Here is a 72089-nt window from a genome sequence, read left to right as displayed (position 1 = left end):
TTTTTTTTCGTATGATGATTTTTTAAAATAATTTTATAAAATTTTGATTTTTTTTTTGTGGTGATGGTGAAATAGGAAGAGAGAGAGAAAGAGAAAGAGAATTAGAATGGAATGAAGATGATGAGTGAAGGAAGGTGGTTATATATAGAGACTAAAGAGAATGGATTTATTTATTATTATTTTATTTTATTTATTTATTTTGAGTGAATTGTTTCGTCATTGCATGAAAGGTAGGGTAGGGTCCAATATATTGTTTGTTATGCCTTTTTATTTATGTTTTTTTTCTTATTTGGTGGGACAATCTATATATACAATATACAGTGAAAAACACTTGGAAGAAAAAAAAAAGAAATTGGAAGAAAGAAGGTTGATAATTGTGAATGAGTTAAGAGGGACCTTAATCATCTTTTTAACTTTTTGTTAATTATATTTTATGTTTTCATAGAGAACCTTTTTTGTTTTAGTCGTTTTGCTTAAAGATTTATAGTAGGAATATTTTGGATTTTAATTTTCTCATGTCAAGATTAATTATTGATCTAAACTCTAAAGGCTATTATCTTGCATAGCATAATAATGATTACAGTACTTGAACATAATTGAAGGGATTTATACGAAAGCAAATTTATGATCTAGTGATGTAATTAAAATTTAACTTATATAAGTTGATGAAATATAAATAATTTTATATTATCAGTAAAATTTAAAAGTCATAACAAGTTATACGTCTAGTTTTTAAGTTACTACATGACTAACTCGTAGTGTTGACACAAACGACATACGAAAGGTGATTGGTTAAATATCCTTTATCAATAACATATATATATATATATATATATATATATATATATATATATAAAACTAGTGAACTATCCGTACTTAATTGGCGCGCGGGTTATTTAAATTTGAAACTTCTAAAAATGTTGAGGAAATGTAACACCTCAAATTTTTTTGCCAAGACTCAAACCATTCTTCATGTGCGTGTAGGATCGAATTCAGTGACTTTTAGTTGTATATATGAATTAGTATCAATTCCTAAGTATTTGAAGTGTATTAGATGTGTTTCAGGGTCATAAGGGATCCCTAACACCAAACCGAGTCCAAAGAATTTCTATCGCTTAAGATTTTTGATGAGTCCGTATAAGAGTCAATTTCAAACGATCATATCTCCTAAATTATAATGCATTGGGTGGCCCATGACCTATCAAATTAAAGGTCTTTGAATCTTATTTCCAACGCCACCAAGTTTGTCTCATTTAGAGTTCAGAATAAAAACTTATGACTATTTTACTGGAGACGCTCTATCCTGGCAGAAGTCCACGATGGATCCACGACGTGGAGAGGACACGGATTCCACTGCCTAAGACGAACGACGCCCCTTTATTTTTTAAGGGTATTTTTGTCCTATAACCCTTTGGGGAGTTATTCTAATGTCCCTAAAAACTTGTAGAAATTAGTTTTCCTCATTAAAAATCCTCTCATTCACTTCTAAACATCAACGCTCAAGAATTTTCAAGAAAGCATCAAGTTAGGGTTCTTTTTCAAGATTCTTCAACAAGGTAATTCCTTCATAGATTTCAAGCTTTCCAAACCAAACTTCTTCATCTATTCATGAATCGCTAAGAGAAATCTTAAATCCTAACCATAGGATTTTCAAGAAAATAAATCCAAGAATTTCAAGAAAGGGTCTCTTGATTGTTCTTCTTCAAGTTAAGATTTTCTATGGAGCTTTTAAGGTATGTAAGGTTAACCTAAAATATGGATTGAATTCTTCCATATGCCCAATAGATGTGTTGGATAGAAATTGTGAAAGACTTGAACCCTCCATGAACGTTTTCTTGAATTTTTCTAAAATCCTAGAATATCTTTATATATTATTAATTGATTGATGATCTTCATGAGTTGAATTCTTGAACAAATTACTTTTCACATGATATTTCATAAACTATAGCTATATATATTGATTGTAAATGATTATGTATATGTATTGTTTGGAATGAAAAGCACGAATTGGGATAACTAAGAATGTGAATGACATAAAATAGGAACATAACTTATTGTTGTCATACAAATATATCTAATTACTCTTGAAAGATGTGATTGAGACTAATTGGATAGTATGATTTGTTGAAAGGTTTGATTGTGATAAAATTGATAAATTGATAGGGGTCCACATGAGACTTGTCGATATGATTAGATTAAACTGATTGGATAGAGTTTTATGAGCATTGAGTCTTATGAGGAGTATCGAGCACCGAATTTGATAAGAGTAAGTAATAACTCGAACCCAATAACTATGTCGCCAAACGTAGGAGAGGATTGGACCGTTAAAGTCGGATGTTTCCCAAATTACTGTCCTGACATGATAGGACTTGATTGATTGTGGATCCATGATTGTTGATTCGTTCCTATCTTGGCAAGGTATGAACGGACGTGGCAACAACATCGGCTTGTTGTACTATCACTCGCTCATAAGTGATAGTTGTCGAATAAGAAAAACTCCCATAATAGTCATGGTTAGGGCTGTTCACAGTTTTGGTTAAAACCAAAACCAAACCAAAAATTTAACCAAATCGAATAAAAAAAACCGACATTTGGTTTGGTTTGATTTGGTTTGATTTTAAATTTGAAAAACCGATAATATTTGGTTTGGTTATGGTTATAGTAAAAAATAAATAAATAATCGAATCAACCGATAATTATATACATAAAATTTATAATTATTTATATGTATAATATTAGCTTTTCATAAATAATTAAAGATATTTTATACCTTTCAATTATTAATTTAAGATGGTCGAAGTACTTTTGATTATATTATGGATTATCTAGTTAGTTTAGTTTAAATATGTAATTTTTTTATTTTAATGGACAAAGTTGTTTGTATTTTGAAATCTTTGTTTGACTTGTTCTTTTAAATCTAAACTGCGTTGCAAGTTTGATCCACCTGATTTGCCATCAGCATGTCTTTCCCTCAATATGCAGCAAAGTTCGCTCTTGTGGACCATGAGGAAAAAAAGCTTCATAAGAAATTTGAAGAATGTAGAGAGAGAATATTTGAATTGTCCCGGCTAGTCATAAATCAAAAAATCGAACCAAATCGACAATAACCAAATTGGTGGTTATTATTTTACTTGATTTGGTTATGGTTTTAGACATTTAAAAACCGATTAAATTGGTTTGGTTATGATTTTAATCAATAACCGACCCAAACCAAACCATGAACACCCATAGTCATGATAGTACTCCGAGCCGGATTGAAATAGATTGGATTGGGTCGTATATGATTGGTCTTGTCTAAATCATATTCTTGTTTAAATTTAGAACATCTTGATTTAATTGTTCCTTCTTCTAAGTTGATTTGATCCTACCCTGATGCATGTTTCATTCTGTCATTTTACACATTCGTACATTATACGTACTGACGTCATTTGGCCTGCATAGTTTCATGATGCAGAGATAGGTACTAGAGACCATCAACAGGCACACCGTTGAGGATCTATTCGTTTTCAGCTAGTTGGTGAGTCTTCTCTATTTTCGGAGGATACCGCAGTTATCTTTTCAGCTTTGAGTTAGGTTTCTTTTATTTGATTTGTGGTAGTCATGAACCTATCATTGACACCTCTTAAATTGTTGATAGAGGCTTTATAGACTAGAGTGTGGATGATGTTGATTGTTTTGTTTTGACTAGTTTCATTCTTACTAGTTGTTGATTGGATATATGATTGGCCTTTGGACTTATTTATGAATAGTATTCTTGTGAGTTGAGTCTTCCGCTGATAGAATGTGACTAAATGAAAGTGTGATTGAACCAAGTAGTTCGCTTGAAGGCCAGCAATGGTTTTCGAGTGCCGGCCACGTCTAGGATACCCTCCCGAGGCATGACAGAAAATCACGAAGAATATTTAAATTTATTTAAAAGTATACTAAAAATAAATAAATTAGTTACAATATTTTTACGGATACTTAACCTTGACAATGAGAAATATGAGCAATTTAATTAACAGAAGGTGAGATTAATATTAGAAATTCCATTCACCTTAGATTTTTAGAACTCTTAAATGCATAAAAATAGTGATGCACTTCATGTCTTCTACATTTACATATCTTAAAAATCATTTTGTATATTTATATTAAATTTTGAATACTCATAGCGAAATTTTAGATTTAATCTCCATTATACACATATATCCAGCTAATTTGATATCACAATATATAGAATTTTGTTTCCATATTTTCTTAATACTTTATTAATTCCTAGACTTTAAATCAAACTTTTTCATTTTGTTTTTTTCTGAAACTAATTCAATTCCACAATAATAAGATAGAGGGATTTCTTATACGCAATATCAAAGAGAGGGTGTCCATAAAAGCTTCGTTAGGCTCATCATTTATTCTACTTTTAAGATAAGTCTAAAATTGCTGAATCATCCATCATAGAGTTTAGTATAATTAGCTTTTAAGTTCCATATATATATATATATATATATATATATATATATATATATATATATATATATATATCATATATGTGTGGACACAACCCTAAGAATAATTGGCTATAAATTTTTTTTCCATCCGATATATTGGGTGTTCGATATTTATATTTGGATTTAATAGAATCTGAATTATGTTGGAAAGTTTCAAGTTAAGGGTTAAAACCTCTCTATCCATGTCCATATCCCCGACTCAAATCAATTGGTTGCGAACTTTGTTTTTATTGCTCATCCTATGTTTAGTGTCCAATATTTATATTAGAGTCCAATTAAATTTGAATCGTGCCGAAAAGTTTCATATCGAGAGCTAAAACGCTTCCAACGAAGGTGAGTTCATATCCATGACTCAAATCAATTAGTTGTGAACATTGTTATTGTTTCTCATCTGATTTGTTTGATACTCATATTAGAATCTATACAATTAAATTTGAATCGTATTAAAAAGTTTCATACTAAAAATTTAAACGCTCTTTCAAAAGTGACTCCACACCTATGAGTCAAATCGAATTCCTAATTAAGAATAAACCAATATTTACCGCTATATCATAAGGTTACTACTTACTAGAGTTGGCTTTTAGGTTCCATGTTGGGACCATTCCTAGAGGATTGCATAGATGGTTAGGGGTTATATATAATTGGTTGAGAACTTGTTAAGATCAAAGTTATGAAAGGCAAGTTAGATATGACCCCCAACTGATTATCATGATTTATGTGAAAAATTGAAGGAAAAAAAATCATACGTGGCAAAGTCGATAATGGAGGTAACTTTAGTCATACGATCGAAAATTTACTGGTCCTATTATTTAGATTTATTGTGTATGATTCGTTAGGGAGAAAATGCTTTTTATCAAGATTTTTTTATATTTTTAAAATTATAATCGAACACTTTTAATTAAGAATGGATGGATTGATTCCATCGATCCATAGTGACAAAGCTGTAATATTAAATATGAATTTTTCAACGAACGATCTTATTAAAATTGGCTCGTCTATAATATTTCCAATGACTTCTCCTCTGAAATTCTCTTAGCGACACATTCATAAAAAAAGGTAGCAATTTTCTTGTCGTAGGAGTTGAGGTCTAGCTCACTTGGTGATGAGCTCCCATTCTTCCACATTTGAGATGGAGAGTTGAAACCTCAAATTATGACTCCGCTTTTGCCATCTTCCTCATCCCATATTCATTAGAAATGAACCAATAAAGTTATTAACAATTAAAACATAATTATCATTGGATAAAATTGTACTATTTTCTTTTCAATTTTTTTAAATTTCTTTATTCTATTACATCAAGCCCGATCGAAGAAGGATGAGGAGAATAGAACTGCACAACTTCACGTAAGTTTCATCGATACCACTAAACAATAATCTCACTTACGTGGACAACATACAAATTTGATTATGAAAAAAAAAATACTTTTTGATTGAAAGCTACAAGTCTCAATTACTAACTTTTGATTTTTTCTAAAAATTCTTCACTTTATGAAACAAAACAAATGGAACAGACAATTTTTCATAGTGTAACTCTATAACCCCACCCTATCAGCCTTTTGGCAGCTGGAGATTTTAACAGGTAAGTACTTATCCCCAAAAATTTCTTTAAATACACTTTCATTATGAATAAAGCAAAATAAATAAATAAATAAATAAATAAATAATATATGAAATTGACCAATCAATTTCTTATCATATATTCATATTCGGCATCAATCTGAAATATAGGTACGATATATTCTTCTTGTCTAAATTTTCATGTAAACTATAGTACGTGGTACGTTTTAAGTATACTAGAGATCAAAATAAAAAATTTAGAACTGTTTTTTTATGTGTATATTTAAAAAAGAGCTATATTAAGTGAATTACCTACGTAATACAAATAAAGAGATTACTCTTGTTCATTATACAACAAAAAGAAATTGAATTAGCGAAAAATAACATATCTTAGCAATGACAAAAATCTTCGTTATACAATAAATTATTGAAACTTTATTAGCTAGGGTTTTTTTAGCAATAAATTATCGACTTTTTTTTGTAGCTAATTTCTCTCTTTTTTTTTTTTTTTTTTTGTAGTAGATATTCCCATTTTAAGGAATTCATAATCAACAGTGTACTAGCTTTTCATTCTTTTCTTTAAAAGACAATTCTATTTAAGACTAATAAATTCATTATTAAATGTAAATTAGTAAATTACATTAGTTGTGTTTGGCTATACTAGGAATTGTCACATGAAAGGGGCGGGGGGGGGGGGGGGGGGATGCTTGATAAAAATAGCTATTGAGACAGTTCATGACATAATGTGTAACAGTTCTTAAAAGACAGGAAACGGTTTCTACGCTGATGTATTCAGTTGTCTTGGAAAGTGCAATTCTCACACCATTTTCGTTTGTGTTGTTTTCCCCCTAATTTAAGTTGTGCTTGATATTTATATGAAATTTAAAATTCAAATTTTATAATCACGAGAAGTTATATACATATTTCTTGGATTGGTGTACATGCGTAGGAAAGATAAATGTTTGCATTTAGCGATTTGATATTAATTATTGAATGTGTAATTAAGACGAAAGAAGAATTTTTATTGAAAGAGTTCAACATATATTATCTACTCTAATATATTATATGATATGATTTGAGGGTGAATGAATTTAGATAAACTCCTTCTAACCCTTTAACTCCAGCCAATTTAATCTCTTTTAATCATTTTTTAACAATAAAAAAGATTTGTCTAAAAAATAACCGATATCAAAGAGAATTAAGCGTCCTTTGACATGTATGTAAGAAATCTTGGGGTAATGTCTTTCTTTGGTCTATCATAAACAATTAAGCATAAATAAATTTCTCTTTTTATATTTATTGAATATGCAAACTCGACTTTGGGTCGATGCAATGGTGGGGTTAAGTATATGGGTTGATTGTTCATTCAAAAAATATTTTTTTTTATCTCATTCGTTAGATTTGTATATATCCATACTCACCCTTGATTATGAGTACCTTGGAAATGAAGAGTGTTTTGCTTATTTTGATTTAGAAAAAAGGCTATCTTTTATGAAGAAACTAATAACATATTCTTGTAGATTCTAAAGAACTATATAAGATATTAATGGATTCAAACTAATCCTCACATAGTATCATTGTAATGAAGAAATATTAAACTAGAATACGATATAAAGTATCCTCATATCAATTAAAAGTTGCCTCAATAAATTTTTTGTAAATAAAAGACATCAATAAAAGCAAAATACACTAAAGGGAGAAATTGAAAGGGAAAATGAAGTTCCTTCTCCCCTTCCCCACCACTCTTTTAGTAATCACATCTTATATTTGAAATTTATTAACTCGACTAATTTAGATTCAGCATTTTTTATCTGTTTTTTTTCTCTGGAAGAGGTTTATGTTGTGCCCTTCCTTGCTTTATTTTGTAAGATAAGTTTCTTTGTTCCTTTCTGTATAAATTTACTAATAAAAAAGTGTTTTTACTAAGAATTTTTCCATTTCCACGAAAAATCATGAACAATTCATCTTCATCTTACCACTTTTCATCCCACCACTGCTCTTTTTCTCCCACTCATCAACAGAATAATTCTTTAAAAATAATAATATATAACTATATATAGGGTAGAGAGGAAGGAAAATTAAGAGGGAATTATTAAAGTGGAGAACTGAATCATCTCTCACAAAAAAAAAATGAGAGTTCTAATAGCCAATCTACTAAATAATTAAAATTTTATGATAACGTAATGATCGAATTTTTATATCAAATTAAAGTAAGTTATTATAATAATTTTTTTAAAAATATAGTGCTAAAGATATGACAAAAACGTACACAAGAAGCATTTCAAATGTTGGGGTAAAGAGTACGATTTCATTACAATTTGATCATGATAGATGTCTTTAGGATTTGTTCATCATAAGATTGGGGGTGGAAAATGGGTCCCTAAAAACTTTGGGGGGTCTACTGAAAAGACCCCGCCACTATTATATTCTTTGCCTGCTACCCCTAGAGTCTAGACAATCATCATTATTTCATTTCTAATAATTGTTAATTTCATTTTTGCCCCAAATGATTAAAAGAAGTCTCATTCATCACCCCTTTATTTTACCCTCTGTCAATCATGTACCATCTTTTTTACTTTTTCGATAGAATATCTTACAATAACTTAGATTATAAATTATTGTAATACTAGTTGATCGATAGTATTTCGTATTATAGTTATTGTAAGATATTCTCTCGGAGTGGTCCAGTGGTTTGGCCTTGAGATCGATCTTCATGTTGGAGGTCATGGAGCCTGGAGGTTTCAAGTTCGAAACTCCTTACCAACAAAAGCAAGGAGTTTGCCTTCTGGGTTGAGCTCGTTGAGCCGGACTTGCCTAGTACGGGTTATCTCTCTTGTGTGGTTTGCGAGCTATTGCATAAAAGCGGAGATTTTACTCTTTACGTACCTAAAGGGTAGCGACTGCGGATTTCCCTTGTTATAAAAAAATAGTATTTCATTCTTTTTATTTTATGTGACGATGTTTAACTTGACACTCATTTTAATAAAAAAATAGTTTTTTTTAGAATTTGTGATCTCCTACGAGAGAATTTAAATCACACGATCTTAGGCGCAAGGTTGTGCTCATCGCCACCACCTTCCTTCAAAGGTATCCCCATTGGAGTCTTGTACACTTTTCTTGTTGATCCAACGTATACCTATTTCCTTTTAATAGCATATCAAATATAATTCTATAAATAGGTTTGAGATGAATGGTGTGTACACAAATCTTACCTCTAATTTAAAATTTTCAACCGCACACAAAATTTACAAATAAAAAGGGAAGAAATATAAAAAAAAAAAAAAAGTAAAAGCAATATTTGCACACTAATTGATATAGGACCCCCAAATAAAAGAGTTAGATTTTCATTATGAATAAAATGACTAATATAGGTCCCACCAAAAAGATGGTCCCTTTCATCGTCAGCTTCCATTTTGAAAATGGACGTACACGGCAAGGACGATTGGATATTTTTTAAAACATATTTTCTTTTGTTTTTTACACCATATTTGATATTGAAGTATTGAAATTTGATTAAATTTAAATTTTTATCGAAAGAATTTACATCCAAGGATAAACAGAACGATTCTATACCTAAAGTTTGAACACAAAATTTTTGAATAAAAATAAAATAATATTTATCACTCAATCACAATGTTAGTTGGTGATGTTTTTCTAACACATAAGATATGTCCAACATGAGAATATGTGAAATTTATATAATTAGTTCTTATTATATTTTTCAATCTTACAATCAATAAAATGTGGAGTAATCATATAGTATAATTTTATCTTCTACTGTTTTTTTAACCTCTAATATATTAAATTAATCTTCAATAATACAAGTGACGTCCTAATCCAAAACCAAATCCCACTCGCAATATTTGATTAAGCAACTAAAGTACAAGTTGAAGTATAAAATAAAGTATAATATTCATGCATGGTTCCTACATCGATTTTAAAGTAGTCGTGTTTACATAAAAGTGTTAAAATTGATAATAAGTAGTAATTGTGTTTGGTAAAATAAATGCAGATAAATTGTTCTTTTGATTGACTAAAAATTCCTTAATTTTATTATTAAAAATATTATAATCTTAAAAAATTGTAAAAAAAAGAAAAAAAGAGGATGAATGGTGATATATGAAATGAAGAGGATAAAATAGGGGTTTTGTTTTGAAAAAAGTATTTAGAGAATTAGAAAAAACTATTAGGGATAAGCTAATAAAATGTTGATCAAATTAATGTTGAATAATCATAAATTGGGATGATCAGTTTATAACTTTTGACTTATAAGAAGCACTTTGATTATTTACCGTGCATGTTAATAAGATAAACTATATTTATAAGTTAGTTTTATCATTTTATAAATTTGATCAAACATCCTCTTAATTTAATTTGTTATATACAGAGAGAAAAGAAGAGTAGAAGTTTTTTTTTACTTTTATAGGAAAAATAATAAAAGGCATTAAAAAGTAAAAAGTTTTGATTGTAGCTAGTCTCCCATTTTAAAAAAAGAACATTTGCTCTGTTGTTCTGCTTATGGAAATGTTCAAAATGCAATATGAAGTTGTTGACAATAGTACTAATTATAAAAGTGATGTGGTTAGGCTATATGTCACCAGAATTAATTCTTTTTTTTTCTTCATTTACAATAAAAGTAACATAGTCTCACGTGTTGAATCGTATTGTGTCCATAACTTTATTCCTATTTTATGAAAATGGAAACTCTCGAATCAAACAAAACATATTAAAAATAGTATGAAAACAAAATATAATAACAAAAAAATGGAAAAAAGAAAGAAGTTAAGATTCATTTCACTTAAAAAAAATGAATAAAAAAGAAAGAGACAATGAATGTGAGTCGAAGAATATTTTTCATTGAATTAAGACAAGACTTTAACAAATTAAAGAATAACACCACCATATACTTAGCAGATAAGAATTTTAGATTTTAAATGATCTAATGATACATTGGCATGATTTATTTGATTTGATAATATAAGATATCGTTAGCCTAATTCCACTTAGTATTTGATTCTCACAAAGGCATAAACTAAAATAATTGCATGCAAGAATATAATTCTGTAATATGAATTAGAGTATATAACATGACATGCATCAAGCACATAAATTTACTATTTAATTCCTTAATAAACTAAATGTGAATTGCATGTTTAGAATCCTTCAATGTGTCACGACCCAATTCGTGACACATATCGTCTGTTTAGGCCTAACAAATCTTATGAATTTAATAATTTCTTAGACTATGTAATCATCTAATCCAAAAACGCATGAATTTGTACCGTATTTTATAAAATTCTTTTTAACTTTAGTTTTATCTTTCATTCTGATATGTGATTCGTCTAAGGTGTAACATATACCAATTCTTTAATCAAGTTTGTTAGTTCTTTTCTTCATACCATCCATGTTGATCCACCTTGAAGATTACTTGTTCGATGATGCAAAATTTATTTTTATTTAAGTCGATAAAATACAGGAATTAGAAGAAAATAAGGAATCAATGTCCAACTAGGAAATGTTTATTTCCTTCCTATCAGAGTTTGTATTCAACTATGAAAAGCTTTTCTACTGTGAGTAGAGGTCATTGCATCTATATAAGGCACAATTACCACAAGTCTTCAGCACCTTTTGCATGCAATCGTGCTTATAGAAAGGCCTTAATCAGAATCAAGCGAAACTGTTCTTAAAGAAAGTAGAGTTAAGATTGTTTTATTATTGTTTGGTTGAGAGTTTTATGACAAGGAGTGGATTTGGTTTCTTGTGAGAGTTGAGAGATTTAGAAACAATTTTAGTAAATTGTTTGGGGTTAGGCTCTAGAGGTAGTTCTTTTGATTATTAATTTGTAATCATAAAACTTTGAGGTTTTTGAGTAGATTGAAGTTGTGGTTGTTACTCCTTTAGCGAGGAGGTTTTCCACGAGAAATTATTGTGTTCTTTATTTGTGTTTTTTCTCTTAAACTTAAAACTAAGAACCTGATTTCCAGAATAGTTGAGGGTATCAACTTTCTTCACACCTTCCGTTAGAGGCATCACACAATAACTCGGATAATTTTCCAAATTACAAAAAGTTAAATTCTTTCCAACAAATTATAGTACAAAAAAAAAACGAATAAAAAAGATTCAATTGTACTAAATTAATTCATAACAAAAAAAAATTAGAGAAAAAAATATAAAGTTTTACAACCTCATTAAGCCAACTGATGAGGTATATCTTCAGATGCCCACGTAAGCCTAATTAAATTACAAACAATTGCTCTTTAAAGAATCCCCTTTTTCTTAATCTGGTGTCTGTTATACCTATTGGACCCGACTAACTTCAAATTCACACATTGAAGTGCTTATTTTTTAAGATAATGTTCCAAATAGAGTTTTTTTAAAAAAAAAATTCAAAATTTAAATTTTTAATTAAGGATGAAGGGATCCTAACTACTCATGTTGGTGCTTTTTAAAGAATCCAATGTATTCCTGATTAATAACAATAAAGAAAAGAATATATACTCTTAAAATATTGGAAGATTGATAAATTTGGATAGATTTATTGGACATTGATGTCAGCAAGGAAAAATTAATTAATATAATCTTTAGTTTAAGTGGGATTTCCACTACCTTTCTAATTTATTTTAAATAATAATATTTGGTTGCTTAACTAATCTGATATGCATGTACGCCACCACAAACAATAATTGATTTTTCAACTGCTTTTCCTTATGTCCAACTACAAGTCCACAAGTTAGTCCAATTATATGTTTAATATAATTTATTAAAGTTTTAAGAATATCTAGCCCAATGTTTTTTTAGTGGACCAATCATGTAGAAGTCCACAGAATTAGCATATATATAATACCACATTAAGCACATTGTATTCTGCTGAGATATAAATGTGATGTATGCGTATTATATTTTACGCGAATTCCAAATCGGAATACGAAAAGAAAGTTAAAAACATTATAGAAATGAGTTTAGAATTAATTGTTGAGACGTTTTTCACATTAAATTCTAAAGAACAAATTCATACTGTGTTGAACCTAAAACGAATAATACGTTAACAGTTAAATCAAAACTGTTATAAAAATTTTAGTCATAGTGTACATCGAATTTTACACAAATGATGTTTGTCTATTTTTACAATTTGGCTTTTTAAAATGTTACACTTTACTTCATATTCGATATTATATTTACTATATATTATTTTCAAGAGATTTCATTTTAATATAAAATATGTATGTGGTGGTGGAGAGAGCACTTTGGAATCTGTTGGCACAATGCCATACTTAAGTACTTGTATGCACGGCAGAAGCTACGATATCAGGTGGCAAGCAAGCAGGTGACAAGCAAGCACCTCAAGCAAGTAGGTGACTCACCTGCCTGCTTGGGGGTGGACCCCGCTTCTACGTGGTGGCGTGTGATAGGCCGCATGAGCCTAGGTGATATCAGAAGGGTTTATTCAAAACTTATTTCATTAAAAAATTATATTGTATATATAAAATTATATATATATATAAATTTCTTTGATTTTTTTTGTATATTTACTCTTTTGTATTTTGAATTCCTTTAATGAAAATTCTGATTACGTCGCTGCGTTATGACTACATTAATAAGTTATTTTACAATAAATGTTGTTGTGCATTCACTAACGATTCACACTAATTATTGTTGTTGTTTGCTTTACTAAGGATGCACCACTAATTAATTAATTTCTTTATTTTAATCAAAAGTGCTTTTGGACTAAGAGTGCAACATCATCAGATAAGATAGATTTGGATTTGTTAGAATGATTAAATTTTTAATCTATCTATTAGTTATCTGAATAAAAACTGAAGCATAATCACAATTCAAACAGAACAAGCTCAGTTTTTTTAAAAAAATTATTATATAGATTTATTCTAATCACATAGTATTCAGAATTCAGAATTTCAATTTTTTTTGTTTCTACAATAATTTAAAGTTAATACTTTTCCAATTTATATAGCACTGTTTAAATTGAGAAAGTCAAGCAAGTAATTCTTTGACAGCGGTCTTTCCATATGCCTTTAACTATATTTTAAATTATTAATTATTGTAACTTATCATACTTTTTACATATTTTGTAATGTAAATTTTAATTTCAAATTTTTTTAGAGATTTCATGTTTAAATTCATAATCAAAATTTAAAAGTTTGACTCTTGAAATTTCGAATTGTACCACATAAATTGGGACAGAAAGAGTACATATAAAATAGTAATCGAGTTCACAATAAAATATTTATAAATATTTAATAAATCTCTTACCTAATACATACACAAATAACTTTTACTTCTAACAGTAAAAATCTATTATTGATCCTATTTAACTATAGAATAGAGATGAATTCAAAAAATCATGTTAGCTGTAGTTTATTTAACGATAAATTAGTAACAATTTCGTTTTTTCTTTTTGGGCGTGTGTGTAGAGAGGGGTGGGATGAGGTAGGGGTATTGATGTATAATGCAAAATGAAGAAGACATCCAATCACTAATTTGGTAATTAGAATTCTCATTAAGCCTACTAATTAAATCTTATATACATACAAAACTTGCCGTGAATTTCTTTCTCAAACCATAAAAAGTTTGAGTCACTTTATACTATAATAAGATAAAGCAGAAAATTTTAGGCACGCAAGTGAATCTAACTAATGTACTTGTTTTTCTTGGTTAATTCACATTAAAGTTTCACTTAAAGAATAGGGACATTTGGTAGTTTTGGCTAATCTTCACAATTAAAGTGATAATGACTCCTTATTATGTCACTCATTATATTCTTACTTTAATTTTCTACTTTCTAATCCATTTGCTTGACGGAGTCAACAAAAATTAATCCATTTATGTCTTTTATCAAAGATTTATTTTAATATATATACTTTAACCTATATTATGTGGACATTAGATATCTGCAGAATAATCCTCTCCTATATATAATAACAATTTACTAATACGATTAAGTCTTCTTTGTAATCGACTTCACAATGTGTTATATTATCTGTTTTTTTATAATAACATCTTGTTACAGTAATCAAAATATTTTTGGACAATCGACGTCGTTATAAATAGATTTGACTGTGCATTATTACTATTAAAATTTTCATACTATCGGATCATCTTTACTCGTTCTTAGCAGGTAAATTGCCTGATTCTCACTAGAGACATTCTGTTACCTTTTTTGAATCCCTTCTCAAAAGTTTTAGCTCCGCTCCTCTGATATATATAACTTAAAAAATAATTCCTTTTTTTTCTTCATCTTTTCTTGTCTCCAATTTTAATATATGTGCAATAGCCTTTAAAAAATTTATTGAAAAAAAAAATACAGATTGAAATATCCTTAAGTTAGAGCTAAGAAATAGTGACAAGAGAAACAAAAACTAGTGAACTACGACATATAAGTCATGACAAATTGATATATTTTATATTGTATTCAACCTAGCTGTATAATATAACAACCAGCGTAAATATTTAAATTTGAGCTATAACTTTTGAAGAAACTACTTTATTAGACATAAATTCTTATTATATATATATATATATATATATATATATATATATATATATATATATTAATTCTACGTATATTATAAAATATATGTATCTTATCACTAATTAAGATTTTTCTATCATATATTGATCATTATACGCATAGATACATGTATTTTTCTTACCAAATACACTAAATATATAGAGAGATGAGGGCGAAATAGAGCCCGTTTGGATGGGCTTATAAGTTGGTCAAACCAACTTATAAGCCCTTTTTAGCTTATTGTGGTGTTTGCCTAATGCTAACTTTAAGCCGTAAAGTTCTTAAAGTCAGCAAAAAAAATAAAAAGTTAGGATTCCTAACTTTTTTTTTCTAAGTGCTTAAAGCTATTTTCTTTGACTATGGAAATTACTTTTATATCCCTAATATTTTAACTAAATTCCAAACTACCCTTTTTATTCTTTTAACCCTAAAATTTACATCATTTTCCTCATTTCTTCGGTATAAGCACTTTTATCCAAACACTCAACTGCTTATTTATAAAAATAACTTTCAGCACTTCAAAGTTCTAAAAGCACTTCATACATAAAAGTTACTTTTTTAAGCCCATCCAAACGGGCCCATAGTCATGTATCTCAGATACATGTGAATCACACTAGATACACACTAGATACATGTATTTGTATCTATTTGTTGTGATTAACATGTATCTAGGATATCAGATATATAGGAGAGTAGCGAGCGAGATGGGAGGGAGGTGAGTGAGGTGAGCGAGATTTATTTATATATCACAGATACATGCGAATCCACTTGGATACAATGTATCTGAAATAAATTACACCTAATTTTGACCCCATGTATGTATTTGAATGTATCTGGATGTATCTAGATGCACCAAAGTCTGGTAAGATTGATAATATTGTCAAATTATAGTGTATCTAAGTAATTAACTCCTAAACTAGTGAAATTTCGGTAACTTTTCCAAAACTTTTTAGTGGGTTTTTGAAGGGTTGCCCATTAAGGAAAAGTGGTATTCAGCCCGGTCACCTTCTTATCTTATTTTAATTAACAATAACAAATTAAAAAAAAAACTTAGAAACTTTTTTACACTTCTATAAATAGAGATACTCTATATTCACTTTAATGAAGCGTTAATTTCTTCCCTGTTTAAATTTACAGGAGAAGAAAAAGATTTTGGAAATTTTTTCGAAAACTTTTATTCTTATTTTTACTTCCTTCGACGTATCATTTAACAAAGGCAGGGTCAACGTTTATACATCTTTGTAAGTTTAGCACTTCAAAATCAATTTTAAATCTACGAGATTAAAGTTGAAAAGAATTGAGTCTAACGTTAGGCTTGCCAAATTCAAAAATTGGCCACCCTATTAAATTTTTACGGTCATTCGCTATGACACAGTGATGAACTTAGTATCATCTCAAATGGTAAAAAATCGATATCTGAAGTATCAAACCTTCCTGTCGATATGAGGTCTACAGAAAAATTATTATATTATCTCTAAAGTAACTTTTAGTCGTTGAATGATGACCCTTCCACTTAGCACGTAATTGTTATTCCAAGCATATAGTACTTCTTCTGAAAATTGGTAAACGTAAGTTCATCATTTTAGTTTTATAATTATTTTCTTTATATATATATATCCACAAACCTCTACTCGAAAATAAAGCGACTTTGATAAAATGGATCTTGGGTCTAATTTAGATCTAAAAACTGTCTCAAATTATTGGAGGATTTCTCAAATCATATAAGGAGTCGCTCTGGGATCTTGTCCCGATTCAATGTGGGACATTTCTTTCAAACTCCCCCACCACGTCAGACACTTTTCGAAGTGGAGCGTGCACAACCATAGACTAGGGATATATTCACAAACCCTCGAACACTCCAGGCCCCTCAAATCGGACCTAATGGCCTTTGATACCATGTCTATTAACGCTAATTCAATCTTAAAAATTAGTTTAAAGGAAAGAGATATTGCACAAGTTATATAAGGAGTGCCAAGATTTTATTCCGATTCAATGTGGGACATTTCTTTCAAACATTTTTGAGTCATTACCTTAGTAGATAGGAAAAAATCAAATTCGATTTTTCGTTTTTACCAAAGCTTTACCAAAAATTGGCAAAAAAATTAAAGCCAGAAACATATCTCAGTGGAATATATTACTCACTATATATATTAAAAGACTTGTGAGTTTTTGTTGTTAGCAAAAAATGTTCCAAACATGCAAATCTTACTAATCTTATCTTCTTGTCCCAGTTATATTTGATATATGAAAATGGTGTGTGTTTTTTTTGGATTTGTTGGTGCAATACTATCCATATATATCTATTTTCTAGTCCACAAGAATGTTTTATTGAACTATATTCTCTCTCTTTGTCATCTTCTATTTTAGGGGAAAAATATTATTATTCTTAGCACGAAGAGTTGGAGAGAAACGGGAAGGTATTTCCTACCTTCATTTTTACTTGTATGGTTTGAACTTTACACGTTTCATAAAAAATAATAATTGATCACATAAGTATTTAACATAATTTCTATATTAATTGATATTTAATTTTATATTTAGGAATGGGTAAAAACTGAAAAGAAAATAATTTTTTTTCATAAGCTAAAAATAACAAGTTAAAGTAAAAAATATAATTTAAATACAATGGACAAATAATAATGAATAAAACGAGTATTAGACAAAACTTGTATACTCTTGACAACTAATGTAGAGACTCTGATAACAACATGGATTGTGGTGCAGCGGTGAGACTGTTTCACCCTTAATTAGATGTTTTGGGTTCAAGCTTTGGATATGAAAAAAATTCTGTTGGGATTGTCAATCCCGAATGGACCTTACAGTGTGAGATTCGAATTTAATTGGGACTCCACGAACTCCGAACGCAAGATGTGAGAAACCAAAAAAAATAAATTAAGAGACTCTTAGGCTCACCCTTTTTGGAGAACTTTTTGTGGCGTAAATTCATATTAATCTGGCCAATAGGCATAAAACTCCCGATGATTAAAGGCAAAAAAGTGAAAATTTATCAGATTGTCCCTTTTTGGTATAGTAAATGATTTTTTCCCCACAACTTGTGAATCTTGTAAATCTCGGTCTAAAGTAATTTTTTTTTTGAATAAATTAAAAAATCTTATGAGTAAATGTCAAATTACTATCTAAAATTTTATACATTATTGTAACCAGTAATGGCAATCTAATTTTTTTTTGTTAGATTGAACAATATATGATCAAAATTATACTAAAATCTAATGTTATTTGGAAGGATAATATTTTAAAGATTGTATTTTCACAAGTTTTTTTTTTATAAATAAAATCTAAATGATTAGCCTAAAAAAGAGGGTGGGTGGGTGTCACTCACACACAGATTCATATGAGTTTAAGTTCTGTATATGCATTAATGATAGAAAAATATTTACACAAAACACATTTCAGTAATAACTATTAATTACAACAATAAAAATAATAGTTATTAATTAATAATATCACAAAAATGATAATTAATTTTCCTTAAAAGTTGAAACTACATTTATGCTATAAAAGAAATGTACACTATTGATAAACATAAATCTTAAATAAATACTTTTGAGTCCCTATGATATTTCAATGGGGACGGATAAAAAGAAGATAATAATTAATGAGTTGTTCATTAGTAGCGTTGTCGAATATTATAAAAAAGAAAAGAAGAAGCCAGATGAGTTGGTTCCTAGCTGGGAGACACTTGGTCTTATTATGACCTATCATGAAGAAATGAGCCAAAGGGATCATTAGGGTTCAACAACCCAACCCCACACATATTCTCCAATAGGACGGAGGCACGGAGCGGACGGACGAGAGATTCATCTGAATCTTATTGAAATATTACACTATTTATATACAATTAAGAATATATACATATAGTTGATGGTGATTCTTTTATTGAAAGTCCTAATTCCACCGCTACTCTTCAGAATCTAGTCGAACTATAATATAGGGTTTGTTTTAGACTTGAGTAGTCCTTTAGGTTCTATAACTTTCATCTTTAATTTTGTATCAAACTGACTAGCTATTGCTATTTAGTGTTTGAAAGTCACTGATTCGACTAATGTGAATTCACGTTGTAGAGAACTCATTATCGTAAGTTTTAGTGCTTCTTATTAGAGGAGACTTTGTTTCTTGGACTAAAACTCGTTTGAGACCTTTGATTAAGGGTTAAAATGTCTTTACCTTTTCATCACATCTTTTAATGGTCTTTATGTATGTGGTTTTTTAAAACTATTTGGTGTTTGAAGCTCACAAGTCTGATTGATTAATCAGAGTTCGCATTGTAAAATGTTTATTATGGTAGGTTTTAGCGCTCTGTATCAAAAGGGATTTTGTTTTCGTAATTTAAATCGAGACATTAAGTTATGGGTGAAAAAACTTTATTTTTATGTAACACCTTTTCATTGTCTTTATATACATGTTTTTCGAAAATTATTTGGTGTTCAAAATTCTCAAGTACGAATAATTTGAATTCACATCGTAGAGTGCATACTTTGATAGGTTTTAGTACTTCACATTTGATAAGATTCTATTTTCAAAACTCGAATTTGAAACATATGATATATGAGTACAAATATATTATTCCCCCATACTTCTTGATGATTGTTGTATGTTCAACCTCCCCTTCCAACCCCACTCAGTCCCTCAACCTATCTAGAGCTAATCTCACTGCAAAAGCAGCATTTCAAGGTTCTTTCAATTTCTCTACTTTTTTTCATTCTCTTCCTACAACCTGGCTTTGCTTGGCTTGTACCTATCACACTATTTGTAGTGGATATATGTCACCATCAACCTCATTTCCACTTTTCTTTATTCATTTTTTAATTTGTATCTTAGATAAACTAGATCTTTTATTTTATTACATTCCCTTGATGTTAAATTAATGATTTGTTGAAAATGAATCTAGCAATAATTCATGGTTGTTCTATAACATTTGCTATATGATATTCCCTTTATCGTTTTTGGTTTCTAACTTGGTGTCCGTTATTCGTTTGAGTCCCAAATAATTTGAATTTGCATAGAAAAATCTACTTTAAATATAAAATGCACTTAACGAAAGACAATTATAACATTTAAGGTGATGCACATGTGTCTTTATATAAGAATACAAGGCAAAACATTTATGAAAATGTGATATGGATCCTTCTTCTATTTTGTTGGATCGAATATGTTTTTTGTTATTCGTTATATTTATTATGATCTTCGAAATACCTTTCACCACTATCATGAATATTATGCTTTTTGTTGGCGTTTAATTTATATACATCGTCAGTATAGAAAAAAAATTCGAATTCGTTCTATGGTTTATTGGATTTTTGATTTGATCTAAATATTCAAGAAAAAAACTACATAATTACACATGTTTCACTACCATATTTACTATTATTTTCTATATTTTCAAACTATTATGTATCTTACCACTAATTAAGAGTTTCCTACCATATATTGAGGAAGATACACTTAAATATATGTATTTAAAATAAGGAGAGAGGCGATCGAGATTCGTATGTATCCTAGATACATGCAAATCAAATTAGATACATGTATCTGGATGTATTTGGCATGATTCGCATTTATCTGAGATACCAGATACATGCGAGAGTGACGAGCAAGATGGGAGAGAGGCAAGGAAAATTTGTTTTGTATCCCAAATACATGCGAATTCACTTAGATATAATGTATTTAGAATAAATTAAATCTAATTTTGACCTCATGTATTGGATATACATGTATGTGGACATATCTGAATGGATCTGCATGCACAAACAAAATGGTAAGATACATAATATTGCAAACTAGAGTGTATCTAAGTAGTTAGCTCCTAAACTAGTGGGATTTATGTAAGTTCCCCAATATTCAATAGGGTCACTCATTTGATCCACGAGTGTGTGTGCATTTTGGGCCTTTAGATGGATTGGACCTTCTTGGCCCATATACTAATCGAACCCTCCCAATTTCTGCCATTCCTGTTGGATCCTCCATACTTGTCATAGTGGATTCATAATGCTTCTTCACCATATTTTGAATAAAGCAACTTGATATTTAGTTTGGTAACATGACATCAAGTACATAAATCAGCAACAATTTTTCATATGATTGTATCGACGAGAAGGTTCAAGTAGCACGACTTGAATGAGAGTATTGCTTGATATGATTTGGTCACATTCTGCGTCGATCATGAGATACACTAATCTTCAGATGTGAAACTATGATTTGTGAAGGTATTAAAAGGGGACAAGTTGTAGGCCTAAAATTACATAAAAGGAAATTTTCTCAAAAGACCTACAAATTCTGCAAACTTGGTAAAAATAAGGCATGATGAAAGAGAGATTTAAAAAGGCGATACCTCTTAGTTAAAAATATGTTTTTAGTCATGATAACACATTTATTTTACGTCCACTTTTTAAGAGGAGTTTAGCTTTTCAGTTGTTCATATCTCATAGAAAGATATAATGAAGTTCTCATACTTTTTAAAGTGTTTATTTTGCATAATATTGACATGAGAGGAATTTATATGGAGTAATATGGTTAATGCAATTAGTATAGCCGATCTTAATTTATTTAGGATTGGAGCGTAGTTATTATTGTCGGTAAATGTGAAATGCATGTTTCACAAGTAGCCGTATCTAGTTTGGTCACTTTAAACCAAACATGTTAGTGCGAAAACATTTAGGTTATTTTTTCTTATCTTTTTAGTCTCAGTGGATAAAGTTGTCGATAATATCTATGATGTTGGAAGGTAGAAGATACCCATTAAATTTAGCCAAAATACACACAAATTAACCTAGACTACGATTCTATATATAAGAAAACTAAATACGTTCGTAGAATCCATCCACACACAATTAGTCTTGAATAAAAGACAACTAAAAGGTTAAATTTGTACCAACGGAGTATGCTCACGCAAGCTCAAATTGATAATGATTTCTCTTCTAAAAAATCCTACGTTTTCTCTAAAATAATAAATAGTGATGTTGACTTCAATTAAATGGAATATTAGTTGAGTGATTGTACCAAATTTACTTGACATTGATGTCACTAAGAAAATAATTTTTTTAAAAAAATAAAATGGAATATTAGTTAAATGAGTGTTCCCAATTTACTTATGACATTGATGTCAATAATTAAAAAAAATCTTCTGTAGATAGTGGAAAAAACGCGAGGAAAAATCATACTATTGAAGATTTAGTGGTAGTATTTATATTGAAAGAGATGTGTAATTTTCATTAGTTTATAAGAGATTGAAGTATATGGTAATTTCGATCGAATTCTTTTGAAATTTCAATAACAAACATGATTAGAGTTTATTAAGGATTATGATTGTACCGTTTTATATTATTCGAGTGGTGGATGCCATGACCAAGAAGTCCATTGGAATGTTGGTTAGCCATACCTATGAAAAGAGTCCTTGTGGACTCAATTACAATTAGAGTATCTCCCTTTCTTCTTTGAGCTTTAGTTAGGGGTAATACGATAGATAAAAAAAATTCATCCTTATTAAAGCTCTCAAATTTATTTGGAAACTAGAGAATTTCTAATTGAGAATATTTGTCCTTTTTAGGGGTGTGCAAAATAGAACCGAAAAAATATTATTGGGTTAACATGTATTTAATGATTTTATGAAAAAAATGATTTGATTTCAATTTTTAGTAGTGGGTTATTGGGTAAACCGATAACCCATTAATGCAGTAGTAATTTATTACTTTACCATTCATAAATATTAAATATTAATAATTAACCTAACTAGACACTATATGTCTATATCACTACTCTACATAGTCTATCCATTTTACAGTACTACTTCATACCGCTTTACTCTTTTATCAAAATCTAAAGATTAGTTTGTAATTGTAGCTTTTGTAAGTTTGTAAATATCTATAATTTGATTAACATCAAAAATTTCATATTATGTTTTGGATGTAACATATAATTGATATAGCCTTCATATTGCATCTGTTCTTATTGATGCAATTTCTCATTACGTTTCTTATTTCACTATATCAAAGCATTTACAGTTGATTTGCTTATTTCACTGCATCATGACAAATTGTTAGAGAAGTGAGAAGTCATATACTAGAGTCAACACTCGTTTGTATTAATGTCAACAGTTTCTTGTATATATACAAACCCATGTATTTATATAAAGTATAATAAACATAGTAATGTAACCAAACAAGGATATTATACTGGATCCTTCATTGATTTCATGACTCCAGGTTTGGTAGGAGGTATTGGAGAAAATAATATTGATTTTGGTATTATTTAATCTTTCATTTGGTAGTGTTTTTTATCTATGTATAATTAAATACATGTATTAGTATATATACATTATATTCAATATTATTTTTATACATAATAAATCATGATATTAACTATATCAGTAACATTTTTATTTTAATACACCCTATTCACTTATATTATATAACAAACAAGATAGCCGATAAAAAAATAGTGCTAGCATTATTAGTCTCAATATTATTAATATACCATATTCAGTACTATTTTTATACACCTTATCAAACGAACTCAAAATGTATTATGGTAAAAGTTGTTTTGAGGAAAAAACATGAATAAAAGAATATATATATATAAGGGTATTGATTCCTTAGACCTCCATGCTTTTTAGTATTACCAACAAATAGAAATGATTTCCCATTACCATGTGTGATAGTAACACTTTACTTTCCTTTTTTTCTTCATAAAAGTATACAATAGTGGAAAACAAAAGCATAACAATTTGAGTGAAAAAAAAGAATTATTTCTAGGACCACCCATAATATTAGCAATGATTGTTCTCTCTAGGAGCCAAGGAATTAATTGGTGCTTTTTCAACTCATATTCTAAAACAATTATATGAATCACATGTTAAGGTCAACTCAGTCATTATACAAAGAATAATTATTAATACAAAGAATAATGGAAGGATAATATCTATCTATTAAACAATTACTTGTAGCAATTTGTTTGGTTTTCCAAACTTTAAAGTAAATTATTCTTACCTCAACTATATGTGCTCCTTTCATTTATTAATTCTTGTCGAATTATTGGCACATTTTCATTTTTTTTTAATTCTAACGCGCCTAAGAAAAATGTAATTACGCTCTTTATCATGTCAGCATTCCAAAGATGACAACTATAAACTTTTAAATTCAAGGGGATAGTTAGGATAAAAATTGTTCAAATATATTAAATAAACTATGCCAAATTCAGAGGGATACCAAGGTATTAATATATGCCATTATTATTTGCTTGTCCTGTGTACTTATCTCAATGTTAAGATCAACCTGAATTGTAATAGGATAATTGGGATTTTTCTATTCCTAACTATAAGTTTTGGGATTTGAGCCCTTCATAAAAATAGAAATTTTTTTGTACCCCACCCCATAAATGTGTCTTGCAATGTGCGAATTCAAATTTAAGTGAGTTTCAACATAAATATCGAATCCTCAAATAAAAAAAAATCAGAATGTCAAGGTTTATTCTGGGATTTGTAGTGTAAATTTGTGACCTTATTTTCGAAAGAAACTGAGTAGGGCTGCGCATAAAATATCGAAAACCGAATTACCGAACCAAATCGGGTATTTCGATATTTCGGTATTCGGTAATTCGATAATTCGATTCGGTATTCGGTACTGAAATATAAAATTTGGTATTTCAATTTCAGTATTCGGAAAATACCGAATACCGAGTTATTTTTTTACAACAAAAAACTGGAAAAAGAAGAAGAAAAATTACCAAAAAGAGAAGAGTTTAGTAAGAGGAAACTATCCCATTTTTTTATTTTCCTTACCATTTCCATTTCAACTTTCTCACATTTACAGCATACTATATGCACACTTTCAAACAGGTATATTATGGATAACTGCTAAAATTTAAATTCATATACATGTAAAAATTATAAATTCTAATTTCAAATTTATGCAATTGATTAAGAATTCTAATTTCACTTTTGCATGATTCACCACGTTAGTTATATACATAAACTGTTTGGTAGTTACATTGAAAACGAAAGATTCCAACTCTTTTATATCTCTGCAGGAACTAATTAATAATTAGTGCAGTGATGTAGAGTTTTTGGATAATTCAAAGAAAAACATATGTATAAAAATTATGTGTGATATATTAGAGATTTTTATTTTCACTCTTTTTCATCATTTTTATTACATGGTAATATTTTTTTTATTTTGTATTTATTCATAAATTATTTTCTCTTTGTTTACGATGTATCATTTCTCCTCCGTAGAATGTGGCTTTAGAGCAATTTCGATTTCGGTATTCGGTAAGTTAAAATGCATATATTACTTAATTATGGTGTAGTAATAAAAATATAAGTTAAGATATGTATTCTTTAGATTAATGTAAATATTAAATGCGGATAAATTTTTATTGTACATTAACTATTAAAAAAATATGGTATTATCGAATACTGTACCGAACCGAAGTTTGAAAGTTCTGTATTTGATATATACTTTGAATTATCGATTACCGAATTATCGAACTCAAACTTTGAAAATACCAAATCGAATACTGAACGCCCAGCCTTAAAACTGACTATTTCTTTTTTCGTTTTTCTAAAGACAATTAGAAAATGAAATGACAAAAAGTAAGATTCTCAAGTTCCATAGAATTGGAATTGTCATTAGTTTATTCTATTTTTTTTAGAGTAAATTGAACTAATTTCTTATAAGAAACTAAAGTTACATATAGTTTATTTTAAATGAATCTAGAAAGCACCAATTTATTGGAAAACACTTACTTTTTCTTGTTCAAAAAACGCTTATATACTAATTAGGGCTGAACACGAAAAATCAAAAAATCGAACCAAACCGATAACCAAATCAAACCGGAAAAAAAACCCGACATTTATTTGGTTTGATTTGGTTTGGTTTTTAAATTTAAAAACCGACTATATTTGGTTTGGTTTTGGTTTCAAGTCTAAAAAAACCAAAAAAACCGAACCAAACCGACTTTATATATACATATTCTAAAAATTAAATTTGTATATATATGTGTGTGTATTTTAATTTTTTTATGAAAAAAATACAATTTATATTAAGTTTTTATATTTTTGATCTTGGGCCATTCTTTTGAATTATACTAAATAAAGTAAAAATAAATAAAATATAGACTTCATACGCAGAAAAGCTACTCACAATTACAAATAGTAAAACTTTAGGTGAGTCATTCTCTATTATTAAACATGTATGCGTCAATCTTGGCTAGTAGCTACTGGCTACAATGAAATTTATAATAAGAAAATACTTTTGAAATTTATTTTCTGTTTATTCAAATAGTGACTACAATGTATTTTAAAAACCGACAAAAACCGACAAAAACCGACAAAAATCGAATAGTAAAAACTGATATAGTTTGGTTTGGTTTGGTTGGACAATTTGAAAAACCGACTCAATTGATTTGGTTATTTTTTAAATAAAAACCGATCCAAACCGAACCGTGAGCCCCCTCACACTAATATACAAAGAGAAGCTTTTGGATGGAACTAAGAGATATATGTAGGCTTCTATATTTATTATATTAGAGGTGGTCCAGGATTACTATTTAATGAATTAAATATTTAGATTGTTGAACCCATTTCACTTTTATAATTGTTGATTCATAGTTTAGTATTTGAAATTTCTTTACTGATTTCCACATAGATTATATATTGGTACAATTGAACCCGTTACTATTAGCGCAGTTAGCGGTATCCAAAAAAATCAGATTTTATCTGAATTTCCTTTGCTAATTAATTATATAGTGTATATAAGATTAAAATTATTTTGTATTTATATAATAAATATTAAATTTTCTTTCTCTTTTGTATAATAATGTTTAAACTTATATTATTATATAGTAATTTATATGTCACAACCTACATATATTTTTTTTTATATTTTAAATTTTCTTAGTGAAAATCTCTACTTATCTACCCCATTCTCATATGTTATTTATAAGAACCAGAGAAAAATTATTTTGCCCAACTTGACAATTTAAGTGCTTTATATTATTTTTTAAACAACTCAGAGAATTGATAGGTATGTCACATCATACTAATCAATTAATCTGGACATTTAGATAAAATATTCTTAACCTAAGATCTGTATTATAAGAAAAAAAAGTATTATAAGATAAGGACAAGAGATAAAAAAAGTTAAAAAGGAAAAAAAAATTAGAAGAACCACTTTCAACAAAGGAATAGTTAGGTATACATAAGAAAATGTTAAAAATGGTCCCTTACATTTGAGAATAGGTTCAAAATAGATCCTTAAGTATATAATTAACAATTTTGGTCCGTTAAATTTGTCAAAAATTAATAATTTTAAACTCCATCAAATATTTAACAATTTATGTTCGTTAGATTTGAAGAAAATAGCGGGGTGAGGTGGGGTGTATTAGACACTAATAATATATAAAAATAGCAGAATTTATACTTCAAAAAGTTACATAAAATTCTAAAAATAAATAAAAAATAACAAAAACTACAAAAAGTGTACTCTAAACGCGAGTTTGTGTTAATTTTTTTTTCTTCATAGTTTCCATTAAATCTTAACGGATAAAGTTTTATAAAAGCACGAGGCAAAAACTAAAAGCGTTAACTTTTGTAAAACTTAAAGTACCAAAACTATTGAATGCATATTTATGGAACTATTTTGAACCTACTCTCAAACTTAAGGGACCATTTTTGTCATTTTCTCTATACATAGGCATTAACCAGAAAGAAAGAGAAAAATAATAATAAAAAAATTCAACTTCATGACCATTCATTATTTACTCTATTATCTATATTATTATTCACTTAAAAACTTCAGTTCAAAATTGTCAAAAAAAAAAATTACAAAAAGAGAAACAAAAATATTTCTAGCTAGCTACTTCTAAAATATTTCCGATTCATTACGTTAAAACTTGATAAAAATACGTGTTTTTAGTATATAATTATAAAAGTATCGTAATACATTTAAGATCATAATTTTTAAATTGAGTGCGGCATGTATAAGTCCAAAAGAGCTATGATGACTCTCGAAATGAAATATTTCCGATTAATTACGTTAAAACTCGAATGTTTTTAGTATATAATTATAAAAGTATCGTAATACATTTAAGATCATACTTTTTAAATTGATGACCTACTAGTTTCGATGTGTATATTTTTGAAGAATTATGACATTTAAGATCATACTTTTTAAATTGATGACCTACTAGTTTCGATGTGTATATTTTTGAAGAATTATGTCAAAACTCAGTTGGATATTTATACATATTCACACAAATATTATAACATATTTAAATTCATGTATAAATTCCAAAAATTATTTTTTTTAAAAAATCTTTCATTCAGTTAAACATCGTGGTATAAAATCAAATTCAGGAATTAACACATATACAACCCTAGATTTCCTCAGGAAAAATAACAAATCCAAAACTTCACATACATCAACATATATAAAGATATCCAAACAAAAAACACAAACCAAACAAAAACAAAAAGTCTCTAGATCTTGACTAAAATTTCATTTCATTTCTTACCATAATCTTTTTTTCTTCACATCAATATTGCATAACGCATACTATCACTAACCATAAGATGATTCATTTCAGAAATATGTGAAAATTCTCCAGAAACCCAAACACCATCAGTTCGATTGATTCGAGGATGATTTAAGCACGAAAATAAGGCCAATGGTGCACGAAAAAAGCCACATATAATCGAAAATCCTGTCCAATTATGTTGCCTTGTTGATCTAGATTCATGACCTCTACAAATATTTGTCATATTTTCATCAGCTACTCTTGGACTTTTTCCCATATTTTCAAAATTTTGCCTCATTGTTACTAGTAACCTCCACATGATTATATATATAAAGGGGTGAAGAGGGTATTTTTTTTCTGTTAGGTTTTTAATTGAGTTTGTTTGAAGAATTGTTATAGAAATATTTAGACAAGTTGATAGAATAGTTTCTTTTTTTTTTGGTGGTGGAATTGCTAGTGCTTGTAGTTATCATGAAAAGTTTTTATGGGTGCTTTGCTTTTCAGGATTTTCACTTTGTGAGTTTTTCTTTTTTCCATTGATATTGTATATAAGGGTGGATCTAAAAGTTCAAATAAAAAGTTAAGTCGAATTCAGTAATTTGTAAGATTTTTTTTTATATTGATAGTATATATAAAAGTCGAATAACTTTTTTTTAAAATAATATATTTATATTAAAACATTAAAATTAATATTTAAAAATTTAAAACTCATAAACCTAAAATTTTGAGTTTGCTAGTGGGTCTTATTGATAAACCAACTTGCCGACAAAGCTGCCTACTTATAATTTGTTTTGTTAGAGAAGGATCAATGTATAATCACTCAGATATTTAATATTAATTCTTTTTTGTTTTGTGTGGGGGAGATTTTGGTAAAAGAAAAAGAGTAAGGAAATATTAGGTAAGTACATAATTTAACATGGTATAAATTGTTTAGAAAATACAATTGATCTTAGTCTTTCAAATTTCAGTCTTTTAGATAAATTGACATTAATATTATACGCAACCACATGAAATACTAATTAAAATAGGTTAAATTTAATAATGGTTAGAACATCAAACTCCAATTATATGGGCAAGAATCTATTTTTTGGTAATACAAATGAGAAACCGATTCAAATATATATATATAGGTCAAATATATACAGAATTTTGGACATCCTTAAAACCAATGAAGACTTATAGCGCAGTGGGAAGAGTATGCTCAAAATTCAATGCTATAATAGCAAACTAAATATAGTTATTTTTAATAAATATTGAAAGTGTAGCTAGGGAGTCCTATTAAATGCTAAAATATTGCTATTTTGAAAAATTTTCCCTTTAATTTATGTGGCACAAATGAAATCACGAGAGTCAATCAAATTTTTATGTAATTTTTAAATATTTTAAATTCTTAATTATTATAATTTAAAATACTTTTAACATAATTTTTAAATAATATGTGTTATTCACTTTGTCCCAATTTATGTGGCACACGTGAAATTTTGAAAGTCAACTAAAATTTTAATGTATTTGTAAAAATATTTTATGTTGTTTATTATTGTGATTTATAGTACTATTAATTAATGTAATTTTCAAATAATATATGTTATTCTCCCTGCCCTAATTTATGTGGCACATGTGAAATTTCGAGAGTTAACCATATTTTAATATATTTTTAAATATTTTAAGTTGTGATTTATAGTACTCATAACGTAATTTTCTAATATATATGTTACTCTCTCTATCCAGTTTAGTTGACACATGTGAAATTTTGAGAGTTAATTAAATTTTTAGTATGTATTTCAATTACTTTAAATTCTTAATTATTGTGATTTATAGTATTCTTAAAGTAATTTTTAAATAACATATGTTAGTTCTAATTTATGTGATACATATTAAATTTCGAGAGTTAATCAAATTTTTAATATTTTAGATTGTTAATTATTATAATTTATAATATTACCTTTAAAATATTTTTTAGATAAATAAATTTTAAAATACCCACATTTAGATTACCAGCCTGCAGTTTAGAAGTGATGACCAAGAGAAATTCAATTGATCAAAAAAATTAAGTAGATTACCAAACTACCCTCTTGACGCCAAGCTCCTTCCTATTCCCTCTTCTAACAAAAATTTAAAGCAGCATTGAGAATTGAACACTTGATCTCCCACATATGACATAAAGCCTCAATTATGTGACATGTTTTAAGTTATGTGAGATAGATAAAATTAGGAGAGTCGATCAATTCTTATATGATTTTTAAATATATTAAGTTGTTAATTATTGTTATTTATAGTATTTCTAATATAATTTTAAAATAATATATGTTACTTCATTTGTTCCAATTTATATGATATATGTGAAATTTTGAAAGTCAACTCAATTTTTAATATGTTTTTTAAATGTTATAAGTTAAAGATTGTGATCTATAATTTTATTATATTTAGACACTTTAATTTTAGATTATTGAGAAAAGTAGGTCAAAATACTTTAATAATTAAAGAAATAGAGTACATTGAACAACATACATGATAACGAATTTGATGAAGTGATGAATGAGACAAGACGAAAAAGAAATATTGCAATTTGCAAATAGTAAGACAAAACAATTATTAAGTATATTCATTTTTTTATTTTGGTCACTTAATAAATTTGAATGATTAAGATGATATTTATCACTATTTCATTTATTTTCACATTTTGATTCAATGCTTGCACTTGGGTCTTTCTCCCCACCTTCTTTTTACGATTCTAGTCATGGCGCCACCCTTATCATTATCAACTACACCTCTATAATTGTCCCTCAATATTATCAACTATCATCATCCATAGTACCATTATTGTCAATCACCACAATCAATTATTATCATTACTAATATTATTTATAATCATTATCACCATTAAATCATTTATTATCATTACCACAACAGTCACTGATTATAATCAATAATAATGGTATAATACATAAATATGACCCTTAACTTGGCTTCAACTGTCAACTATAACCTCTAACTTTACTAATGTACAAGTAGACACTTTAACTATCCAAAATTAAAACAAATATACGCATTCGTCCTACATGACATCCTACATGACAATTTTGTGTCTTACGTGGCGTCCTACGTGTATTGTCCCACGTAGGACACATGTGTCTACTTGTTCAATTTTATACAATTTTAAATGCCTACTTATGCATGCCACAAAGTTGGATTGCATAAATATGAAATGAGGCAAAGTTAAAGGGCCTATTTATGTATTATGTCAATAATAATTGCTATATTGCCAATTACTGTTATCGAACATCATCATTATTAACTATTACTCCTTCTATTCCATATTAATTGAATTTCTAAGGTAATTCACACATATTAAGAAAAACATTCAAGAACAAAATTTGAACCATACTTTTCACTATTGCCCTTTGTAAAATCATAAACATAACTTTTCAAGTAGTGCGATTTATCTCGTAGAAAATATAAAACTTCAATAAATGAAAGAGAAAATATGGAAAAGTTTCAAACATCCATTTTGAACTTTGAACAATTCAATTATTTTGAACAATAAAATATTCCTTAGAAATTCAACTAATATGAAATAGAGGAAGTACTATCATTTCATAGTCAAACCATGTCCATATTACAAAATCGATAGATTTGAAAATTATTTATCTAAAAAAACATTTACATATGATATTTTTTATGATGATTTTTAATCAGAAGTTATGATGGAAATTGAATATCCAATAAAAATCTGTTCGTCCTTTTACATTTTAATATTATAAATGTAAGATGAAGTTATCATCCTCTCATTTCGTGCGGCACATCAATTATCTGTTAGGATATTTGTGTTTCTTTACTCTTATCAATTGTGGTAAAATATGGTCATTAATTGATAGTAATTTTTATAACTTCTAACTAATTATTCACTCATTATTCTATCTAATTCTTCTTGAGCCAATCATCTACCCAATGGGGCCACTCAAGTGGAATTAAACAATTTTTCATTTTTTGTGTGTGTTAGTATCACGATCCGATTTCTTAGGCCTTGATGACACCTACTAACACCCATCAGCAGGTAAGCCTAACCTTAACCTTAGTTTGGAGTCAGAGGTAATGGACTATCAAGCGGAAGATGAATAAATTAAATGGAAAGTAAGGAATAATGAGAAGAAAGAGAACAATTAGAACAAACACAAGAAACCACCCAAGACCCGACATCAGTCAGTAATCGAGCATCTAAAATAAAATAGAAGTACAAGTCTTTTACAAATACAATAAGAGTACAAACAGTCTTCAAAAGCAAGTAAAGACTAATCCTAATCAGGCATGGATGGAAATCGACAACTTCGAACGCTAGGAACTCACAAAATCTCCGAATCAGAAGCTGCTCCGCACCAGTCCAAATCAATGGCGAGAACCAGTACTATAATTTTTAGGGGGCAGAAGTGTAGTATGAGTACCAAACGAATGGTACTTAGTAGACATATGCCGACTGAGCTCCACAGATAAAGCAAGTATAAATCACATGTAATCAGATAAATATAGCACAAGTAAACAAATAAGATATAACACAAGGCAGCATGAAGTGAGAGTAAAGAGGTAGGTTATATATAAATATAGGAGACAGAGTCAAAGAACGCACATGCACACGCAAGCCACAACCTATTTACAGTAAGGAGGTACTAAAGGAGCCAACTAATCAAGGACAAAAGTACTGTCTACCACAACTAATCACATACCACCTAAGGACCAAACCAACTGAGTCTAACAGGAAACACCAACAACACAACCCAGACTAAGACACTCTGTAAACCAACTATGAGTACGATAAGAGATACAAACAGGTATAATCAGACAATAATCGATCGGACGTCTATACCCCCAAAAGGTACAACTAATGGCAAACATACCCCCGGCCTCTATAAATTGGGGGATCACACCAAATAAGTATACTGGTGATAGGCGATGATAATGAATGCAAGTTTGTAGTAAAAACTAGTAACATCATCAGTGGCTCTCAGTGATCAACAACAAGTGTATAGACCCACCCCGGCCCTTGGCCTTCTAGGTGGGAACCATGCGACTCCCTTATTCAGTTCCGTGGCACACTGGTCAGAGGGGCCCATCAAAGACGCGGGTAGTCTGTATACACTGCCTGGGCCTGAACCAGGTCTTACATAGACATATAGTATCCCTGTAGTGGTACCGAAAAGTGAGTGGCCAAGCCAATATAGAAAAGAGAGACGCTGCGCCGGATATCAATAAAAATTGAACACATCCTCGATGCCTCTGAAACTGTCAGTAATAAATGAGCACGTCTTCGATGTCTCGTCGATCTCAAAACCAGTATCCAATATCTTAGATGGTATGACTCACTTTGAAACTAGTTTAAAAGTAGTAGAAGTATGAGAAATCCTTCTAGAAAATAGTAGTTAAATTCTAATGAAATACCAGGATTGTACCACAAAATGAGTGAATATGCTCAATCAATTCAAGCATGCCATGACCAGCATCCAAACAAGAATCAGACAATACAAACAATAACATCGAGCTAAACCACACTAATAAGGCAAAAAGGGACTAACTTGGGATCCAATCTCTCCTCGAGCACGGCCTCGGGCCCAATCAATAGGTAATAGATATAGAGATCCTAAGCCTACCACTGAACAAAAGTGAACAATCGAGGCATGGCTCACAATCAAATAGGGGGGAAAATATCTCTAGGATCGATGCCATACCACAAAATATTCCATCCTAGATCCCAACGAGTGAAACTAAGCCTAAATTATGGCTACGACTAGCCTCAAAGGTCTCCGACACTAGCACTAAGTTACACCAGCCATCTCAAGCCCCTACCGGAAGCTACGTCTAGCTACAAGGGCACTGGAATACAAACTCAAGCATCTAAGGATCAAACCTATGCTAAGGCCACAAGTAATGATCCTAAGAAAGATAATCTCACCTACCAAAACATAAGCCAAACCACAAACCCAAATTAAGGATCTCAAGAGACTACGCTAATCTAAGGTTCAACTGGAGTCAAGGAAATGGAATAAAAAGGATGGTATCCCTAAACACGACAAATATGAACCTAAATCACATGAAATATATACTAGGCAATATCTAGTAAAACTCGGTCGAAGTGGGACACCATAGTCTACCTCGAGGCCAATCACACACACTTTAAATCCACCAAAATAAAGATCTCGACCTCCGAACAACCTCCAATTACCGCCATGCTAAAAAAATATTAATTGCTTTGTCAGTATGAACATTTTGATATTAAACTTATTGAATTCGGAGATGGCTAATTTCGAAGTCAAAATTGGGAATTATGGGACTCGCTCCATAATTTATAAAATTGACTCCGAGAATAGGTTCTAAGCGCTAGCTTGTGTTCTAAAACGGAACACAATTCATACATCAACACAACCACAATCCACACATGGACCAATATTATCAACTTAGCTCAAGAACAACTAAAATCGCAAGGAAGAAGGGAAAATTACCTCAAAAGAAGTCTTTACTCCTAATTTTGGACATACCACCGGATTCCCCTCGAAAAACCACGCTATCTAGCCTTTTGAATTGCCCAAATTGCCCCACTATTGAGAAACAAAATCAAGTCTCAAAGCTAGAACAATAAACTGAAAATTTGATCCTTAAAAGGACCCTCAGGTGTCGCATAAACAGACTCCCGAGGGTTGTTTAAGCGACCACCTCAAAGAGGTGGGCCTCACTTAAGAGAGGATCCTGTCGCTTTAGTGAGGAGTCCCTTAGCCTGACCCGCCCAGGAGGGCCTGGTCGCTTTAGCGATGACACCAGTGAAAATGGACTTTGATATGTCCAAGTCTCCGATGGGGTGCTCGGAATTTATTCAAAATCCTGTGCGCGCAAATAAAATATGCTACCATACCAAATTCAACATTTTGACTTAATGACGCAGTCAAAATATCCATAGAGGTCGTTATATGAGTCATCCAAGTGCGTTTTCCATCCAAGTGCATTTTCCAAGAGGAATTAGGCGATTTTCTCATTTTTGTGTGTGTTAGCCCATGAATATTTTAGTAAAATGCCTTCCGATCGATTTTTATCCAAAACCATTATGGGAACCTTCGTAAGTACCTGGGGTATCAATACGTGCAGTCTCGACATGATCCATGGAGTATTCATAGCATTTAGGGGTCACACAAACAAAATTAAGTGTTTTTTTTCATTTTTTTCGTGTATTAGCCCATGAATATTTTGGTGAACTAGATTATTATCAATTTTATCCAAAAGCTGTTATATAACTCTCTTTAGGTATTTGAGGGATCAGTATGTGCGGTATTAGCATGATTTATGGTGCACTCATAGCATTTAGGATCTCACACGCAGAATTAGGATATTTTCTTATTTTTTCGTGTGTGTTAGCCCATGAATATTTTGGTGAACTAGCCTCCGATCAATTTTTGTCCAAAACCATTATGGGATCCACTGTAGGTATTGATGGATCAGTACGTGCAGTCTCGATACAATTCATAGCTTTCGATTGATTTTTCTTCGAAATAATTATGGGACCCTCTGTAGGTACCCGGGGGATCAGTACATATAGCGTTGGTACGATCCACAGCTCATTCATAGCATTTAGGCCCGCATAGGCAGAATTAGGCGATTTTCTCATTATTTCATGTGTGTTAGCCCATTAATATTTTGGTAAAGTGGCTTCCAATTGATTTTTGAACGAAACTATTATGGAAACCTCCATAGGTACCTGAGATATCAGTACATGCATCCTTGGCGTGATCCATGGCTCACTCATAACATTTAGGGGTCACACAAGTGGAATTATGCGATTTTCGCATTTATTCATGTGTAAACTGACTTTCGATTGATCTTTTTTCAAAAACATATGACACCCTTCGTAGGTGCCTGGAGGATCAGTATGTGCGGCCTCGACATGATCTAGTTTGCAAGAAGTGGCACATATAGGAACATCAAATAGTTGATAAATGGTCACATCCGGTGATAATTCTATAGTGTGATACCAAGAAAGCCAAGTCAACCAATGTTTTATCTAATTAAGGATAACAGTCCACTCAAGGATTTTTCATTCTCCATTAAATGTCAAATCTTTTGGAAAGATTTATATCTTCTTAGACTTTACAACCTTACGCATATAATCTATTATGTTTGCCTTCAAATAAGGATTGAGGTGTGGAGCCTTCCAATCCAAAATTCAAGAGGTAATAGATATTACATGTTTGGTTTCCAAGCAACCGCCTTTAGTATTTCCCATCGTGGTGACTGAGTAGATATTAGGAGAGAACATACCTTATAACCTGCACCCGCTAGCCTTTGTAAAGTCAATATTTCTATCGAGTATCGATAGGAAAATTAGCACAGGCCTACGGTCGTTCTACAGGAGGTTAAAGTTTTGAGAGATATGAGAAATATATCATTTTGCGTATCTCGTATCCAAAATCTCTTAGCAAACTCAATTGTTCCATTCGATGTATTCATAGCATTTAGGGGCCAAAAAAGCAGAATTAGACGATTTTCTCATTTTTTCATATATGTTAGCCCATGAATATTTTTGTGAACTAGCTTCAAGTCAATTTTTCTCCAAAACCATTAGGGGACCCTTTGTAGTACCCGAGATATCAGTACGTGTGTCCTCGATATGATCCGTGGCGCATTCATAGCATTTAGCAGCCGCGTAAGCACATTTAGACGATTTTATCATTTTTTATATGTGTTAGCCCATGAATATTTTGGTGAACTGGATTAGGGTTGATTTTTATTTGAAACAATTATGGGAACCTTTGTAGGAATCCAAGGGATCAGTACGTGCACCCTCGGTATGATCCACAATGCATTTATATCATTTAAGGGGCGCACAAGCGAAATTAGGCGATTTTCTCATTTTTTCATGTGTTAGCCTATGAATATTTTGGTGAACTGACTTCTGGTCAATTTTTCTAAACTAGTATGTGTATACTCGCCATGGTCCATAGTGCACTAATATCATTTAGGGTCCGCACAAGAGGAATTAGGTGATTTTCTCATTATTTCGTGTGTGTTAGCACATCAATATTTTGGTAAAGTGGCTTCCGATTGATTTTTGTACGAAATCATTATAGGCCCCTCCGTAGGTATCCGGGGATCAATATGTGTAGCTTTGGAATGATCCATGCGGTATTCATAACATTTAGGGATCACACAAGCAAAATTAGGCAATTTTCTAATATTTCGTGTATGGCCCATGTATATTTTGGTGAACTGGCTTCTAGTCCATTTTTCTCCAAAATTGTTATAAGCTTCTTTGTAGGTACCCAGGGACTAGTACGTGCATCCTCTTCATGATCCACAATGCATTCATAAAATTTAGGGGCCACAAAAGCGAAATTAGGCAATTTTCTCATTTTTTTTCGTGTGTGTCCATGAAAATTTTGGTTAACTGGCTTCCGATTGATTTTTGTATAAAACCATTATGTTACCCTATGTAGGTACCTAGGGGATAAGTACGTGAGTCCTTGACATGATCTATGATGCATTAATAGCATTTAGGGGTTGCTCAAGTGGAATAAGACAATTTTCTCATTATTTTCGTGTGTGCTTGCCCATGAATATTTTGGTGAATTGGCTTCTTGTTCATTTTTATTTGAAACCATTATGGAACCATGAAATTACCCAAGGGATCAGTAAGTTTGAACTTGACACGATCCACGGTGCATTCATAATATTTAGGGGCCGCACAAGTGAAATAAGGCGATTTTCTAATTGTTTTAGTGTGTGTTAGCCTATGAATATTTTGGTGAACTGGTTTCCGGTTGATTTTAGTTGAAAATCATTATGAGACACTCCTTAGGTACCTGGGAGATTAGTACGTGTGGCCTAGGCAAGATTTACGGTGCATTAATAGCATTTTGGAGCCGCACAAACAGAATTTGAAGATTTTCTCATTTGTTTCGTGTGGGTTAGCCCATGAATATTTTATTGAATCGGCTTCTAGTTAATTTTTGTCTAAAAATGTTATGGTACCCTCCGTAGGTACCCAGGGATCAGTATATTATCAAGTCCCTGAGAGGATACTCTAGGTGTGGTCGACACTCAAAGACCATTTCTTGTCCCCAAGTGTTATACCCCATACCTTTGCACCTTGGAACATTGTCTTATGCCTCTTAAAAAGTGGCCATGTGATCTATATTAGCTACCACATTATCCAATAACTCGAAGGAAGAGAGGATGTGATGCTCCATGATAGGGAAGGTTGGGATTAGGGTTATAAGAATTCGAAAGGAGTTGGAGGCCAAGAAATGAGTCGTAGGACTCGACTTACTTATAAAAGCTACCAAATTAGAAGTCTTGCATAGTTAAGCTACTTACGTACATGTCGACCTTACGTAGCAAGGATTACACAGATTCTTAAAGTAAGACAAGATTAAGAAACCTACAGAAAAGAGAACGACATATGGCGGCCTAAGGAGATGACATGTGGCAGAATAAGAGAGTGACATGTGGCAACAGGTGATGCACCTACTTAGGGTAAAATTGGCCTAAGGAGATGACATGTGGCAGAATAAGAGAGTGATATATGGCAGCAGGTGATGCACCTACTTAGGGTCAAATAGGTGACCCACCTGCTTAGGGGTGGACCTCACCCTACCACGTGGCAGCCTTGGAGGCTATGCATAGATTCGGTGGCCCAATGGGGGATGGAAACGTGTCACCCTTAGGGGAATTACATGTATCACCTCCTAAGAAGATATATATATAGGTCTTGATGACTAATTTCTCATTTTCAGCATCTATACTTAGCCAAAAAAACTAGACAAAGCTAGAGAAAAAGAGAGACTAGCCACGGATTTGGTCAAGGAGAGGTAAGCCTCTGATTTTATTCCGTGAATTAATTATCTACCGTGTACTACGATTAAATGAAGGTGTTAATAATGTAAATTTGCTGTTTGGATCAGCATCAAAAGGGTAACAAACAACCACAAAGTTTCAGCTGCAACTAGAGAGCTTCCGAGGCGAGTTTTGGCGAGGTAAGGTCTTCCCTTTAGATTTGGAGTTAATAATGTTGTTATGGAGTATATTACTTGTGTCAAATGAAGTAAGTTGGAAGTAGGAAAAATTGCATAAATATGCTGGACGTTGTGAACAAACGAAAGCGAAGTCGTTCTAGTCGAGTTAAGGTTGTTAAAGTTGCTTAATGTTGTTATGATTGTGGTGTTGTCTTTGGAGATGGTTTAATGGCCTGTTGCAAGGCTGGAAAGTGTTCCAAAAGGGTTGTGGGTGCTGCTTGTTGCAGCCACATAACCCTCCGTTACGTGTGGTTAACGGTTTTACAAAATAAAGAGTAAAAACCTTATTTTTGGATCTTGGTTTTGGGCGAGTTGTTGGGAACTTGTATTGTGTACTATTATAGCGATTCAATATTGTATAGATACTGGTTGTTGTTGTTAATATGGCTGCTAAGGTTAGAGGTTAAATTGGGAATTTGGATAGGGAAAGTTATAGGGGAGATGCCGCGGGTCCGGATTGAATTTTCTTGGATTCTTCAATAGTAGTGTCCGTAATTACCTAGGGAAAGACTCCAGTTGCCCCAACAATGCTTTAAAGGGGTTTAGGAGCATTTTAATGGCGACGCAATAGAAATTAGATAATTTTGCCAGTTTTTCATGTGTGTTAGCCCACAAATTTTTAGGTGCCAGGGGTCCGGGTCAAAGTTTCTTGTATTCTTTCATAGTAGTATCCGTAACGACTTGGGGAATGACTCCAATAGACCCAGCAGCGCTTTATAGGGGTTTCAGAGCATTTTATTAGCGATGCAACATGAATTAGGTGATTTTGCCAGTTTTTCGTGTGTTAGCCCATGGATTTTTAGATGCTGGTGGTCCGGGTCAAATTTTCTTAGATTTTTCAATAGTAACATCCATAAGAACCTGGGGAACGACTCTAGTAGCCCCGACTATGCTTGATAGGGGTTTAGGAGCATTTTATTGGCAACGCAACAGGAATTAGGCGATTTTGCCAGTTTTTCATGTGTGTTAGCGCATGGATTTTTTAGATACCGGTGGTCCGGATAGAATTTTACTGGATTCTTCTATAGTAGCGTCCGTAATGACCTTGGAAAGGATTCCAGTAGCCCCTCCGGTGCTTAAGAGGGGTCTAGAATCTTTTTATTGACGAAGCAACATGAAATAGATGATTTTGCCAGCTTTTTGTTTATGTTAGCCCACAGATTTTTTAGGTACCGGGGTTCAGGTTGAATTTTCTTTATTCTTCCATAATAGCATTCGTAACGACCTAGGAAATGAATCCAGTAGATCTGAAGGTGCTTTATAGGGGCTTAGGAGCATTTTATTAGCGACACAAAAGGAATTAGGTGATTTTGCCAGTTTTTTTTGTGTGTTAGCGCACGTAATTTTAGATGCTAGTGGTCTGAGTCAATTTTTTTGGATTCTTCAAGTATCATTCGTAATGACCTAGGGAACGACTCCAGTAACTCCGGTGATGCTTTAGAGGGGTTTAGGAACATTGTATTGGTGATGCAACAGGAATTAGACGATTTTGCCAGTTTTACGTGTGTGTTAGCCCATAGAATTTAAGGTGTCAGGGGTCTGGGTTCGAATTTTCTTAAAGTTTTCCATAGTAGCGTCTGCAAAGACTTGGGAACTACTCCTGTAGACCCGACAACACTTTAGAGACATTTAGGAGCATTTTATTAGCGATGCAACAGGAATTAGACGATTTTGACAGTTTTTCGTGTGTGTTAGCCCGCGAATTTTTAGTTACCGGGTGTCCGGGTCAAATTTTCTTAGATTATTCTATAGTACTATACTTAACGACTTGAGGAATGACTCTAGTAGCCCCATCAGTACTTTAGAGGGGTTTAGGAATATTTTATTAGCGACGCAATAGGAATTAGACAATTTTGCCAGTTTTTCGTGTGTGTTAACCTATGAGTTTTTAGGTGCCAGGGGTTCGGGTCGAATTTTATTGGATTATTCAGTAGTAGCATCCGTAATGACCTAGGAAATGACTCCAATAGCCCCAACGGTGCTTTAGAGGGATTTAAGAGCATTTTATTGGCGACGCAATAGGAATAAGGCGATTTTGCCAAATTTTTGTGTGTATTAGCCCACAGATTTTTAGGTGTCGGGGGTTCAGATTGAATTTTCTTGGATTTTTCCATAGTAGCATCTATAACGACTTGGGGAATGACTCTTGTATACCCAGCAATGCTTTAGAGGGATTTAGGAGCATTTTATTAGCAATGCAATATGAATTAGGTAATTTTGCTAGTTTTTCGTGCGTGTTAGCCAACAAATTTTTAGTTGCCGGGAGACCAGGTAAATTATTCTTGGTTACTTCCATAGTAGCATCCTTAATGACTTGGGGAATGACTCCCATAGCCTCGACAACGCTTTAGAGGGGTTTAAGAGCATTTTATTAGCGATGCAAGAGAAATTAGGCAATTTTGCTAGTTTTTTGTCTATGTTAGCCCACAGATTTTTAGGTGTTGGGGGTCCAGGTCGAATTTTCTTTGATTCTTCCATATTAGCATCTGTAATGACTTGGGGAATGATTTCAGTAGCTCCGGCGGTGCTTTAGAGGGGTTTAGGAGCATTTTATTGGCGATGCACAGGAGTTAGGCGATTTTGCCTATTTTTTGTGTTTGTTAGCCAACAAAATTTTTAGGACACGAGGTTCGATTTTGAATTTTATTGAATTCTTCCTTAGTAGATTTTGTAACGACCTGGAGAACGACTTCACTAGCCCCGACAACGCTTTATAGGGGTTTAAGAGCATTTTATTGGCGACGCAACAGGAATTAGGCGATTTTGCCAATTTGTCGTATGTGTTAGCCTACAAAATTTTTAGGTGATGGAGTTCGGGGCGAATTTTCTTGGATTCTTCAATAATAGCATCGTAATGACATAGGGAATGACTCCAGTATCCCCAATGATGCTTTAGTGGATTTAGGGGCATTTAATTGGCGACGCAACAAGAATTAGGTATTTTTTCCAATTTTTCGTGTGTGTTAGACTACGAAATTTTAGGTGCCGAGGGTTCGGATCGAATTTTCTTATATTCTTCAATAGTATCATCCGTAATGACTTGGGGAACGACTCCTATAGCCCCAGCAGCGCTTTAGGAATTAGGCAATTTTTCCAATTTTTCGTATGTGTTAGCGCATGGATTTTTTAGATGCTGGTGGTCCGAGTCAAAATTCCTTGGATTCTTACATAGTAGCATCCATAATGACCTAGGGAACGATTCTAGTATCTCCGACGGTGCTTTAGATGGGTTTAGTATCATTTTATTGGCGACGCAACAAGAATTAAGCGATTTTGCCAGTTTTTCATATGTGTAAGCACACAAATATTTTTAGATGCTGGTGGTCCAAGTCGAAATTTCTTAGATTCTTCAATAGTAGCGTCCATAATGACCTAGAGAACGACTCCAGTAGCCCCGACAATGCTTTAGAGGGAAGTATGAATATTTTATTGGTGACGCAATAGGAATTAGGCGATTTTGCCAATTTTTCCTGTGTGTCAGCTGATGGATTTTTAGGAGGACCGGGTCAAAATTTCTTGAATTCTTCCATAGTAGCATCCATAACGACCTGGGGAACGACTTTAGTAGCCTTGACAGCGCTTTAGAGGGGTTTAGGAGAATTTTATTGGCGACGCAATAGAAATTATATCCAATTTCCAGTTTTTCGTGTGTGTTAGCCCATGGATTTTTAGGTGCCGGAGGTCTAGGTCGAACATACTTGGATTCTTCCATAGTAGCATCCGTAATGACTTTGGGAAGAACTTTAGTGGCCCTGGCGGTGCTTTATAGAGGTTTAGGAGCATTTTAATGGCGACACCAAGAATTAGGCGATTTTTGCCAATTTTTTGTATGTTAGCCCACAATTTTTTTAGGTTCTGGGGTCCGTGTCAAACTTTCTTGTATTCTTCCATAGTAGCATCCGTAACGACCTAAGGAATTATTCTAGTAGCCCCAATAGCGCTTTAGAGGGTTTAGGAGCATTTTATTGGCGACGCAACAGGAATTAGGTGATTTTGTTAGTTTTTCGTGTTTGTCAGCCTACAGATTTTTAGGTGTCGGGGGTATGGGTCAAACTTTCATGGATTCTTTCATAGTAGCATCCGTAAACACTTAGGGAGCGACTCTAGTTGTCCCTCCGGCGCTTAAGAGGGGTCTAGGGGCTTTTTATTAATGAGGCACCAGGAATTATGCGATTTTGCTAAATTTTTTTATGTTAGACAACAGAATTTTTAGGTATCGGGAGTTCAGTTTTGAATTTTCTTGAATTCTTCCATAGTAGTTGACGTAATGTCACGACCCAAGCCTAGAGCCTAGACATGACATGGCGAATGAGGAACCTGAAAGTACCTCAAACAAGCCTCTTAGCATTCTTTTAGCCTTTCATAGGTAATGATGATAAATAAAACAAACAGAAATCATAATAATAAATCTTCAACTTACATATGTCCAACAATACCTCTAACTATTAGATTTAACGGGGCTAAGATAAGTCCCTAGCTCACCTTTAATCATGATAGAAGAAATACCATAGTAAAATATCTCAACATATCATAAGCTAGAAATATAAAGGAGTATTGTTCCTGGAACATGGGAACTCACCAAAAGTAGTCTTCAAATGAAGTTTCAACTAGCCACGTGGAGGAGAACGAGGAGGAGCACCGATCCCTATATGGTGATATCATGTAGGCAAAAGAGTATGCGTTAGTACTTTGAATGTACTAAGTATATAAGGATGCATGAATATTGAGGAAACATTATAACATTTATGTAATATGGAACATAATGTAATATATGCATAATAAATCATATGGATATCTTTTAAAACATTCATTTTGTGGGAAATTAATCATAACCGACATTTAAGACCATGCGAGCTATTACATGAAATCCAACATAACCCCCTACGTTGGCCGGGGAGACTACTTGCCAGGTAGAACTCCGTCAACTTCATTCATTTCTTTAACTTTAACTTTAAGGGCTTTAATGGATCCATTAGCCTAAGCCTACAAGGGCTCCTATATTGGCACATAGTTAATGAGACAAGGGGTTGCTACTAGGATTCCCTTACCGAATCCCACCTCAATGCCTCATTCGGTGCTAAGTCAATCCCACGGAATAGTTTAATACTTCAAAATATTCATAGCATATAACTTGAGAATTCAAACATCATATTCGGTAGAATAGCTCATTAAAACATTTGATAATTCAAATATGCAAGAATTGTCCTTATTGAATAAAGAATCCATCATTCATATCATTTCATCATTCTTTCATTTCGTAAGACTCCCTTTTTGATCATAGATATTGCTTTCATAAACATTTATTTGGAGTCAAAGCTTTCAAGTCAAACTTTATTAAAAACATAGTAAAATTAGGTGGGTTCAAATCACTTCAACTTGCAAATATGTATGTAAATAAATATACATAAATACTTTGAAATCCATTAATTAAAAATCATGCTTTAAACAACCCACCATGAATTTCAAAAACCTTTAAATAGATAAATAGAGGAATTACTTGCAAACCATCAATTCATACATATGAAATTATGTTGCATCAAAATAGACCAATAATCATTAGTTTAACCATGATTCATACTATTAAGTAAAAATAAGAATTACCATAAGAAAATATTACTTGAAATCAAAAGACTTAATTGAAAGAGTTTTTGGACTACATGGGTGGAAGAACCCATGGATAAACACCCACATAACTTAGAGTAGAGCTTAAAAAAAAATATAATTTATCATATAATCAAAATAATTTAGACATGAGAGTGGAAGGAATACTCTCACTGAAGCCCTACATACCTGGAATCCGAAGCTTTAGTCGAAACCGAAAGACTTAATGAGTACTCTTGAGTCCTAGCTTTTGTCCTCGCCGGAATGTTTTGTGTACTACCCAGAGTATATGAATTACCGGAATAGTATTTCTTCACTACTAAGAACTAAAACTATATTTGAGAATGAGTAAAGAAGTGTATAGAGAGAAGACTTGATTGAGAAAGCTTGATGAATAAAATGAGGAAATAAGGGGGAAAGAGGGACCTAACAATAAATAAAATAATTATAAAGAAAAATCTAAAAATTTAATGGAATATATTAATGTCATGGATGATGTTAAATGGAGGATAATTTATGTCATGAGTGATGTCAAATGTATCTAGATCTTTTCATGATAGGTGAGATGAGTTCTTTTTAACATAATACTCTTTTTCGGAGCTGCATTTGAATAAGATAAATTCCTTATTAGGATTTGGTGTCTCATAAGAATTGTAGATATGGAAGTATAGTTTCATATAGTTCAAGAATCAACCAATTTGGATAAACCTACAGTGAGATATGAGTTTTATTCTATAAATACTCCTTTCCGTTACAATATTCTACCTTACAAAAATTAATTTATTTGACCTATTTAACCTCCAAAACTTAAAATATGGTCTGCACAAAAGTTTTACGTAATGATCTTGTGGTTACTCAGAATTTTGAATCACCCAATATAGATATTTTTATGAAAAGTTATGCCCAAATTACAGAGGTTGTATCATATTTAGGCGAGAATTAAAATATCGTATACAACATATTTAGGGGATGTTACACGTAACGACCTGGGGAATAACTCCAGTAGCCCCGACAATACTTTATAGGGGTTTAGAAGCATTTTATTGATGACGTACCATGAATTAGGTGATATTGCTAATTTTTCGTGTGTTAGCCTATGATATTTTTCGGTGTTGGGGGTCCGGGTCAAATTTTTTTGGATTCCTTCATAATAGCGTCCGTAATGACCTAGGAAATGACTAGAGTAGCCCCTATGACGCTTAATAGGGGTCAAGGCGATTTTTATTGATGAGGCAATAGGAATTAGACGATTCTGCCAGTTTTTCATCTGTGTTAGCCCACAGATTTTTTAGGTATCGGGGTTCGGATTGAATTTTCTTGCATTCTTCCATTCTAGCATCCGTAATGATGTAGGGAACGACTCTAGTAGACCCGACGGTGCTTTATAGGGATTTAGGAGCATTTTATTGACGACGCAAAATAAATTAGGTGATTTTGCTAATTTTTCGTGTGTGTTAACGCACAGATTTTTTAGATGTCGGGGTCCAAATCAAATTTTCTTTAATTTTTCAATAGTAGCATCTGTAATGACCTAAGGAACGACTCCAGTAGCCCCGGCGATGCTTTAGAGGTGTTTAGGAGCATTTTATTGGTGATGCAACAGGAATTAGACAATTTTGTCAGTTTTTCATGTGAGTGAGCCCACAGATTTTTAGGTGCCGGAGGTTCGGGTCGAAGTTTCTTGTATTCTTCCATAGTTGCATCCGTAATGACTTGAGCAATGACTCCTGTAGCCATGGCAGCGCTTTAGAGGGATTTAGAAGTATTTGATTAGCGACGCAATAGAAAATTAGGCTATTTTTTCACTTTTTCGTGTGTGTTAGCCAACAGATTTTCAGATGTCAGGGGTCCGGGTTGAATTTTCTTGGATTCTTCAATAATTGCATCCGTAATAACCTAGGGAACGACTCTAGTAGTCCCAACGATGCTTTAGAGGGGTTTAAGAGCATTTTATTGGCGACGCAATAGGAATTAGACGATTTTGCCAGTTTTTCATGTGTGTTAGCCCACAAATTTTTAGGTGCCAGGGGTCTGGGGTCCAGGTTGAAATTTCGTGAATTCTTCCATAGTAGCATCCGTAACGACCTGGGGAACGACTCTAGTTGCCCCGATGGTGGTTTAGAGGGGTTTAGAAGAATTTTATTGACGACGCACCAGGAATTAGGCGATTTTGCCAATTTTTCGTGTGTGTTAGCCTACGAATTTTTTAGGTACCGGGGTTCGGGTCAAACTTTCATTAATTCTTCCATAGTAGCATCTTTAGAGACCTAGGGAACGACTGCAAAAGCCTCGATGATGCTTTAGAGGGATTTTGGAGCATTTTATTGGCGACGCAATAGAAATTAAGCAATTTTACCAGTTTTTCGTGTTTGTTAGCCCACGGATTTTTAGGTGGCGGGGGTCAGGATCGAAATATTTTGGATTCCTCCATAGTATCATCTGTAATGACCTGGAAAAGGACTCTAGTTGCCCTGGCGGTGTTTTATAGGGGTTTAAGATTATTTTATTAGTGACACATAAGAAATTAGACGATTTTGCAATTTTTTTGTGTGTGTTAGCCCACGAAGGTTTTAGGTGACAAGGTCTGGGTCAAACTTTCTTAGATTCTTCTATAGTAGCATCTATAACAACTTGGAGAACGACTTCAGTAGCTCCGATGACGCTTTAGAGGGGTTTAGGAGCATTTTATTGGCGATGCAACAAAAATTAGGTGATTTTGCCAGTGTTTCATGTGTTTTAGCCACAAAATGTTAGGTGTCGGGGGACCGATTTCCAGTTTTCTTAAATTCTTCAATAGTAGCTTCCGCACCGACTTCGGGAATGACTCCAGTTACCCTAACAACGCTTTATAGGGGTTTGAAAGCATTTTATTTTTAGCTCACCAGGAATTAGATAATTTTGCTAATTTTTCATGAGTGTTAGCCTTCAAAATTTTTATGTACCATGGGTCCGGATCGAATTTTCTTGTATTCTTCAATAGGAGTGTCCGTAATTATCTAGGTAATGACTCCAGTAGACCAACGATGCTTTAAAGGGGTTTAGGAGCATTTTAATGGCGACGCAATAGAAATTAGGTAATTTTACCAGTTTTTTGTGTGTGTTAGCCCACAGATTTTTAGGTGCCGGGGGTCCGGGTCGAATTGTCTTGTATTCTTCCATAGTAGTTCCATAACGACTTGGAGATTGACTCCCATAGCCCCAGAAGCACTTTAAGGGGTTTCAGAGCATTTTATTAGCGATGCAACAAGAATTAGGCGATTTTGCTAGTTTTTCATGTGTTAGCCCATGGATTTTTAGGTGCTGGTGGTCCGGGTCAAGTTTTCTTAGATTCTTCAATAGTAGCATCCGTAAGAATCTGGGGAACAACTCTAGTGCTCCGACGGTGCTTAAGAGGGGTTTAGGAGCATTTTATTGGCGACGCAATAGGAATTAGGCAATTTTTGCAATTTTTCATATGTGTTTGTGCACGGATATTTTAGATGCCGATGGTTCGGGTTGAATTTTCCTGGATTCTTCCACAGTAGCATCCGTAATGACCTAGGTAATGACTCTAGTAGCCCCTACGGTGCTTAAGAGGGGTCTAGAATCTTTTTATTGATTGGGCAACAAGAAATAGATGATTTTGCTAGGTTTTCGTGTATGTTAGCCCACAGAGTTTTTTTGGTATCGGGGTTCAAGTTGAATTTTCTATTATTATTCCATAGTAGCATCCGTAACGACCTAGAGAATGAATCCAGTAGATACAATAGTGCTTTATAGGGGTTTAGGAGCATTTTATTAGCGACACAAAAGGAATTAGGCGATTTTTAATTTTTTCATGTGTGTTAGCGCATTGATTTTTTAGATGCCGGTGGTCTGAGTCAATGTTTTTTGGATTCTTCAAGTAGCATTCGTAATGACCTAGGGAATGAATCCAGTAACCCCGGCGATGCTTTAGTGGTGTTTAGGAGCATTTTATTGGTGATGCAACAGGAATTCGACGATTTTGCCAGTTTTACATGTGTGTTAGCCCACAGATTTTTAGGTACCGGGGATCCGGGTTTGAATTTTGTTAGATTCTTGCATAGTAGCATCTGTAACGACTTGGGAACGACTCCCGTAGACCCGACAGCACTTTAGAGAGATTTAGGAGTATTTTATTAGCGATGCAACAGGATTTACGCGATTTTGCTAGTTTTTCATGTGTGTTACCCATGAATTTTTAGTTGCCGGGTGTACGGGTCAAATTTTCTTAGATTATTCTATATTACCATCCGTAGCGACTTGAGGAATGACTCTAGTAGCCCCGTTAGTGCTTTAGAGGGGTTTAGGAATATTTTATTAGCAACGCAATAGGAATTAGACAATTTTGCCAGTTTTTCGTGTGTGTTAACCCACGAGTTTTTAGGTGCCAGTGGTCCGGGTCAAATTTTCTTGGATTATTCAATAGTAGCATCTGTAATGACCTAGGGAATGATCCAATAGCCCCAACGGCGCTTTAGAGGGATTTAAGAGCATTTTATCGGCGATGCAACAAGAATAAGGCAATTTTGCCAATTATTTGTGTATGTTAGCCTACAGATTTTTAGGTGCCGGGGGTCCGGATCGAAGTTTCTTGAATTCTTCCATAGTAGCATCTGTAATGACTTGGGAAATGACTTCCGTAGATCCAGCAATGCTTTAGAGGGATTTAGGAGCATTTTATTAGCAATGCAATATGAATTAGGCGATTTTGCCAATTTTTCATGCATGTTAGCCCATAGTTTTTTAGTTGCTGGGAGCCTGGGTCGAATATTCTTGGTTACTTCCATAGTAGCATCCGTAAAGATTCGAGGAATGACTCCCATAGCCTAGATAGCACTTTAGAGGGGTTTAGGAGCATTTTATTAGCGACGCAATAGGAATTAGGCGATGTTGCTAGTTTTTCGTGTGTGTTAACCCACAGATTATTAGGTGCCAGAGGTTCGGGTCGAATTTTATTGGATTATTCAATAGTAGTGTCCGTAATGACCTAGGGAATTACTTCAATAGTCCCAACTGTGCTTTAGAGGAGTTTAGGAGCATTTTATTGGCAACGCACCAGGAATTAGGCGATTTTACCATTTTTTCGTGTTATTTAACCAACAGAATTTTTAGGTATCAGGGGTCCGATTTTGAATTTTATTGAATTCTTCCATATTAGATTTTGTAACGACCTTGGAACGAATCCACTAGCCCCGATAGTACTTTATAGGGATTTAAGAGCATTTTATTAGGGACGCAATAGAAATTTGGCTATTTTGCCAGTTTTTCGTGTGTGTTAACCCACAGATTTTTATGTGCAGGGGGTCTGGGTCGAATTTCTTGGATTCTCTAAAACTAGTATCCTTAATGACCTACGAAATGACTCTAGCAGCCCAACGACTCTTTAGAGGAGTTTAAGAACATTTTATTGGCGACGCAACAGGAATTAGGAAATTTTGCCAATTTTTCCTACGTGTTAGCCTATGGATTTTTATGTGTCGGGGGTTTGAGTCGAATTTTCTAGGATTCTTCCATAGTAGCATCTGTAATGACTTGGGAAACGACTCCTGTAGACCCGACAACACTTTAGAGGGATTTATGAGCATTTTATTTGCAATAAAATAGGAATTAGGCGATTCTGTCAGTTTTTCCTGTGTGTTAGCCCAAAAAATTTAGTTGTTGTGGGTCCGAGGCAAAAATTCTTGATTACTTCCATAGTAGCGTCTGTAACAACTTGGGGAACATCTCCCATAGCTCCGACGGTGCTTTAGAGGGATTTAGGAGTATTTTGTTAGCGATGCAACAAGAATTAGGCGATTTTCCCAGTTTTTCATTTATGTTAGCCCACATATTTTTAGGTGTTGGGGTCCGAGTTGAATTTCTAGGATTCTTACATAGTAGCATTCGTAATAGCATGTGGAACGATTCTAGTAGCCCCGACGGTATTTTAGAAGGGTTTAAGAGCATTTAATTGGCGATGCACCAGGAATTAGGTATTTTTGCCAATTTTTTGTATTTGTTAACCAACAGAATTTTTAGGTACCGGGGGTCCAGTTTTGAATTATATTGAATTCTTCAATAGTATCTTTTGTAAAGACCTGGGGAATGACTCCACTAGCTCCGACAGTGCTTTATAGGTGTTTAGGATCATTTTATTGGTGACGACCAGAAATTAGATGATTTTGCCAATTTTTCGTTTGTTAGCCTATGAAATTTTTAGGTGGGTGGGGTCTGGGTCGAAATTTCTTGGATTCTTCAATACTAGTATTCATAATTATTTAGGGAATGACTCCAGTCACCCCAACGACGCTTTAGAGGGTTTAACGACATTATATTGGTGATGCAATAGGAATTAAGCAATTTTCCAATTTTTTTGGTGTGTTAGAATATGAAATTTTTAGGTGCTGGGCATCCGGGACGAATTTTCTTATATTCTTTCATATAACGTTTGTAACGACTTGGAAAATGACTTCCATAGCCCCAGTAGCACTTTAGAGGGGTTAGGGAACATTTTATTAGCGATGCAACATGAATTAGACAATTTTGTCAGTTTTTCGTGTGTGTTAGCCCACAAATATTTAGGTGCTAGTGGTCTGGGTCAAATTTTCTTAGATTCTTCAATAGTAGCATCCATAACGACCTGGGGAACAACTCTAGTAGCCCCGGCGGTGCTATAGAGGGGTTTAGGATCATTTTATTGGCGACACAACAGGAATTAAGTAATTTTGCTAGTTTTTCATGTGTGTTAGCAAACAGATTTTTTAGATGCCGGTGGTTCGAGTCAATTATTTTTGGATTCTTCAATAGTAGATCCATAATGACCTAGGAAATGACTCCAGTAGCCCCGATACTGGTTTAGAGGGGTTTAAGAGCATTTTATTGGCGACGCACCAGGAATTAGGTGATTTTGTTAATTTTTTGTGTGTTAGCCTACAAAATTTTTAGATATCGGGGGTCCGGATCTAATTTTCCTAGATTATTCCATAGTAGCATCCATAATGACTCAGGAAACGACTCCAGTAGCCCCTCCGGCGCTTAAGAGGGGTCTGGGATCTTTTTATTGACGAGGCAACATGAAGTATACGATTTTTCTAGGTTTTCGTGTATGTTAGCCTATGGAATTTTTAGGTACAGGGGGTCCAGGTTGAATTTTCTTATATATTCTTCCATAGTAGCATCCGTAAAGACTTGGGGAACACTTCTATAGTACTAGTAGAGCTTTATAGTGGTTTTGGAGCATTTTATTGGTGACGCAATAGGAATTAGGCAATTTTGCCAGTGTTTCATGTGTGTTAGCCCACAGAGTTTTAGGTTTTGGGGGTCCTAGTCGAATTTTCTTGGATTGTTCAATAGTAGCATCTGTAATGACTTAGGGAACCACTCTTTTAGACCAGGAAGCGCTTTAGAGGGATTTAGGAGTATTTTATTAGCGATGCAACAAGAATTAAGTGATTTTGCCAATTTTTCGTGTGTGTTAGCCGATAGATTTTTAGTTGTCGGGGGTCCGGGTTGAATATTCTTAGTTACTTTCATAGTAGCATCCGTAATGACTTGGAGAATGACTCCCACATCCCTGACAACACTTTAGAGGGGTTTAGGAGCATTTTCAAAGCGATGCAACAGGAATTAGGCGATTTTGCCAATTTTTCATGTGTTAGCGCACATATTTTTTAGATGTTGAGGGTCCAGTCGAATTTTCTTTGATTCTTTAATAGTAGCATCCATAATGACCTAGAGAATGACTCTAGTATCCCTGATGATACTTTAGAGGGATTAGAAGTATTTTATTGGCGATACACTAGGAATTAAGCAATTTTGCTAATTTTTCGTGTGTTTGCCTATGAAATTTTTAGGTGTCGGGGGTCCGGGTTGAATTTTCCTGGATTATTCCGTAGTAGCATTTATAATGATCTAAGGAACGACTCCAGTATCCCCTCCGGCACTTAAGAGGGGTCTAGAATCTTTTTATTGACAAGGCAACAGGAAGTAGACAATATTTCCAAGTTTTCGTATGCGTTAGCCCACAGAATTTTTAGGTATCAGGGGTCCAGGTAGAATTTTCTTGTATTCTTCCATAGTAGCATCCATAAAGAGCTAGGGAACTACTCCGGTAGCCCCGATGGTGCTTTATAAGGGTTTAGCGCACAGAGTTTTTAGATGCTGGTGGTCCTAGTTGAATTTTCTTGAACTCTTCCAGTAGCGTGGTTAATGACCTAGGGAACGACTCCAGTAGCCTCGGCAATGCTTTAGAGGGATTTAGGAGTATTTTATTGGTGACGCAATAGAAATTAGGAAATTTTGCTAGTTCTTTTTGTGTGTTAGCCCACAAATTTTTAGGTGTTGAGGGTCTGGGTTGAATTGTCTTGGATTCTTTCATAGTAGCATCCGTAATGACTTAGGGAACGACTCCAGTAGCGCCGACGATGCCTTAGAGGGGTTTATGTGCATTTTATTGGTAACTCAACAGGAGTTAGGCATGTTTGCTAGTTTTTCATGTGTGTGAGCCCACAGATTTTTAGGTACTAGGGGTCCAAGTCGAATTTTCTTGGATTCTTGCATAGTATAGTCCGTAACGACTTAAGGAATGTGTCCAATTGCCCCATCAGCACTTTAGAGGGGTTTATGAGCATTTTATTACCGACGCAATAGGAATTAGGCAATTTTACCAGTTTTTCATGTATATTAACCCACAGATTTTTAGGTGTCGGGGGTTCGGGTTAAATTTTCTTGGATTCTTCAATAGTAGCGTCTGTAATGAACTAGGGAACGACTCCAATAACCCCAACGATGCTTTAGAGGGGTTTAGGAGCATTTTATTGGCAACTCAATCGAAATTAGGCGATTTTGTCAGTTTTTGTATGTAACGCCCACAAATATTTAGGTGCAGGTGGTCTAGGATGATTTTTCTTGAATTCTTCCATAGTAGCATCTATAACGGCTTGGGGAATGACTCCCGTAGACCCGGAAGCACTTTAGAGGAATTTAGGAGCATTTGATTGGCGATGCAACAGGAATTAGACGATTTTGCTAGTTTTTCATGTGTATTAGCCTATAGATTTTTAGTTGCCGAGGGTTCGGGTCGAATATTCTTAATTACTTCAATAGTAGTGTCCGTAACGACTTGGAGAATGACTCCCATAGCCTCGACAACGCTTTAGAGGGATTTAGGAATATTTTATTAGCGATGCACTAGGAATTAGGGGATTTTGCAAGTTTTTCGTGTATGTCATCCCACAAATTTTTAGGTACTGGGGTTCCGGGTCGAATTTTCTTGGACTCTTCTGTAGTAGCATCCGTAATGACCTGGGGAATGATTCCAGTATCCCCGATGGTGCCTTAGAAGGGTTTAGGAGCATTTTATTGGCGACGCACCAGTAATTAGGCGATTTTGCCAATTTTTTGTGTTTGTTAGCCAACAGAGTTTTTAGGTACCGGGGGTCTAGTTTTTAATTTTATTGAATTCTTCAACAGTAGATTTTATAATGACTCCAGTAGCCCCGGCAGCGCTTTATAGGGGTTTAGGAGCATTTTATTGGCGACGCACCAGGATTTAGGTTATTTTACCAATTTTTTGTGTGTGTTAGCCTACGAAATGTTTACGTGGCGGGGGTCCAGGTCGATTTTTTTTTTGGATTCTTCAATATTAGCATCCGTGATGACTTAGGTAACGACTCCAGTAGCCCCAACGGGCCTTTAGAGGGTTTAGGGGCATTTTATTGGCGACGCAACAGAAATTAGGCAATTTTTCTAATTTTTTGTGTGTTTTACTACGAAATTTTTGGGTGCCGGGGGTCTGAGTCTAATTTTCTTGGATTCTTCCCTAATAGTGTTCGTAACAACTTGTCTAACGACTCCTATAGCACCAGTAGCGCTTTAGAGGGATTTAAGAGCATTTTATTTGCTATTCAATAGGAATTAGACGATTTTGCCAGTTTTTTGTATGTGTGAGCCCACAGATTTTTAGGTGCTGGTGGTCCGAGTTGAATTTTCTTCGATTCTTCAATAGTAGCATCCGTAATGACTTGGAAACAACTCCAGTAGCCCCGGCAGTGCTTTAGAGGAGTTTAGGAGCATTTTATTGGCGATGCAACAAAAATCAGGCGATTTTGCTAGTTTTACATGTGTGTTAGTGCACAGATTTTTTAGATGCCGGTGGTCGGAGTCTAAATTTCTTGATTTCTTCCATAGTAGCGTCCATAATGACATAGAGAACGACTCCAGTAGCCCCGATGATGCTTTAAAGGGGTTTATGGGCATTTTATTGACAACGCACCAGGAATTAAGCGATTTTGCCAATATTTGTGTGTGTTAGCCCACATATATTTTAGGTGTTGGGGGTTCGGGTTGAAATTTCTTGGATTCTTCCATAGTAGCATCCTTAACCACCTGAGGAACGATTCCATTAGCCCCAGTGGCGCCTAAGAGGGGTCGAGGATCTTTTTATTGATGAGGCAACAGGGAGTAGACGATTTTTCCAGGTTTTTGTGTGTGTTAGCCCATGGATTTTTAGGTACTGGGGGTCCAGGTTGAATTTTCTTATATTCTTTCATAGTAGCATCCGTAACAACTTAGGGAATGACTCTAGTAGCCCCGACGATACTTTATAGGGGTTTAAGAGCATTTTATTGGCAATGCAAAAGGAATTATGCAATTTTGCCAGTTTTTCATGTGCGTTAGCACACAAATTTTTTAGATGCCGATGAATCGAGTAGAATTTTTTTGGATTCTTCCAGTAGCATCAGTAATGACCTTGGGAACGACTACAGTAATTCCGGCTATGCTTTAGAGGGGTTTAGGAGTATTTTATTGGTAACACAACAAGAATTAGACGATTTTGCCAGTTTTTCGTGTGTGTTAGCCTACGGATTTTTAGGTGCCTTGGGTCTGGGTCAAATTTTCTTGGATTCATCCCTAGTAGCATCTGTAACAACTTGGGGAACGAATCCAGTAGACACAAAAATGCTTTAGAGGGATTGACGAGCATTTTATTAGTGGTGCAACAGGAATTAGGCGATTTTGCTAGTTTTTCATTTGTGTTAGCCCACAGATTTTTAGTTGTCGGGGGTCCAGGTCGAATATTCTTGGTTACTTCCATAATAGTGTCTGTAATGACTTGGGGAATGACTCTCATAGCCCCGACAGTGCTTTAGAGGGATTTAGGAGTATTTTATTTGCTATGCAACAGGAATTATGCAATTTTGCCAGTTTGTTTTGTATATGTTAGCCCTCAAATTTTTAGGTGCTGGGGGTGCGGGTTAAATTTTCTTGGATTCTTTCATAGTAGCATCTGTAATAACCTGGATAATGATTCCAGTATCTTCAGCGGTGCTTTAGAAGGGTTTAGGATTATTTTATTGGCGACGCATCAGGAATTATATGATTTTGCCAATTTTTCTTATGTGTTAGCCTACAAAATTTTTAGGTGGCGGGGGTCCGGGTCGAATTTCTTGTATTCTTCCATAATAGCGTCCGTAATGACTTTGGAAATGACTCTATAGCACCAACAATGCTTAAGAGGGGGTTTAGAAATATTTTATTGGCGACGCACTAGGAATTAGGCGATTTTGTCAATTTTTCATATTTGTTAGTAAATGAATTTTTTAGGTACCGGGGGTTTGGTTTAGAATTTTATTTAATTTTTCTATAGTAGCTTTCGTAACGACCTGGGGAATGACTTCACTAGCACCGGTAATACTTTATAGGGGTTTATGAGCATTTAATTGGCGACGCACTAGGAATTAGACGATTTTGTTAATTTTTCGTGTGTGTTAGTCTACGAAATTTTTAGGTGGCAGGGGTTTGGGTCGAAATTTCTTAGATTTTTCAATAGTAGCATCTATAATGACTTAGAGAACTTCTCGAGTAGCCGCAACGACACTTTAGAGGGGTTTAGGGGTATTTTATTGGTGACATAACAGGAATTAGGCAATTTTGTAAGTTTTTCATGTGTGTTAGCCCACGAAATTTTAGGTACCGGGGGTCTGGGTCAAAGTTTCTTGGATTATTCTATAGTAGCGTCCATAACGACTTGAGAACAACTCCTGTAGCCCTGACAACGCTTTAGAGGGGTTTAGGAGAATTTTATTAGCGATGCAATAGGAATTAGGCGATTTTTTGCTAGTTTTTCATGTGTGGTAACCCACAGACTTTTAGCTGCTGGAGATTTAGGTCAAATTTTCTTGGATTCTTCCATAGTAGAAACCATAATGACCTGGGGAATGACTCCAGTAGCCCTAACGGTGCTTTAGAGGGGTTTAGGAGCATTTTATTGGCGACGCACTAGGAATTAGATGATTTTACCAATTTTTCATGTATGTTAGCCAAAAATATTTTTATGTACCAGGGGTTTGGTTTTGAATTTTTCTTGAATTCTTCCATTATAGCTTCCGTAACGAGCCGGGGAACAATGTCAGTTGCCCCAAAAATAATTTATAGAGGTTTAGGAGCATTTAATTGGTGATGCACCAGGAATTAGACAATTTTTCTAATTTTTTGTGTGTGTTAGACTATGAAATTTTTAGGCGCCGGGGGTCTGGGTCGAATTTTATTGGATTTTTCTATAGTAGCGTCCGTAATTATCTAGGGAACGACTCCATCAGCCTTCCGATGCTAACAAGGGGTCTAGGAGCTTTTTATTGACGAGGCAACAGGAATTAGGCAATTTTACCGGGTTTTGGTGTGTGTTAGCCCACTAATTTTTTAGGTGCTGGGGGTCTGGGTCGAACTTTCTTAGATTCTTCCATAGTAGCATCAGTAACATCCTAGGAACGATTCCAGTAGCCCCAGCAGTTCTTTAGAGAGTTTTAAAAGCATTTTATTGGCGATGCAACATAAATTAGGTAATTTTGCCAGTTTTTCATATGTGTTAGCCCATTGATTTTTAGGTGCCAGGGGTCCAGGTCGAATCTTCTTGGATTTTTCCATAGTAGCATCTATTACGACTCGGAAAATGACTCCAGTAGCCCCGACAATGCTTTAGTGGGGTTTAGTAGCATTTTATTGGCGATACAACATGAATTAAGCGATTTTGCCAATTTTTCGTTTGTGTTATCCCATGGATTTTTAGGTGCTGGAGGTCCTGGTCGAACTTTTTTGGATTATTCCATATTAACATATGTAACGACCTGGGGAATGAATTCAGTAGCTCCGGTGACCTTTAGAGGGGTTTAAGAATATTTTATTGGCGACGCAACAGGAATTAGGTAATTTTGCTAATTTTTCATGTGTTTTATCTCACGAATTTTTAGGTGCAAGGGGTTCGGGTCAAATCTTCTTGGATTCTTATATATTACCGTCCATAAGAACTTGGAGACTACTCTAATAGCCCTGACAATGCTTTAGAGGGGTTTAGGAGCGTTTTATTGGGGACGCAAGAGGAATTAGGCGATTTTGCCAGTTTTTCGTGTGTGTTAGCCCATGGATTTTTAGATGCAGGGGGTACAGGTATAAATTTCTTGGACTCTTCCATAGTAGCATCCGTAATGACCTGGATAACGACTCTATTTGCCCCGGTGGTGGTTTAGAAGGGTTTAAGAGCATTTTATTAGCGACGCAACAGATATTAGACGATTTTGCTAGTTTTTTTATGTGTGTTAGCCAACAGAATTTTTAGGTGCCGGGTGTACGCGTCGAATTGTCTTGGATTCTTCTATATTAGCATTCGTAATGACCTAGGTAATGACTCCAGTAGCCTCGGCGATGCTTTAGAGAGGTGTAGGAGCATTGTATTGGCGACGCAACATAAATTAAGCAATATTGCTAATTATTTTTGTGTGTTAGCCTACGTATTTTAAGGTGCCGGGAGTCTTTGTCGAACTTTCTTGTATTTTTCTATAGGTAGCATCCGTAATGACCTAGAGAATAACTCTAGTAGCCCCGACCCCGCTTTAGAGAGTTTAGGAGCATTTTATTGGCGACGCAACAGAAATTAGGTATTTTGCTAGTTTTACGTGTGTGTCAGCCCACGAATTTTTAGGTGCCGGGGGTCCGGGTCAAAATTTCATAGATTATTCTATTGTAGCATCCATAATGACCTAGGGAAGGACTCTAGTAGCCCCGACAGCGCTTTAGAGGAATTTAAGAGCATTTTATTGGCAACGCAACGGAAATTATGCTAACCAGTTTTTCATGTGTGTCAGCCCACAGATTTTTAGGTGCCGAGGGTCTGGGTCAAACTTTCATTGACTTTTCTATTGTAGCATCCATAACGACCTGGGGAATGATTCCACTAGCCCCAGTATCACTTTATAGGGGTTTAGGAGAATTTTATTTGCGACGCACCAGGAATTAGGCAATTTTGCCAATTTTTCATGTGTGTTAGCCTACAAAATTTTTAGTTGACGAGGTTCCATGTTGAATTTTCTTGGATTCTTCAATGGTAGCATCAGTAATGATTTAGGGAACAACTCCAGTAGCCCCAACGACGCTTTAGAGGGTTTAAGGGCATGTTATTGGTTACACAACAGGAAATAGACAAATTTTCCAATTGTTTGTGTGTGTTAGACTACGAAACTTTTAGGTGCCAGAGTGTTCGGGTCGAATTTTCTTATATTCTTCCATTGTAGCGTTTGTAAGGATTTGGGGAATGACTCCCATAGCCCCAGAAGCGATTTAGAGGAATTTAGGAGCATTTTATTGGCGACGCAACAGGAATTAGGCGATTTTGCCAGTTTTTCATGTGTTAGCCTACGAATATTTTAGGTGTCGGATGTCCAGGTCTAATTTTCTTGAATTCTTCCATTGTAGCATTCGTGGTAACCTAGAAATGACTTTAGTAGCCCCGATGATGTTTAGAGGGATTTAGGAGTATTTTATTAGCGATGCAAAAGAAATTAGACGATTTTCTAATTTTTTCTGTGTGTTAGACCATAAATTTTTTAGGTGCCGGGGGTACGAGTTGAACTTTCTTGGATTCTTCCATATTAGCATCTGTAATGACTTGTGTAACGACTCGAGTAGATCTAGCGGTGCTTTAGAGGGGCTTAGGAATATTTTATTGGCGACGCAATAAGAATTAGGTAATTTTGCTAGTTTTTCGTGTGTGTTAGCCCACAAATTTTTAGGTGCTGGGAATCTGAGTTGAACTTTCTTGAATTCTTCTATAGTAGCATCCGTAACGATCTGGGGAATGACTCTAATAGCCCTAACAATGCTTTAGAGGGGTTAAAGAGCATTTTATTGGCGACGCAATCGGAATTCAGCGATTTTGCTTGTTTTTCGTGTGTGCTAGCCCATGGATTTTAAGGTGTCAGAGGTCTAGGTCAAATTTTCTTAGATTCTTCCATTATAGCATCCGTAAGGACCTAGAGAATGACTCTAGTAGCCCCCGAAGTGCTTTATGTGGGTTTAGGGGCATTTTATTGGCTGCGCAATGGGAATTAGGCGATTTTGCAAGTTTTTTGTGTGTGTCAGCCCACAGATTTTTAAGTGCCAGGGGTCGGGTCGAACTTTCATGGATTCTTCTATAATAAAATTTGTAACAACCTTGGAAGGAATCTAGTTTCCTTGGCGGTGCTTTATAGAGGTTTAGGAGAATTTTATTGACGACACACCAGAAATTAGGCGATTTTGCCAATTTTTCATATGTGTTAGCTCACTAATTTTTTATGTGCCGGGGTACGGGTATAACTTTGTTGGATTCTTCCATAATAGCATCTATAATGACTTAGGGAATGTCTGTAGTAGCCCCGGCGGAGCTTAAGAGGGGTGTAGGAGCATTTTATTTGTGACGCAACAAGAATTCAGCGATTTTTCTAGTTTTTCATGTATGATCCCACAAATTTGTAGTTTTCGGGTCGAAATTTCTTGGATTCTTCCATAGTAGCATCTGTAATGACCTGAGGAACGACTCCAGTTACCCCGACATCGCTTTAGAGGGGTTTAGGAATATTTTACTGGCGACACACCAAGAATTAGGTGATATTTCTAATTTTTCGTGTGAGTTAGCCCACAGATTTTTAGATGTCGGGGGTCCAGATTAAAATTTCTTAGATTTTTCCATAGTAGCATCCATAATGACCTGAGAACGACTCTAGTTGCCCCAACAATGCTGTAGAGGGGTTTAGGAGCATTTTATTGGCGACGCAACAGGAATTATCTGATTTTGCCAATTTTTATTGAGTGTTAGCCCACGGATTTTTAGGTGACGGGTGTCCGAGTCGAATTATCTTCGATTCTTCCATATTAGCATCATGGGCTAACAAACACGAAAAACTAGAAAAATCATCTAAGAAAATTTTAGGTGTCGAGGGTCAGGGTCAATTTTTCTTGGATTATTACATAGTAGCATCCGTAACGACCTAAGGAACGACTATAGTTGCCCCGGCGGTGCTTTATAGGGGTTTTGGAGCATTTTATTGGTGACGTAATAGGAATCAGGCAATTTTGCTAGTTTTTAGTGTGTGTTAGCCCACAGATATTTAGGTGCCGGGAGTCCGGGTCGAACTTTCTTGGATTCTTCCATAATATCATCTTTAATGACTTGGGGAATGATTTTAGTTGCCTCGGCGGTGCATTAGAGGGGTTTAAGAGTATTTTATTGGCGACGCAACAGGAATTAGATGATTTTTCCATTTTTTCGTGTGTCTTAGCGCACGAATTTTTAGGTGTTGGGTTCCGGGTCAAACTTTCTTGGATTCTTCCATAGTAGCATCCGTAATGACATAGAGAACGACTCTAGTTGCCCCAGCGGTGTGTTAGAGGGGATTAGAAGCATTTTATTGGCGACATAATAGGAATTAGGTGATTTTGCCAATTTTTCGTGTGTGTTAGCCATGATTTTTTTACGTGCCGGGGGTCTGGGTTGAACTCTCTTGGATTCTTCAATAGTAGCATCTGTAATGATCTGGGCAACAAATTTAGCCCCAACAACGCTTTAGAGGGGTTTAGGAATATTATATTGGCAACGTAACATGAATTAGGCAATTTTGCTAGTTTTTCGTGTGTGTTAGCCTACAGATTTTTAGGTGCTGGGGGTCTGGGTCAAATTTTCTTAGATTATTCTATAGTAGCATCCGTAAGGACCTAGATAACGACTATAGAAGCCCCGACAGAGCTTTGGAGGGGTTTAGGAGCATTTTATTAGCAACACAACAGGAATTAGGCAATTTTATCAGTTTTTTGTATATGTTAGCCCATGGATTTTTAGGTTCTGGGGTCTGGGTGGAAATTTCTTGGATTTTTCAATAGTAGCATCTGTAAATACCGGTAGAATGACTCCAATAGCCCCGACGGTGCTTTAGAGGGGTTTAGAAGTATTTTATTGGCGATACAACAAGAATTAGACGATTTTGTCAGTGCACGAAATTTTGGGTGCCGGGGGTCCAGGTCGAACCTTCTTGGATTCTTCTATAGTAGAATCCATAATGACCTAGGGAACGACTACTTTTGCCTCGGTGGTGCTTTATAGTGGTTTAAGAGGATTTTATTGGCAAAGCAACATATATTAGGCGATTTTGCTAGTTTTTAGTTTGTGTTAGCGTACAAACTTTTTAGGTTCCGGGGGTGCGGGTCCAATTTTCTTTGATTATTCCATATGAGTGTCCACAATGACCTAGGAAACGACTCCAATAGCCCCACCGATGCTTAGGAGGGGTCTAGAAGCTTTTTATTGGTGAGGCAACAAGAATTAGGCAATTTTATCCAGGTTTTCATGTGTGTTAGCCCACAAAATTTTTAGGAACCGGGGATCTAGGTTGAATTTTCTTGTATTTTTCTATAGTAGCATCCGTAACGACCTAGAGAACGACTCTAGTAGCCAGACAGTGCTTTAGAGAGGTTTAGAAGCATTTTATTAGCGACACAAAAGGAATTAGGCAATTTTTCTAGTTTTTCGTATATATTAGCCCACAGATTTTTTAGATATAATGGGTCCGAGTCAAATTTTCTTTGATTCCTCCATAGTATCATCCATAATGACCTAGGGAATGACACTAGTAGCTTCGACGATGATTTAGATAGTTTAGGAGCATTTTATTGGCGATGCAACAAGAATTTTGCAATTTTGCTAGTTTGTCGTGTGTGTCATCCCACAGATTTTTAGGGGCCGGGGGTCTGACTCAAACTGTCTTGGATTCTTTCATAATAGCATCCGTAATAACCTGAGAAATGACTTTAGTTCCCCGACGGGGCTTTAGAGGGATTTAAGAGCATTTTATTAGCAACGCAATAGGAATTAGGCACTTTTGCTAGTTTTTCGTGTATGTTAGCCCATTAGATTTTTAGGTGTCGAGGTCCGAGTTGAACTTTCTTGGATTCTTCTTTTGAGAATTTGTAACGACCTGAGGAATGACTCCAGTAGCCTTAGAAGTGCTTTAGAGGGGTTTAGGGGCATTTTATTGGCGTCGCAATAGGAATTAGACGATTTTGCCAATCTTTCATGTGTGTCAGACCATGGATTTTTAGGTGTCGGGGGTCCGGGTTGATATTTCCTAGATTCTTCTATAGTAGGATCCTTAAGGACCTAAAGAACGTCTCCGCTATCGCCGACAGCGCTTTAGAGGGATGTAGGAGCATTTTATTAGCGATGCAACAGGAATTAGACCATTTTGCCAGTTTTTCGTGTGTGTCAGCCCACGGATTTTTAGGTGTCGGGGTCTGAGTCAAAATTTCTTGGATTATTCCATAGTAGCATCTGTAATGACTTGGGTAACGACTTTAGTAGCCCCAATGATGCTTTAGAGGGGTTTAAAATCATTTTATTGGCGATGTAGAATGAATTAGCGATTTTGCCAGTTTTTCATATGTGTTAGTTCATGGATTTTTAGGTGTTGGGGGTCCGGGTCGAATTTGATTGGATTATTCCATAGTAGCATCCGTAAGGACCCGGAAAATGACTATTATAGATCCAGCTACGCGTTTGAGGGGTTTAGTAGCATTTTATTGGCAATGCAACAGAAAATAGGCAATTTTGCAAGTTTTTCGTGTGTGTCAGCCCACAAATTTTTAGGTGCCTCGGGTCCAAGTCAAAATATCATGGATTCTTCCATAGTAGCATCCGTAAAGACCTGAGGAACGACTATAATTACCCCGGCAATGCTTTATAGGGGTTTATGAACATTTTATTAGCGATGCAACAGGCATTAGACTATTTTGCCAGTTTTTCATTTGTGTTAGCGGATGGAATTTTTGGTGCTAGGGGTCCGAGTCAAACTTTCTTGGATTCTTTCATAGTAGCATCCATAATGACATAAGAAACGGCTCTAGTTGCCCAGCGGTGCGTTAGAGGGGATTAGGAGTATTTTATTGGTATCGCAATAGGAATTAGGAAATTTTGCTACTTTTTCGTGCATATTAGCCCATGGATTTTTAGGTTCCGGGGTTTGGATCGAAATTTTTTAGATTTTTCAATAGTAACATCCATAAAGACCTGGAGAACGACTCCAATAGCCTTGACAGTGCTTTAGAGGGTTTTAGAAACATTTTATTGGCGACGCAACAGGAATTAGACGATTTTGTCAGTTTTTGGTTTGTGTCATCCCACAAAATTTTGGCTGCTTGGGGTTCGGGTTGGATTATCTGTGATTCTTCTATAGTAGCATCCGTATGAACATGGAGAATGACTCTAGTTTCCCTGGTGGTGCTTTATAGGCGTTTAAGAGCATTTTTAGGTGCCGGGGGTCCGGGTCAAATTTTCTTTGATTCTTTCATATTAGCATCCGTAACGATCTAGGGAATGACTCCAATAGCCACGATGGTGCTTTAGAGTTGTTTAGGAGCATTTTATTGGCGACACAAAAGGAATTAGACGATTTTGCCATTTTTTCGTGTGTATTAGCCCACGAATTTTTTAGATGTTGTGGGTCTGAGTCGCATTTTCTTGGATTATTCCATAGTAGCATCCGTAATAACTTAGGGAAAAACACCAATAGTCTCTGTGATGATTTAGAGAGGGTTTGGAGCATTTTATTGGCGACGCAACACGAATTAGACAATTTTGCTAGTTTTTCATTTACGTTAGCGCATTAATTTTTTAGGTGCCGAAGTCCGGGTCTAACATTTTTGGATTCGTCCATAGTAGCATCTGTAACGACTTGGGAAATGACTCCAGTAGCCTCAGCAATACTTTAAAGGGGTTTAGGAGCATTTTATTGGCGACGCAATGGGAATTAGGCAATTTTGCCAGTTTTTTGTGTGTGTCAGCCCTGGATTTTTAGGTGCCGGGAGTCCGGATCGAAATTTCTTAGATTCTTCCATAGTAACATCCTTAAGGACCTAAAGAACAACTCCACTATCCCTGACAGCGCTTTAGAGGGGGTTAAGAGCATTTTATTGGCGATCTAGAAGGAATTAGATGATTTTGTTAGTTTTTCGTGTGTGTCAGCCCATGGATTTTTAGGTGCCGGGGTACGGGTCAAATATTTTTGGATTATTTCATAGTAGCATCCGTAAGGACCTGGAGAGTGACTATACTAGTTTATCATGTATGTCAGCTCCTGAAATTTTAGGTGCCGAGGGTCCGGGTCAAACTTTCTTGGATTAATCCATAGTAGTATCTGTAACGACTTGAGGAACACTATAATTGCTACGGTAGTGTTTTATAGGGGTTTAAGAGCATTTTATTGGTGACACAATAGGCATTAGTTGTTGGGAGTCCGGGTCAAACTTTCTTAGATTCTTCTATAGTATCAGTCCTAAAGACTTGGGGAACGACTTTAGTTGCCTCAGCGGTGCGTTAGAGGGGTTTAGGAATATTTTATTGGCGACGCAATAGGATTTTGACAATTTTAACAGTTTTTCGTTTGTGTTAGTGCACAGATTTTTTGGTGCTAGGGGTCTGAGTCAAACTTTATTGGATTCTTCTATAGTAGCATCCGTAATGAGATAGGAAACGACTCTAGTTGCGCCAGCGGTGCGTTAGAGGGGATTAGGAGCATTTTATTGGCGTCGAAACAGGAATTAGGCAATTTTGCCATTTTTTCGTATATGTTAGTTAGCCCATGGATTTTTAGGTTTTGGGGTTCGGGTCAAAATGTCTTAGATTTTTTAATAGTAGCATCCGTAAGGACCTGGAGAATAACTCCAGTAGCCCCAGCGGTGCTTTAGAGGGGTTAAGAAGCATTTTATTAGCGGCGCAATAGGAATTAGGCAATTTTGTCAGTTTTTGGTATGTGTCATCCCACAGAATTTTGGGTGCCTGGAGTTCGGGTCGAACTTTCCTTGATTCTTTCATAGTATCTTCCATAACAACCTGGAGAATGACTATAATTGCTCCGGTGGTGCTTTATAGGGGTTTAAGAGCATTTTATTGGCGACAAAATAGACATTAGGCGATTTTGCTAGTTTTTAGTGTGGGTTAGCCTACGAAATTTTTAGTTGCTGGGGGTATGGGTCGAATTTTCTTTGATTCTTCCATATTAGCATCTATAATGACCTAGAGAACGACTGCAATAGCCCCGCTGATGCTTAGGAGGCTTCTAAGAGCTTTTTATTGGCGAGGCAACAGGAATTAGGCGATTTTCCCAAGTTTTTGTGTATATTAGCCCACGAAGTTTTTAGGAACTGGAGGTCTGGGTTTAATTTTCTTGTATTCCTCCATAGTAGCATCTATAACGATCTAGGGAATGACTCCAGTAGCTCCTACGGTGCTTTAGAGGGGTTTAAGAGTATTTTATTGGTGATACAAAAGGAATTAGGCGATTTTGCCAGTTTTTATGTGTGTTAGCCCACAGAGTTTTTAGATATCATGGGTCCGAGTCGAATTTTATAGGATTCTTCCATAGTAGCATCTGTAATAAACTAAGAAACATCACCATTAGCCTCGGCGATGATTTATAGAGGTTTCGAAGCATTTTATTGGCGACGCAACACGAATTAAGCAATTTTGCAAATCTTTCATTTATGTTAGCCCATTAATTTATTAGGTGTCGAGGTCCGAGTCAGAATTTTTTGGATTCTTACATAGTAGCATCTGTAATGACCTGGGGAATGATTCTAGTAGCTTTGGTAGTGCTTTAGAGGTGTTTAGGAGCATTTAATTGGCGACGCAGTAGGAATTAAATAATTTTGCTAGTTTTTCGTGTGTGTCAGCCCATGGATTTTTAGGTGCCGGGTGTACGGGTCAAAATTTCTTGGATTCTTCCATAGTAGCATCCTTAAGGACCTAAAGAACGACTCCACTATCCCTAACAGCTCTTTAGATGGGTTTAATAGCATTTTATTGGCGATCCAGAAGGAATTAGATGATTTTGCTAGTTTTTCGTGTGTGTCAGCCCATGGATTTTTAGGTGTCGGGGGTTTGGGTCGAAATTTCTTGGATTATTCTATAATAGCATCCTTAAGGACTTGGAGAATGACTATAGTAGCCCTGACAATGATTTAGAGGGGTTTAGAAGCATTTTATTGGTGATGCAACAGAAATTAGGCTATTTTGTTAGATTATCGTGTGTGTCAGCCCATGGAATTATAGGTGCACGGGTTTCGGGTCGAACTTTCATGGATTCTTCCATAGTAGCATCCGTAAAGATCTGAGGAATGACTATAGGTTACCCGGCGATGCTTTATAGGGGTTTACGAGCATTTTATTAGTGACGTAATAGGCATTAGGTGATTTTGCTAGTTTTTAGTGTATGTTAGCCCATAGATTTTTAGGTGCCGGGAGTTTGGGTCGAACTGTCTTGGATTCTTCCATAGTATCATCTGTAATGACTTGGGGATTGACTTTAGTTGCCTCGGCGGCGCATTAAATTAGTTTAGGAGCATTTTATTGGCGACACAACATGATTTAGACGATTTTGCCAGTTTTTCATTTGTTTTAGCACACGGATTTTTAGGTGCTGGGGGTCCGAGTCAAACTTTCTTGGATTCTTCCATAGTAGCATTCGTAACGACATAGGGAACGACTCTAGTTGCCCCAGTGGTGTGTTATAGGGGATTAGGAGCATTTTATTGGCTACGCAAAAGGAATTAGGTGAGTTTGCCAATTTCTAATGTGTGTTAGCCCATGGATTTGTAGGTTCCGGATGTTTGGGTCAAACCTTTTTGGATTGTTTCATAGTAGCATTCGTAATAACTTGGGAAATGACTTTATTTGCCTCGGTAGTGCATTAGAGGAGTTTAGGAGCATTTTATTGGCGACGTAACAGGAATTAGGAAATTTTGCCAATTTTTTATGTGTTTTTGTCCACGAATTGTTTTAGTGCCTAGGGTTCGGGTCAAACTTTCTTGGATTCTTCCATAATAGCATCCGTAATGATCTGGGGAATGATTTAGTGTGCCCAGCGGCGCTTTATAGGGATTCAGGAGCATTTTATTGGCGACGCAACAGGAATTAGGCGATTTTGCCAGTTTTTCGTGTGTGTTAACCCATTAATTTTTTAGGTGCCGAAGTCTGGGTCAAAATTTCTTGGATTCTTCCATAATAGAATTTGTAACAACCTGGGGAATGAATCCAGTAGCTCCGTCAGCGCTTTAGAGGTGTTTAGGAGTATTTTATTGGCGACGCAATACGAATTAGGCGATTTTGCTAGTTTTTTGTGTGTGTCAGCCCATAGATTTTTAGGTGTCGAGGGTTCGGTTTGAAATTTATTTGATTCTTCTATAGTAACATCCTTAAGGACCTAAAGAATGACTCCACTAGCCCCGACAATGCTTTAGTGGGGTTTAGGAATATTTTATTGGCAACGCAACATGAATTAGATAAGTTTGTCAGTTTTGCGTGTGTGTCAGCCTATGGATTTTTAGGCGCCGGGGGTCCGAATAAAAATTACTTGGATTCTTCCATAGTAGCATCCGAATAAAATCATTTTATTGGCGACATAATAGGCATTAGGCGTTTTTGCTAGTTTTTTATATGTGTTAGCCTACATATTTTTAGGTGCTGGGGGTTCGGGTCAAATTTTCTTGGATTATTATATAGTAGCATCTGTAAGGACCTAGAGAATGACTATAGTATACCCAACAATGCTTTAGAGGGGTTGAGGAGCATTTTATTGGCGACGCAACAAGCATTGGGCGATTTTGCTAGTTTTTCGTGTGTGTTAGCCCATGGATCTGTAGGTTCCGGGGGTTTGGGTCGAACATTCTTGGATTCTTCCATAGTAGCATCCATAACGACTTGGGGAACGACCTTGGTTGCCTCGGCGGTGCATTAGAGGGGTTTAGGAGCATTTTATTGGCGACGCAATCAGAATTAAGAAATTTTGACAATTTTTCGTGTGTCTTTGCCCACGAACTTTTTTGGTGCCAGGGGTCTGGGTCGAACTTTGTTGGATTCTTCCATTATAGCATCCGTAACGACCTGGTAAATGACTCTTGTAGCTCAAGCGATGCTTTAGAGGAGTTTAGGGATATTTTATTGGAGACGCAACAGAAATTAGGCTATTTTGCCAGTTTTTTTATGTTAGCCCACGGATTTTTAGGTGCCGAGGGTCCGGGTTGAACTTTCTTAGATTATTCTATAGTAGCATACATAGAGACCTAGGGAATGAATCCAGTAGCCTCGGTGATGCCTTAGAGAGGCTTAAGAGCATTTTATTAGTGGCGCAATAGGAATTAAGCGATTTTGCCAGTTTTTTGTGTGTTAGTCCATGAATTTTTAGGTGTTGGTAATCCAGGTCAAATGTTCTTAGATTCTTCTATAGTAGAGTCCGTAAGGACCTAGAGAATAACTCCAGTGGCTCCGGATACGCTTTAGACGGGTTTAGGAGCATTTTATTAGCAATATCAATAGAAATTAGTTGATTTTGCCAATTTTTCGTGTTTGTCAGCCCATATATTTTTAGGTGCTGGGGGTCCGGGTCAAACTTTCTTGGATTCTTCCATAGTAGTATCGATAATGACCTGGGAAACGACTCTAGTAGTCGCAACGATGCTTTAGAGGAGTTTAAAAGTATTTTATTTGCGATGCAACAAGAATTAGGCGATTTTTCCAGTTTTTCGTATGTACTAATGGATTTTTAGGTGCCGGGTGTCTGGGTCAAATTTTCTTGGATTATTCCATAGAAGCATTCGTGAGGACCTAGAGAACGACTCTAGTAGTCCTTCCAGAGCTTTAAAGGGGTTTAGGAGCATTTTTAGCGATGCAATAGGAATTCAACCATTTTGCTAGTTTTTTGTGTGTGTCAGCCTATTGCTTTTTCGGTGTCGAGGGTCCAGGTCAAAATAATTATTTGATTTTTCCATAGTAGCATTCGTAAGGACCTGGAGAATGACTCTAGTAGCCCCGGTAGCACTTTTGATGGGTTTAGAAGCATTTTATTGGCGACACAACAGTAATTATGCGAGTTTGCCAGTTTTTCGTGTGTGTCATCCCACAGAATTTTAGTTGCCGGTTTCTGAGTCAAATTGTCTTGGATTCTTTCATAGTAGCATCCATAACGACCTTGCGAATGACTCTAGGTTCCCTGGTGGTGCTTTATAGGGGTTTAGAAGCATTTATTGGTGACACAACAGGCATTAGACGATTTTGCTAGTTTTTAGTGTGTTTTAGCCTAAGAAAATTTTAGGTGCCGTGGGTCCGGGTCAAATTTTCTTTGGTTCTTCCATATTAGCGTCCATAATGACCTACAGAATGACTTCAGTAGCCCTACCGGCGCTTAGGAGGGGTCTAGGAGCTTTTTATTGTCGATGCAACAGGAATTAGGTGATTTTGACAGGTTTTCATGTGTGTTAGCCTACAGATTTTTTAGGTACTAGGGGTCTGGGTTGAATTTTCTTTTATTCTTCCATAGTGGCATCCATAACGACCTAGGGAACGACTCTAGTAACCCCGATAGTGCTTTAGAAGGGTTTAGGAGTATTTTATTGGCAACGCAATAGGAATTAGGCAATTTTGCCAATTGTTTATTTGTGTTAGCCTACAAATTTTTTAGTTGCCGGGGGTATGAGTCAAAATTGCTTGGATTCTTCTATAGTAGAGTTTGTAATGACCTAAGGAATGACTCTAGTAGCCCAGGCAATGATTTAGAGGGGTTTAGGAGCATTATATTGGCGACACAACAGGAATTGGACGATTTTGCTAGTTTCTTGTGTGTGTCATCCCATGGATTTTTAGGTGGCGGGGGTCCGGCTCAAGCATTCTTGGATTCTTCTATATAAGCATCCTTAATGACTTGGGGATTGACTCTAGTTGCCCCAGCGATGCTTTAGAAGGGTTTAGGAGTATTTTATTTGCGACGCAACACAAATTAGGCTATTTTGCTAATTTTTCGTGTGTGGTAGCCCATGAATTTATTAGGTGCCAGGGGACCGGGGTGAAATTTCTGGATTTCTTCCTTTGTAGCATCTGTAACGAGACCAGGAGCGACAGAATTAGAAATGAGGCTATTCGAGACAAGGTAGGAGTGGCCCCGGTGGAAGACAAGATGTGTGAAACGCGACTGGGATGGTTTGGGCATGTGAAGAGGAGAGTCCCAGAGGCACCAG

At 34.4% G+C, this 72089-nt stretch overlaps 2 protein-coding genes across 2 annotated transcripts in view; both read right to left on the bottom strand.

Moving 5' to 3' along the window:
• Positions 1–89, bottom strand: part of LOC129893152 (protein GLUTAMINE DUMPER 2) — a 964-nt gene extending 875 nt beyond the window's left edge. The window contains 1 exon segment of the mRNA XM_055968647.1: positions 1–89. This exon segment is cut by the window's left edge and continues 552 nt beyond it. The gene's annotated coding sequence lies outside the window, so the exon portion shown is untranslated.
• Positions 90–28918: 28829 nt separating this feature from the next.
• On the bottom strand, positions 28919–29639 carry LOC129893150 (uncharacterized). Its single transcript, XM_055968646.1, has one exon. The coding sequence runs from the start codon at positions 29417–29419 to the stop codon at positions 29114–29116; it is 306 nt and encodes a 101-aa protein (XP_055824621.1). The 5' UTR covers positions 29420–29639; the 3' UTR covers positions 28919–29113.
• Between the last annotated feature and the right edge of the window lie 42450 nt (positions 29640–72089).

Source organism: Solanum dulcamara, chromosome 6, assembly GCF_947179165.1.
Source record: "Solanum dulcamara chromosome 6, daSolDulc1.2, whole genome shotgun sequence".
Taxonomy (NCBI): domain Eukaryota; kingdom Viridiplantae; phylum Streptophyta; class Magnoliopsida; order Solanales; family Solanaceae; genus Solanum; species Solanum dulcamara.
This window is presented reverse-complemented; position numbering and strand designations above follow the sequence as displayed.

Bases quoted from the DNA above. Each gene is read 5' to 3' on its own strand.
- LOC129893150 (XM_055968646.1), bottom strand. From the start codon at position 29,419: ATGTGGAGGTTACTAGTAACAATGAGGCAAAATTTTGAAAATATGGGA.